This window comes from Pleurodeles waltl, chromosome 1_1 (genome assembly GCF_031143425.1).
Source record: "Pleurodeles waltl isolate 20211129_DDA chromosome 1_1, aPleWal1.hap1.20221129, whole genome shotgun sequence".
NCBI classification, from domain to species: Eukaryota; Metazoa; Chordata; class Amphibia; order Caudata; family Salamandridae; genus Pleurodeles; species Pleurodeles waltl.
Genome location: NC_090436.1, coordinates 913193903 through 913265991, shown reverse-complemented (window position 1 = coordinate 913265991; position 72089 = coordinate 913193903).

Below are 72089 nucleotides of genomic sequence, written 5' to 3'. Positions count from 1 at the left end.
TAACCTGACGGCGGGACTTTGGCGGGCGGCCTCCGCCGCCCGCCAAGGTCAGAATGAGGGCCTTTGTGCATACATATAGAGCCTTCTACTAAATTTGGTGTGATTCTGTTTAGCTGTTTTTTTCTGTATCATTGTCTACCTTTTCTATTAAAATTGCAAGGGGAATAAAGTATTAAAGTACCCCTTTTTCCTCTGCCCCCCTATGGATGGATCACCCCAAAACTTATACATAATTATACTTATTTTATTTTTTTCTTTATTTGCAGAGACAAATAAGACCCATTCAGGTATCAGAGCGTTTTACAAATAGCAAACAGGTCAAACATAAGTGGGAAGAAAGCAAAAACAAATACAGGAATCCAAAGTGGTTAGATAGGTCCATGAACCAAAAGGAGTACACATAAAAATGATCATGCATGGTAATTGAGTATAACTTGTGGAGAAGCCCATTCAACATAAGCTTTTTCACTTCTTTTTTGAAGAATGTAGAGGAGGGGGTTGTCCTAGTTTCTGTAGTAACTCATTCCATATTCTTGGGGAATGACCAGAGAAGGAGCAGTTGTAAGATTTTTTTTTTTTTTTTTTAACTTCTTTTGCTTCAGGAGTAGGGAGTTAGAGCTTCTTGAAGAGTGACTACGTTAAAATAGTTTACATTTTTTTGACAGGTAGACAGGTGTGCGGTAGTGAAGGGCTTTATGAGTCATGCAAGTTATCTTGAGCTGGATTCTACCTTCAAATGGGAATGATTTTAAATGGTTGAAATCTGGGATAATGTGGTTGAATCTGCTGGATCCAGAAATGAGCCTAGCAGATGAGTTTAAAGTAGCTCATAGAGAGGCCAGCCTTATTATGGGTAGACCTGCCAGTGTAGCACTCCTGCAATCCAGGCGGGGGATGGCCAGGGTTTCGACAGCTATCTGGAAGTCATCCGGGTTCAGGAAAGGTTTAATTTTCCTTTATATTTTTAGTTGGTAATTGGCTCCCCTGGTGGTGGAACCGATCTGCTCTTGCATATTCAGTTATTTGTCCAGTGCTATACCTAGAGATCTAGTAGAATCGATGATGTGTGGGGCGTAATTGATAGCAGTGAGTTGTTTGAGACATTTTTCTACGGGGCAAGTGATTGAGAGGAGCAATCAGGAGGAATTCAGTTTTGAGCGTGTTAAGCCTAGAGTGATTGCAGGTCAGCCATTGTTGTGTTTTTAGTAAGGTAGAGTTGAGCAGTCTGATGTCTTCAGGAGAGGACATTTTCAAATACAGCTGAGTATCATCAGCGTCCATGTGGTAGTGAATGTTAGAGAGCTTGAGAATTTCAATAAGCGGTTCCATAAGCAAGTTGAACAGAGTTGGGAGAGAGCGTGGATCCTTGTGAAACACCAAACGTGACTGGTGTGGTGTCAGATAGGTTTTGGTTTACGTTGATTCTCTGTGATCTATTATGAAGAAATGAGGCAAACCTATTTAATACACCACCAGAGAGTACCATCCTCTTCTCAAGCAGGTCAATCAAGTTATCATGTTTTACCAAAGGCACAGGAGAGATCAAGTAGAATAAGCAGACAGGGTTTGTTCTGTTCTAGCATTCCTAAGGAGTCATGGACAATATGTAATACACCTGTCACAGTGCTATGATCGGTTCTGAACGCAGATTGATGATGCTCAAGGAGTTGAAATTGCTCAATGTGGTTGCAAAGTTGGTTTTGTCCATATGTTTTTAATAGTTATGCTAGTGTCAGGATGTTGGTGATTGGATTGTAACTTGAAAGGTCGGATAAGTCTGCATTCATTTTGTTTGGAATTGGTGTGAGCTGTCCCATCTTTAAGCAGTCAGGAAACTTGCCCTGAGCGAGAGATGCATTGACAAAAAAAAGAGGGAGTAAGGAAGGGCCATGTTGTTTGAAGAGCTTGGCAGGCAGAGGATCAATGAAATGTTAGAGGTTTTATTGTGGTTAAAACTTTGAGTAAAGATGCTTCATCTGAGATTTTGAAGGCACTCAATGAGGCATTGGTTTTAGAGGTATAGCCATAGTGAGGGGAGCTATCCTGGTGCTGAGTAGAAGGGAGTCTAGCCTGGGCTTGCGTTAGTAGAAGCTGTGATTTGCAGTGGATATCAGTTTCAATTCTTCTTATCTTTTAAATGAAATAAGTGAAAAAAGGCTTGCCACTTGACAAGGATCCATTGTCAGCCAGATGTAGGCTAGAGTTGCATACTGCTTGTTGTTTGATGATTTTCAAGAGTTTCCTGGGTCTGTTTTTGGCATTGTCTAGTTGTGACCTAAACTAATCTGCTTTGGAACTATAGATTTGTTTTTATAGGAGTTTCTTGCCGACAAAGTCATGTGAGAGAATAAGATCTGCAATGTCTGCTCCATGTTTAACCACTGACCGGCAATTGAGAAGCATAGACCTGAGGTGAGATTAGGGTTTTGGAAACTTCACAGTGAGTTATGGGAACTTGACGTAAGTTGTACTCATTTAAGATTCTATAGTACTGACCTGGTTCTCTCAATGGGTTGGAGGAAATAGTCTGGATAGTAACTGACGACAATGGTGAATCCTTGTGAGTACAGAAATAAGACAACAGAAGGGAGTGGTTCTCAACATCCAATATGTGGTCAGTAACCCTCTGGGGTCTGGAGATGGAATTTAGATGGGGTTGAGTTTTCCAAATCAAGTTCGGAGAGTTTTTTCTGTAAGATGTTTCCTGTCTGTAGTGGCTTGGCAATGCTATGTGGGCTGAGCAGTGATGTTTGGTGAGTGGAGTTAGGTTAGCCAAGGAGGTAAGGTTGAGTTCCAGAAACTTCTCAAGCTTCGAGGTTGTGCGAATAAAGTTCTAGATATTGGCTTCAACTAATTGAAAGTGTTGACTAAGATCTGTAAGTTTGTTCTCCAGTGAAGTGGGGTAATTTATACCTAGAGCAATATAGTGTGACGTAGGGACATAGTACATGTGCACCTCCTCCACAGAGGTTTGAGTGGTGCATGGATAAGCAGGAACAAGGGAGGAGAGGGGAGTGATGGGAGAAGTGATAGAAGGATGGGGATTGATAGAGGGGCTATGGGTGGTGATGGGACGAGGGTAGTCAATAGGTGTGGTCAGCAGAAGTCTCTTAAGATCACCAGCAGCTGGCAGCATATAGGGGGTCATTCCGACCCCGGCGGTCATGGACCGCCGGGGCCGCGGTCGGCGGGAGCACCGCCAACAGGCTGGCGGTGCTCCGCAGGGCATTCTGACAGCGGCGGTATGGCCGCGGTCAGAACAGGAAAACCGGCGGTGTCCCGCCGGTTTTCCGCTGCCCTGAGGAATCCCCCATGGCGGCACAGCTTGCTGCGCCGCCATGGGGGATTCCGACCCCCTCACCGCCATCCTGTTCCTGGCGGTTCCGACTGCCAGGAACAGGATGGCGGTGAGGGGTGTCGTGGGGCCCCTGTGGGCCCCTGCAGTGCCCATGCCAATGGCATGGGCACCTCAGGGGCCCCGGTAAGAGGGCCCCACTTTGAATTTCAGTGTCTGCTTAGCAGACACTGAAATTCGCGACGGGTGCTACTGCACCCGTCGCACCCTTCCCACTCCGCCGGCTCCATTCGGAGCCGGCTTCCTCGTGGGAAGGGGTTTCCCGCTGGGCTGGCGGGCGGCCTTCTGGCGGTCGCCTGCCAGCCCAGCGGGAAAGCCAGAATTGCCTCCGCGCCATATGGCGGTTCCCGCCAGGCGGGCGGCATCCGCCGCCCACCGGCCGCAGAATGAGGCCCATAATGTTGATGGGTCACTGGTGACAAGTTGGCAACTGTACTGGTTGAGTGGTTCACCAGTTGGGTAGCAGATGGGAAAGGGGAAGGTTTGTCAATTGAAAAGGGGGAGGCAGCCATAGTGTCCAAGGATTACTGATGGCTGGGTTTGTTGCCGGTTCTTGCGCTGTGGGTAATAGTGTTTTTATGAGCTAAGTTTCGGGGCAGGTCAGATGGCTGGATTGAAAAGGAAAGGCAAGAGATCTTTTCACAAGTGGGTGATATGGGGTCATCAATGACAGTTCCAGTGTTGGAATGGAAAGAGTGGTCATAATGTGGAATAGGTGATGTGACAGAGGAGGATCTGAGGGATGCCTGGGTTTTCATCAAGGAGCAGCAGGGGAGAAGTAGACTTTATGTGGAGATGGGGATTTCACTCAGTGTCTTTTTGATCATCAAGAATATTTTGTCAAAAAGCTATAGGTCACAGTCAGATGCTTGAATGAGAACATTTCCATTGTTTTCCAGGGAGATGGTAGCTTCAGCCATGAAGAGCTGTGAGGGTGTTATGGATATTCTAAAGCCATGTGGTGTTTTCCTGGATGTGTTAATTCTGAGTGATGAGGTAATGGCTCTCCTCCATAGTGCTCCTCTATTGTCTTCCACCAGGGCGATGAAGTAATTTACTCTATCCTCCCAAAGGGGATAAATATAATTGAAAAAGAGGATGAGCAAAGTGTATCTAAGAAAAGAATACATATGGAACAAAATTAGTAGAGTTTCACATCATTGATGAGATTCTCTTTTCAGCAGCCTTATTTTGCTATGTTCCTTTTACTATTTGAACAGGGAATAACCACATTTCCATATGCACTGTTGTAAAAAAAAGAAGAATTTCACATTTAGGCGGTCATTCTGAACGCGGCGGTCGGCGGTCGCCGCCCGCCAAGCGGTTCCCGCCGAAAGACCGCGGCGGCCATTCCGGCTTTCCCGCTGGGCCGGCGGGCGACTGCCAGAAGACCGCCGGCCGGCCCAGCGGGACAGCCCCTTCAACAATGAAGCCGGCTCGGAATGGAGCCGGCGGAGTTGAAAGGGTGCGACGGGTGCAGTGGCACCCGTCACGATTTTCACTGTCTGCACAGCAGACAGTGAAAATCTTTGTGGGGCCCTGTTAGGGGGCCCCACGGCAGCCGTTCCCGCCATCCTGGTTCCGGCGGTGGACACCGCCAGAAACAGGCTGGCGGGAAGGCGCTCGGAATCCCCATGGCGGTGCTGCAAGCAGCGCCGCCATGGCGGATTCCCTGGGCCAGTGGGAAACCGGCGGGAAACCGCCGGCTCCCCTTTTCTGACCGCAGCTTTACCGCCACGGTCAGAATCGCCCAGGAAGCACCGCCAGCCTGTTGGCGGTGCTTCCGCCGCCCTCCGCCATGGCGGTCATGGACCGCCAAGGTCAGAATGACCCCCTTAATGTTTTGCAAACATGATCATGTTTTGTAGGCTTTTTAATAAAAATGTCAATACCTGAACCCTAATCAACCAGTTTCAGTAAATATTTGACAGTTTTCTTCCTTACATCATTGGAAAACAGAATATTACTTAGCCCGTTGAAATTAAACACTGCATTGAAAATATTTACCAGAAAGCAGGAGACTTGAGTCATGGAGTAAATTATATAATTAAACAAATGTTACCTTAATACCATCCTAGGTATTTTAAAAGTTTGTCATTGCCTTAAAAATCATCACATTTTACATGATCTAATAAAACAAAATGATTAAACATATTTTCACTTGCGTAATTCATTTTTCTAGGCTCCATGTACCATTCTGCAAGTTTATAAGATTTATGCTGCTGGCATCATTTGTCACCCATATAACTGCCTATTTCATTGATATTACTCTATTTTGATCACAGTGGCATTTAATTGTAATCTTCGCAAAGGAACAGCACTGGAAATTGCTCAGTTTATCATTAAATAATATATGAAGGATTATTTATTTTATTTACTTTGAGAGTTTTCTATAGCGCTGGCAAGACCGGGAGGGTATCAGAGCGCTTTACAACAGAATAGATAATAAACATAAGAAAGACACATGAAAAAGTCTAAGAATCACATTACAGACCGATAGTACAGAGGGGTTGTTATGAACAAAAGGGTAGCGATCCGGTAGTGGTGGGGTGGGGGTTGAGAGATCCTTTTTGATGTGGAGGTTGGTTTAGGAGGTATTCTTTAAGTAACTTCTTGAAGACATGATGGGGAGGGTTCGATCTGATGTGAGTGGGTAAGGAGTTCCATATTCTCGGAGCGTTGTTTGAAAAGGAGCATGACCGAGTTTTTTGCTTGTTGGATTTAGGCAGGAGGAGGAGGAGGGAGTTTGTGCTTCTAAGAGATCTGGTTTGACCAGCTTTCACAAGTTTTTTTTGCGAGGTATTCTGGTTTACCAGTGTGAAGGGTTTTGTGTGTTAGGCAAGCAATGCGGAACAAGCAATGGGCCTCAATCAGGAGCCATTTAGGACTCTTCAAGGCAGGGGAGATGTGGTCATATTTTTTATTTCCCGTCACTAGTCTGGCAGCTGCATGAAGAGTGGACCTCATGGGGCGAGTCGGGATTTGGCCGTGCCAGTAAGGATGGAGATCCCATAGTCTAGTCTTGAGAGTACCAGTGCTTGAGTGGCCTGTTTGAGGTCATCCTGAAGAATGAAGGATTTGATTTTGAGTAGAAGTTTAAGGCTGAGGAAGGCGTTGTTCACGTTCTTCTTGATGTGGTCCTGCATAGTCAAGTTGGAGTCCAGAGAGATTCCCAGAGATTTTACCATGCTAGACGGGGAGAGGGTACATTTGAGAGCCTCAATAGATTTTAGCCATTCTTGCAGTTGAGGGAGCTAGTTTGATTTCGAGAGGAGGAGTATTTCCGTCTTGTCATGATTTAGTTTGAGATGGTTATGAGAAAGCCAACAGAGGGCTTCTTTAAGGGTATTGTTCAGACGGTGAATGTCTTCTAAAGAGGATAGTTCAATATAGATTTGTGTGTCAGCAGCATAGAGATGGAAGGGGATATTAGCTTGAGCAAGGATAGTGGTAGGAGGGTCCATGTAGATGTTGAAGAGAGTGGGAGAGAGGACAGATCCTTGGGGGACTCCTCTGGTAATTAATGAGGTGGGTGAGGTCGAGTTGAGAAGTTTTACTTGTTGCGTTCGGTTTTGTAAGAAGGAGGAAAACCAGCGGAGGACAGTACCTTCAATGCTGAGTCTCTTTTGGAGGGAGTCAAGAAGGAGTTTGTGGTCAACAGTGTCAAAGGCAGCTGTGAGATCAAGGAGAATCAGTAGGCAGAGTGAGTCGGAGGCAAGGGAGTTGTGGAGGTCATCTACTATGTTGAGGATGGCTGATTCTGTACTACAGCCTTTCCAGAAGTCTGATTGAAGAGGGTTGAGGAGGTTGTAGTAATCGATTTGATGGGTTAATTGTTGGAGAACACATTTCTCAAGAGTTTTGGCAAGGAAGGGAAGGTTGGAGAGAGGTCTGTAGTTATGGAGGTTGTTCAGGTCGGCTCCTGGTTTCTTTAGAATCGGCGTGATTTGGCCTAGTTTTAGGCAGTCAGTAATCACACCGGTTTGAGTGGAGCTATTGATGATCTTAGTCCATGTTGGGGAGAGGGACTGGTGGAGTTTTTTTGCCAGGGAGGAAGGGAGGGGATCGGCTAGGTGGGAGGATGTTTTGGAGGTGGACATAAGTTTGGAGATGTCCGATACCAGGAGAGGTTGGAAGGATCTCCAGCTGGCGGGGGTCGACAGCTGTGTCCGGTAGGGGAGAGTGGTTTCAGTTTTGAGGGGTGGGTTGTCGGAGAGGTATGGAGCAGGGATAAAATTGTTAGTGGAAGGACGGGGGCTTTTTGCTAAGGGGGGTATCCAGTACTAGGGAAAGTTCAATCTCAGTGATTTATCGTTGAAGAAATTGGCAAAGTTGACGCAAGTGTCTGTGGTAGTAGGTAGAGGGTTGGGAGTAGATTTGGCAGCTTATTGTTTAATGATGTTAAAGAGCTCCTTCGGGTGGTTTATGGCTCTGTCTAGAGCATTACAGAAGAAGGAGTTTTTTTCTTTGTGTATGTGTTTTTTGTAACTTCTCCGTGCTCTTCTGAGCTGCTCCAAGTGGGTGGAGGAGGGGTCGGATCTCCAGAGTCTTTCAGCAGCTCTTAGTTGTCTTCTCTCTAAATTGAGATCATTGTTGAACCAGGCTCTGGATGGGGTGCTTCACAGTCTTTTCAGTTTTAGTGGGGCTAACTGATCAAGTATGGTGGTCATGGTCGAGTTGTATTGGGTGGTTAACTCCGTCGTGGAGAGGTTGGACGAAGGGGGAGGTAGAAGGGAGGTGATTTTTTCTTCCAGAGTAGATAAAGGGATTTGGCTGATATTTCTTTTCCAACTAAGTGACTTTTGGGAATGGGTAGTGAGTTGGTGGGTATAGTTGAGATGGAAAAGGATGATGTGATGATCTGACCAGTCGACAGGAAGTATATCATCGACCGTGAGTGAGTCTTTATGCGCTATTATCGCATCAAGTGTAGCGCCTTTGATGTGGGTTTGGCCCTTGCAATGTTGGGAAAGATTGTTGTTGTGATGAAGGTAATTTAGGGTTTGGGTGAGCGCATTGTTCTCGTCGTTCCAGCGGAGGTTGAGATCACCCAGATAATGAAGTTGGGGCAGGAGAGGGAGCAATGTGTTATTATGTCAGCTAGGTGGTCGGCAAAAGGTTGAGTGTTACCAGGGGGGTGGTAGAGAAGGTGGAAGGTCACCTAAGAATTGTCACTGGTCTTTATGGAGGCGTTCAGGTGTTCGCAGGAGTTGAAATCGAAAGAGTCTTTCAACTCTATTTCCATGGTATTTTTGTGGATGATGGCAATGCCTCCCCCGGGGCGGTCTTTTCTCTCTTTGTTGGAAATAGAGTAGCCAGGAGGGACGAGGATGTCCATGATCGGTTGCGAGAGTCCGGTCAGCCAGGTTTCTGTGATGAAGGCAATGTCAATGTTATGATTGAGGATAGCGTCAGCAAGATCCGTAACATGTTTGACTGCTGATCTGCAGTTTATGAGCATGCAGTTAGTGTGCGGATAGATCTTGAGTTCTGGCCTGGAAGGGATTGAGGGGATATTAACGAGGTGAGCAGGGGGTCTGGTAGAGGAAGGCTGATCTCCCGAGGCCAGGGATGACCTGTATGTTTGACAGGGGATTCAGGATTGGGAGGAGCGGGTTGTAAGAGTGAGCGAGTTTAATAGCTTCATTGTGAGATAAAGGAGAGATTGTTCTTCTTGGTCTCGAGGTGTTTCGATGGAAGGGTCTAGAGGGCCAGAAGAGACTCTGAGGGGAGTTCTTGCCCGACACAGGCGTGTGTGTCTGGGTCGGCACGGGGTGCATCAGTGGGTTGAGGCTTCTCGCTATCATGTTGATGCCCTGTGTGATGAGTTTGAGTTGTGATTCAAGATTGGAGAGTCGTTCATTGATTTTTGAGAAGGGTTATGAGATCCCTGGGTAGTAGGTTAAAGGAGGCAGTCGTGGAGTGAAAGGGATTAGAGTCAAAGCGAGGGTTAGAGGTGATGGGGGGCTGGATATGAGTATCTCTACTGTTCAGCGAGTCTAGTCTGTTGGAGGGCAGGGGGAAAAGGGGGGTAGGAGGGGAGACAGTGTAGGGGGAGTCGTGGAGAGGTTCGGGGAGTGGAGAGGTGTTATGAGAGAGAATAGAGGAGGTGTGGGATGGGGAGACAGAGCAGAAGTTGTGATTGAGGGTTTTGGGGATAGGGGAGTAAGGGGCTTGGCTAGGGGGAGAGAGGATGATGGGGATAGGTGGGTCAGTCAGGATGTAGCTGGCGACTCTGGGAGCGGAGGGGGAGCAGGGGATGGTGTTGGGGGGATAGTGGGGATAGAGTGGAGTGTCGATGGGCTAAGGGGGGATTAGGGGTGAGGGAGGGCTGACTTTAAGGAAGGGAATAAGGATTCGAAAGCACAGAGGTTAGTGTCATTAGATTGAATCATGATGGTTCCATTTCTGGAAATGGAGATGATGACATTTCCCTGGAAAGCAGGAGAGCTGGAGATAGAGAGTTTGCAACCGTATGGGATATTAGTAGTTTTGGTGGAGAGGAGGTGGCTAGTGAGCAGGGTGTTCCATCTAGAAGGGCGTTTAGTGAAGAAGATAAGATCTGTCTTTTTCGGTCCTTTCTGGGCATTGTAATAAGTGTCAGCAATAAGTAGCTCCGGATGTTGCCTGATAAGTTTGCGCTTAAAGTTTTTCAACGCAGAGGAGGAGAGGTGGTTGGGGGGGGATATGGAGAAGGAGTTGGGCCCGTGGGGTTTAAGGAAGGAGGAGATGGGTGAGATAGTTGATCCAGTGGGGATCGACATCGTGTGACAGTGAGGAGGCCAATGCTCGTAATGGGAATAAAAGGACACTAGATGGGGTGGAAGGTGGAGAAAGGGGTATGGTAAGGGGACCGGGGTTGGGGCATGTTGGACTGACAGCCTTAGGGTGGTCACCGCTAACTTTTTGCCTGCCTCACTCCACTTTGTGGACACTGTTTTTGCTGGCTTTTAGACTCTGCACACTTTACCACTGCTAACCAGTGCTAAAGTGCATATGCTCTCTTCCTTTAAACATGGTAAACTTGGATCACACCCAATTGGACTATTCGATTTACTTGTAAGTCCCTACTAGAGTGCTCTATATGTGCCCAGGGCCTGTAGATTAAATGCTACTAGTGGGCCTGAAGCACTGGTTGTGCCACCCACTTTAGTAGCCCATTTACCTTGTCACAGGCCTGCCATTGCAAGGCCTGTGTGTGCAGTTTCACTGTCACTTCGACTTAGCATTTAAAAGTACTTGCCAAGCCTAAAACTCCCCTTTTTCTAAATATAAGTCACCCCTAATGTGTGCCCTAGGTAACCCCTAGAGCAGGGTGCTGTGTGGGTAAAAGGCAGGACATGTACCTGTGTAGTTTACCTGTCCTGGTAGTGTAAAACTCCTAAATTAATTTTTACACTACTGTGAGGCCTGCTCCCTTCATAGGCTAACATTGGGGCTGCCCTCATACATTGTTGAAGTGGTAGCTGCTGATCTGAAAGGAGTAGGAAGGACATATTTAGTATGGCCAGAATGGTAATACAAAATCCTGCTTACTGGTGACGTTGGATTTAATATTACTATGTTAGAAATGCCACTTTTAGAAAGTGAGCATTTCTCTTCACTTAAATCTTTCTGTGCCTTACAATCCATGCAGGGTACTCAGCCTCACTTGCATACATCTGCATTTTGAATGGGTCTTCCTGGGCTGGGAGTGTGGAGGGCCTGCTCTCACACAAAGGACTGCCACACCCTCTACTGGGACCCTGGCTGACAGGACTGAACTGAAAGGGGACCTGGTGCACTTCTAAGCCACTTTTTGAAGTCTCCCCCACTTCAAAGGCACACTCCCTCACTTCAAAGGCACATTTGGGTATAAAACAGGGTATCTGCCCTACCACCTCAGACACTTCCTGGAGAAGAAACCTGAACCAGCACCTGCACCCTGACAAGAAGAACTGCCTGGTTGCCTAAAGGACTCACCTGGCTGCTTTCTACAAAGGACTGCTGCCTTGCTGTTGCCCTGCTGTCTTGCTGCTCCCTTGCTTTGCTGCAGAAGTGCCCTCCAAGGGCTTGGATAGAGATTGCCTCCTGTTCCCTGAAGCCTTAGGACCAAAAAGACTTCCTCTTGCAACTGGAGTCCTTGTGCGGTGAAAAATTTGACGCTCAGCTTGCTCTGCGGTGAAAAATTCACTGCACGCCAAACCGGAAAGACGGCACTCGACTTTGCGAGGAAAAGATCGACGTGGGGCTTGCGATGCGACCGGAACTTCGCCGCACGGCCCGCCTGGACAACGCAGCTCGACTTCCAGAGGGGAAATCAACGCAGTGCCTGCCGTGAGGAAGAAAATTCCACGCACAGCCCACCGGAACGACACGCAGCTGGACAACAAGCCCAGGATTCCACGCACAGACCCCGAGACATCTGAAAACCCTGCGACCCACAGAGGAGACCTGCCCGCGCGCCAGATATCGACGCAACGTCTTCCCCGTGTGAAAAATAACAACGCAAGTCCGTGTGTGAAGGGGCGAAACCGACGCACACACCATTTTCCACGCATCTCCTCCTCTGCGGCCCTTTGCGGAGATTTTCACTCCAAACCAGGTACTTTGTGCGTGAAAGAGACTTTGTTTGCTTTTTAAAGACTTAAGACACTTTATATCACTTTCCAGTGATATCTTTACAATCTCTTATTGCATCTTTTATCGTTTTGACCTGCAAATATCCAGATAAATATTATATATTTTTCTAAACACTGTGTGGTGTATTTTTATGGTGCTATATTGTGTTATTGTATGATTTATTGCACAAATACTTTACACATTGCCTTCTAAGTTAGGCCTGACTGCTCAGTGCCAAGCTACCAGAGGGTGGGCACAGGATAATTTGGATTGTGTGTGACTTACCCTGACTAGAGTGAGGCCAACCAAAGACCCCATTTCTAACATGGCACTAGACGGGGAGGGGGGGTCGTCAGTAGGATGTTCAACTTGCCTAGGAAAAGTAGCTCGAAAAGGGGTTAAGAGGTCCTACAGATGACAGTAGGGTAAGGAACTGGCGAGATCCAGATTAGAGTGCCCGTGCTGCGTGAGAGGCGGACACGGAACGATCTTGTGTGATATGGTGGGAGGGAGACCACTAGCTAAGGATGAATGAAGGGTGGGCGGATTGCTGCGGTGGACCCACCGACATTGGTTCAGGGGAGGGAAAATAGTCCCATGGCGAGGGGGACAACAGGGTTAAAATGCTTCGGCCATGGGTGTTGGGAAAAGAGAGTCCACAAGGTTTCAGACAAGGAAAGGGCATAGGATATTCCAGAAAAAGTGCACCTGGAAATGACTCCCTGTGAACAGTTTCACCCAGAAAGCAGAGATGGTCGAAGGAGGGTCAAAGAGGGTCCAAAACTGGGAAAACAAGGCAGAGTCAGCACAATAGTCCCAGTAGAAGATGAGGAAATAACTCACCGGGAGCTCCAGATCAGGAAGTTCAGTCCTTGGTATGGCACCAAGGAAGGTCAGGACTCCGGCGCTCGGCATGCGAAGGCTCCGATAGGGAGAATGGAACCTCCTGCTCCGCGGGAACAGGGTGTCATGGCTTGAGGAGTCGGCACTGTGCATCTGGAACAAATGGCCAAGAACAGGGTGAGATCAGGGCAAGATTCAGGTGGGAGCCAGCCAAAAGGAGGCGGGCTCCAAGATAAGCTTGAGATCAGGGCAGGCTCCAAGATTCAGTGGAGAGAAATGGGGCCCCGTGGAGGGCCGGTGCGGTGGACCAGAGACGTGCGGCGCAGGTCAGGCAGGGGACCCAACTCCTGGGGTCCGCCTGGGTCCAGTACTGAGAGTCAGAGGGGCAGCCCCGCGGCAGGCTGGCGCCACGGCTGTAGCCCGAGAGAGGGTATTGGGCGAAAACTCTGGTCGAGCAGCAATCTGCCCGGCTCCGGGAGTCGGAGGAACAGGCAGACCCACAGGGCGTCTCAATCCAAAGCAGCAGCCAGAGCAATGAACGTCCATTTAGACTTATAATAGCCCTAACCAAGATGTCTTATAGTGCAATTTGCAAATTCAATTTCATTAACCACTTAAACAGAATTCACAGCAATCATCTGAAGATTCTTTCTTAAGCAATCTCAACACTATTTCCCAGCCCCATTGAGTTTTACCTCGTCCCTGTCTTTTTGTTCACAGAGAATTATGTCCTCATAGCCTCTAGCCTAACACAACCCTTTTGAAAGTGTCCATTGATTAGAATAGAAAAATATCTGGTGATCGCTGCAGCAAAAGTAAAATTATTTCCCAAAGGATAAAATAAGCCAAGGAGATCAAGTCATTGAAGTCAATGAAATCTGCTCTCATTAAAATCTATTCACTAGGTTAAAATGTCGCCCCTAGAACAGGTAAAATAGTTTTTTCACGACTAAAAGTTAGTGGTGAGCTCAAGATTGAAGTCTACAGGCAGAAATCCGTGTAGAGTTGATAACTGACCATGACGCGTTACATTCACTTGTGATGTTGCTCAGGTTATGTACGAACTCTGAAGGACATATTTACAAAGATACTTTTACTGACGTAACACATGCATGTAAAATATCTAGGTTAAGCTATGCTTTTACTGACAATCTAGACTGAACACATGCATGTAAAATGTCTAGGTTAAGCAATATTAAAAAAATGCTGATGCAAGTACAACAGCCCCATCTCTGAAACCCTATCTCTTCGGATCATTAAAGAAAATAAACCCTGAAACAATTCAGCTGGTTTTGGGTTCTAAGTAAAAGATTAAACTCAGAAGGTACAAACTGGATGTTTCAACATAGTTTGAGACAAACTCAAAAGCTGTTCACAAAGGGTATCTAGCAGTCATATCACCGATGCTACCACTAATTTATATTTAAACTATTCACTGGGAAGTCCCCCTCTTGCCTCCTTCATATAAAGCTGATCCAAAGGTCAAAATAAGGAGTCGATACCCTCCTCCATCACATGGTATTTTAGCTAAACAGACCTGGGAGGAAACTGCTTAAAGTCTTACAGATTCCAACCATGCTTTGGGGAATTTTTATCACTACACAGATTTAGCCAATTGTGTCTGGTTATAGCTAAACATCATTGTTTATAACTACTGCACATGAATAAATAGCAAGACAGGAACAATTTAAGGAGTTCTGCTTTGGGACGGGAAAGTCCCCTACATGGTAAATGGACATGTCCTCCTGCCCTGTGATGCTTAACCACAAGTGAATCTAGTATACTGGCTGTCTTGGGCAAAGCACCCATAAAATCATGCACATCTAGCCCTGAAATTGACCCAAATACCCAGAGCCTCACTCTGATGTTAAGTGGGAGGTGCCAAAAGAGTACCCCCTTTAATGGCACCAGATGAATGGAGACAGATGGATGGCAACACGGCTGATCTTAGAAGTTCAATGTAACCTATTTATCAACAAGTTGCTGGTTCGTCCTTTCTTAGCACTGCCATTTTGGTGATTCTATAAGTGTGGGGATGAGTCATCATAAGGAGAAAATGGCCTTTTTACTTTCTTTGAGTGGCACACTCAAGAAGGCTTATGCTAGCCATTTGCAGAGATTGAATCTCACTGTGGACCCCGCAAATGTTGAGGGAGTCAAATGTATAAGTGTCAGTTATCACAGACAAAATGAGCAATAGTAAGTTGAGCATCATACATTGCTAACCACCAAGAATGAAACACCCTTGCCTAGCAAGTAAAGGAGGCAGAGACTTAAAATATAACCCTTGGGGCAATATTGTTAAGTTAAAATATATTATTTTGGATTCTAAAAACATATATCTACATCTATACTTATGTATTGGCAAAGAAGCTGTCAAGAGGAACACTGTCAGTGTGCCACCTAAATAGCAGTCCTCTGGAGTGGGGGAAGGGGACTGCTATGGACTCCCGAGACAACTCCCGAGACCTCCCTTGGCAGGGGGATGCAGTCACTGACCACACCCGCCTTCAAGGAGATCTCTAATCCCCATGAAAATTGCAGGCAGGTTGCTGTTTGCACAGTGAAATACAGAGCGGCTTTAAAGCAGCCACTCCCTTTTTCACTTGAATGCGCTGCCCCCAGGACAGTGCATTCAAAGTAATAGTGTGCACTTTCTCTGTTTGCTCATGATGCACAACCTTTGAGTTGGATGGTGACGCAAACAAAGAAAGTGTGCCCTTCCTGTAGTACAGCCCCTGATATACATAACTTTTGATCCTTAATTTCTCAAATGGCTACTGAAAAAGATTACACCAAATCACAAAAAGCACACTTTCTATATAAAGGTATAGCTTTCTGTCAAATTTGTTGTACTACTACCATTCAGCCGTTTGGGCTGTAGTGCTGTGCAAAAATCCCTATAGAAACTGCCTGGCAAATTGTGTTTTGGAACCCCGCTTGATGGGTCACTCTGAAACTTTCAAGGAAGGAACTGAGGTTGATGAAATTTTGTTTTGGAAAGTTTTGTGAAGATTTGACAAATGGTGCCAAAGTTTATATATATATGGAAAATGCACTTTTATGACCCCCTTTTTCCTTGCCCCTCGCTTAACAGGTTACCCCAAAACTTTCCATGTGCAACAAAAATTACCAGCACACTTTTTTTGGAAAATTTCAAGGAGATCCGTCAAATCGCACCAAAGGTATAGGAAAGACAAAAATGCTTTTTCTATGGAAACTATAACTCTCACCCACTCAATGCTCAGTTTTTTTGTTATACATTTTATTGCAAATATTACAGTGATATTATCAAAGATGTTATCAAAGATGTCATGAGTGATGTAATTTGTGGGGTAATTAGCAGTGCATGGCGAGGACGTGAGTTATAGTTACCTTAGGGCACTAGTTATATTTACTTGAGATAATTCTAACGATTACTCGTGAATTTCTATGGTTTTGTACGTTTAAAATGTGAGACTAATTATAACGTCCCTGTTGCCTTGTTTTTAGTAAGTTAATTTCTCTGTTTAAAAAAAAAATTCTGTTTCCTAACTATAAAGTCCCTGCAACCTTTGTTTTTTCAGTGAATTTCTATGTTTTTTTTAACTTAACTAGTAATTTTCATTACTACACATTAATCCAAAAATAGCCGTGCATGACCTGAGGCCAACCCCCTATAAGCACCCAAGCTTGCACCGTGCATGACCTTTGCCTGTGCATGGAAGGGTTTTGCTGCAAGGCCTGGCCTGTAGCCAGACTCTGCGGCCAACACCCCCAACAACTCAGCCCCACACTGCGCACTGTCCTTTGGCTATGGGCGGCAGGAGTTGACCACAGCTTCTGTCTCGGGGTATGAGAATAGGTGTAAGAAGGTGTATCTCCGGATGAGAGTAGCTGAGAGTGTCTGGGTGTGTGCATCAGTGTCTTAGTGGGTGAGTCAGTGTCCTCGTAGTACATTGGAGTGTCAGTAGGACTGTGAGTAGATGTGTGAGAGTCTGAATGCGTGTGTGAGTGAGTGCGTTGAGTGTCTCAGTGGGTCTGTGAGTGGGAGCATGAGGGTTTGAATGGGTCTGTAAGTGGGTGCACAAGAGTCTGTGTGGATCTGTGAGAGGGTGCATGAGTGTCTGAGTGGGTCTTTGAGTAGCTGTGTAATGGTCTGAGTGGGTGTGTGAGTGGGAGAAAGAAACTGAAAGCGGGAAAGAGAGAGAAAGGAAGAGAGGGAGAGAGATCTTTAGGCTCTGACAGATGATACTTTTAGAATGATGTATTTTTGCACACATTGAAAACAAATGTATTTATCAATTTAAAAAAGTAAGATCAAAAGTAAGATCACCTTTCAGTATAAGTCTTGATTTAAACATTTTAATTGAAAAAAAAAATAATTAAGAAGAGAAATGACCAGGGTTACACCTGGACTTGAACCCTTAACGCTCAGTGTGATGGTCTGTGACCTTCACACTAGCTATTGAGTTTTTGAAAACATTTTTTTAGCCCTTTATCGGCTATCTGGGACCACTGATGATGTTTTTATTTGTATGGAATACTGCAAAACCTGGGAGCTGAAACTCCTGCATCACCCAGGTTTCTTGTAACTGACCTATTCAATTACCCCAATTGGAGCAGGTCAGCTTATTCCCCAGGCCTACAACATTCTATGAAGCTATTTTGAGAGATATTATAGGCTTTTTCCTAATCACCAGGACTGAATCTGCCACATCAATGGATGGTCCTTGGTCCTGTGGCAGTTCCTCCGCCTCCAGATTTCTACAACTATTTTTTGCGGAAGCCTCCCCCCCCGGGGAGAGCTTTTCTCCATGTCCAACTTATTTTCTGCCAGCAGTTTGGAGTCTATAGTTATGTTGGAGGTTCATACGCATAAAGTAGCAATGGGGGAAGAAGAGGTAGACCGTCAGGGTATTTCTACCTGGGTGGCGACCCATCTGGGTTGTAAGGTTGTCCAAGTGGAAGTTTGTTCCAAAGATATTCTATGTCTTCTACTTACTTTTCCCCCACTTTTCGAATTGTATTTGATTAATGCCGACTCGAGACCGGTTAGGCTGAATTGTAAGTCTGATGTGGTGGAACAGTTAGAAGAACGTCTTACTGCTATCCCTGTGAATGCTTATAAGGTGGTCTCTGGTGACTTTAATTGCCAATTTGAACCTCTGGGTATGGAGAAAGACAACATATTGGGTATAGAAGACTTGACCTGGGTTATACCAAGGCTCCTGATCTCCCAAATCAAAAAGTAGACCTCATTGGTCCTACTAAAGAATGTGCTTACAATAAACTGTGCATTCCATGCTGGTACTGGGCATACAAAGTCTGACCTCCAGCAGTCACATTTGTTTAATCGTGTAGGACAGACCTCCTTGATGAACTACATATTGATGGACATAAGGCTGTAGCCTTGTATAGTGGGCATGGAGTTCAAAACTAGACAATAAAGTTATCACAATGCTCTCTCCCTAGAGGTTGGGGCTTCCCTTCAATAAGGCCACAGATGTGCTATCATCCCCACTGGGTGCTCGGCTCACACTGGTCCCTAACCAGCGGAGAGTCAAATGGAGCAAATTTGAGAAATCATCTGTTACTATCAAGGCATTGTATAATTCAGTAGGAGTTACGCTGGATGATTTGTGGGAGGCTATTGGAACTATAGGCTACAAGGGCCAACGGGCAAAAGTTGCCATTGTCCACCAGAAGCCGATAGGCACTCTGTGTAACTTTTTTGTGGCTGAGTATCGCCCCAAGGGTGGGAGAAAAAGCAACTCAACCTGTTTAAAAGCCAGTGTCGTAAAGCCAAGCGCTCTCTCCTAAAGGCTTTTAGATCCAAAGATAGTGGCTCCATCCGCATAGACAGGACAAACTATAAACATGCTGTCAAATGTGCCAAAAGGAATTGGGAGCAAGACAAGTTAGAGTCTCTGCTCACAGCTCATAAAAAAAGAACTTCAAAACATTCTGGCACATTGCAGCTACCGGCCACCCAGAGAACAACATCTCGGCAGACATGTGGAAAGAACACTTTTGCTCCTTCTATGGAAAGGGGAATGTGCCGGAAGACTATGGGAGAAGAGACCCCAAAATAGCATTAGTTGAGAGGGTCCCCTTTTGCCAGGGCCAAGAGAACTCCAACCCCATGTTCATGGAGGAAGTTCAGAGAGCCATTAATTCTATTGCTCCAGGGAAGGCACCAGGTTTGGAAAAAATACCAGGGGATCTCTTTCAGGCAGTACCTGATGTTTGGGGTCTGTATCCAGCCATTGTGTTTAATGCCATCACGGAGGGAATGCTGATTCCATACACTTGGTCAGGTGCAGAGATTATCACCATTTTATAAAAAACGTTCACCCCTGCTACCTTGCAACTACAGGCCTTTTAGCCTCATTGTTGTCCATCAACATTTGTTTTTCTAAAATGGTTCTAGAGAGACTGCACGACTGGATGGAGAACCTGGATGTTCTTAGCCCACTTCAAGCAGGCTTTCCCGAGCGTACCTCGACCATTGATCAAATTTGTAGGTTACAGCTATTGTATCTGATCTTTGTTGATCTGCGCTCTGCTTTTGATTTGGTCCCTAGGGACAAACTCTGACATGTGTTGGGTTCACCCTTATCTGTGCCTCATTTTACAAAGACTCCATAAAGAGAACTTTGCTCAGGTTCCCTTTGGCCAACTAGGAGAGCGCTCAGATCTATTCCTCATTTTAAAAAGAGTCAGAAAGGGCTGTGTGCTGGCACCTATGTTATTTTCCTTGTACGTGAACGGGTTAGTTAACTGTCTGTCAGCAATACAGAATGATGCCCCTAAGTTAGCAAACGCTAAGGTACCTGCTCTTATGTTCCCAGGTGATACACTTTTAATGTTAAAATCCCCATGGGAATTCAACGGGTACTTGATAGTTACAACTCCTTTTGGAGGGAGAGGGGACTAGAAATTAATGGGAGCAGGCCAAAATTTATGATTTTGAACCTGCAAAGACCACACACTCTTATTCTAATTTAAAAGGGTTTACATTAGGGAGGGTTTCAACCTTTGAATACCTAGGGAGCACCCTCAGTGAGTGCATGGACTGGCTTTTTCACATGGAAAGACAAAAATTGAGGTTGGGCCAGTTTGTGGGTGGGCTTACGAAGATGCACAGGGGGTCATTGTTCAAGCCAGTTAGCCCCATAATGGAGATTTATAAACAGCAAGCTGTAGGTGTGACCACATATGGAGCTGAGCTTTGGGGACACAAGCCTCTGGGCAGGTTTATGAGTATCGAGAACAAGTTTTTTTAGGTTGGTTAAGTCACATGATAGTGTAGAGTGAAGAGCGACCCTCGTGTCTTCAGAGTCTACCATGTGCCAATACAGTTTTTTAAGATCACTTTTGGAAGGCAACAATGTAGTGTTTGGGGAATCCCACAATTCTCTGAGCCCAAGCGAATAAAATAACCCCTTGATGTGTCTAAGCGAGGGGATACTATGGGAATGGTCAGATTCTAGGATGTCCTGAAGGGCTGTAGTGAAAGAGGCAAGCTCTGGGGTGGTCCAAAGGTGCCACCAATACAGGAGGGGGCGTAGACGGGCTTTGTGGTCAATGCGTTTCATGCGTAGTTCTTTAAAGAGAGGAAACAGTGGAGTACTCAACGGGAAGGACACTAAGGCGGTCAAAAGACCGCTGCGGTAATTCTGAGTTTCCCGCTGGGCTGGCGGGCGACCGCCAGAAGGCCGCCCGCCAGCCCAGCGGGAAACCCCCTTCCATGAGGATACCGGCTCCGAATGGAGCTGGCGGAGTGGAAGGGGTGCGACGGGTGCAGTTGCACCCGTCGCGATTTTCAGTGTCTGCTTGGCAGACACTGAAAATCTTGGTGGGGCCCTGTTAGGGGGCCCCTGCAGTGCCCATGCCATTGGCATGGGCACTGCATGGGCCCCCAGGGGCCCCACGACACCCGTTACCGCCAGCCAGGTTCTGGCTGTCAAAACCGCCAGAGCCAGGCTGGCGGTAAGGGGGTCGGAATCCCCATGGCGGCGCTGCCTGCAGCGCCGCCATGGAGGATTCCCTTGGGCAGCGGGAAACCGGCGGGACACCGCCGGTTTCCCGTTTCTGACCGCGGCTGTACTGCCGTGGTCAGAATGCCCATGGGAGCACCGCCAGCCTGTTGGCGGTGCTCCCGCGGTCATTGGCCCTGGCGGTCCATGACCGCCAGGGTCAGAATGACCCCCTAAATTCCGTAAGAAATTATTTTCAGACACCTTTATTTCTTGGGCTTTGGCATAGCTCCAGAGTTCAGCCCCATAAAGGGCTGAGCTTACTGCCTTGGTTTCATATATCCAGATCGCGGGGCGTATTGCTTTGGTATATGAAAGGTTAAAGTCCTTTATTAAGACACCCGTTGTTTGCTTTAGCTTGAGTGCTTGCTTTGCAATATGAGAATTTCAGAGCATTTTTTCTGTTAGCATTATGCCCAGCTAACTAAAAGTGTCAACCTTTACAAGTGGGGTTCCCTCAAGAGTGAACTTTCCTCCTAATGATCTGTGTGGATTGAGTGTCATCAGTTTCGTTTTAGAGGCATTGATTTCAAGTCCCCTTGTGGAGCACAATTCCTCAAAACACGCGAGGAGTTTATGTAATCCACTTGGGGTCTTCGATATCAGCAATGTATTGTCTGCGAAGAGCAGGACCAGAATTTTCTGTGTGCCTAATGATGGTGCATCTGCCTCCAGTCTAAGTAAAGAGGGGACAATATTGTTATGTACACGGAGAACAGGGTGGAGGCAAGGACACACACTTACCGCACACCCCTTGATACCTGAATTCTGTCGGTGAACTGCCCCTATCATCCCACCTGACACGGGCATAATTACCCTCATAGAGCTGAGTTAGTAAAACAAGAATGTGCTCAGGGATTCCCATTAGGAAAATAACTTCCCACAGCTTGTTATGGGGTACTAAATCGAATGCAGATTTCAAGTCCACAAAAGCAACGTAAAGGTTCCTTTTGCCAATAAAGACGGTTTTCGAGTATAAGAGCAGGATCCTAGGGGCTTGCTCAATGGTAGATATTTTTTTGTGAAAACCTGCCTGCAGGGGACTAAGAATATCGAGTTCTTCCATCCAGTCTTGAATTTTACCCAGAAGGCAATGACAGAACACTTTTTGCATACAGTCTATTAGGCCTATAATTGCTGGGGAGGCTTCTGTTGCCCTTTTTAAAAATGGGGATAATGATGGCTCCCTTCCAAGACTATCATGGATTGGTGCCCCGGATGCTATTGCATTCACTATGATGGTGATATATCTTGATCAGATAGCTATATCAGTTTAGAATAGGTCTGCTGGGACACCATCCGCACCAAGTGCCCCACCACGCTTTAGGGAGCCTAAAGAGTATCCTATGTCCGCATGGGAAAATAGTTGCAACACTGGAGGGGTAGGTGTGAGAGTGATAGATGAGCAAGTGTCCTGTCGAGCGGTAGAACTATCATGGCTGTAAGAATATAACCCACTAAAGTGGTCTACCCAGTCCTTTGGTGCAATATTAGTTGTGAAGTGCAGATCGCTGTGACCAAGATGTGCTGCAGTTCCTCTCTTGTGCAGTGTCACTAAGTGCAACCCACCACTTCTCGTCTTGTTCATGTTTAGATTCGTTAATGGCAGATTTGTAAGACTTTCTGGCTAGGCTTATTGCTTTTACATTCTTGGATTTGATAGCTTGGATTAAGTGCTTGCTTGAGGAGCTACACTCTTTTTAAAACCAGCGATGCCTACCCTAAGCTTCTTACTATCAGGTGCTGCATCAGCCGAGAAGATACCCTTGAAACATGTAATGTGAGTTATGCTTACTTCCTCATTAGTGTATATATAACCCCCCTCTAAGCCCGTCAGTGAGGTCCTTAAGGTGTCATTGGCAACGTCAATGAGTGTTGGTCGAGCCAGAACCTGGTTCCACTTCAGGTGGCATTTGTCATTGACCAATCTAATCCCCTTTGGTGCTTTAGCAGAGTTGTTAATTACGGGCAGGTGGCTGCTCAAAGCTAACAAGTGGGCTGAAAGAGGATTATGGTCACTTTCTGATCTCTCGACAACCATCATGTCAATCACCAAAGGCTGTAATCTTACATCAACTAGACAATAGTCGATTCTACTGATATGGTTAACTTTGTTTTACGTGTGACTGCCCTTTACATCTGATTTGGTCCTACCATTTAGTGCCCTAAGTCCAAATTCCATGGTCAATGATTCTACTCAAACAGCAACTTGGGACCACCTTTTGATGGGCGGGATATCCAGGGCAGGGATAGACCAGGCCTGGTCCTCCTTGTGAGTGTACCCAAGATCATCCCAGTCGAGCGGTTCAAATGTGACGTTAAAGTCACCTGCCACAATGATTTTATAATGTCGGGGACAGTTTTGCAGAAAAGTCTCCAGGGTGGAGAGGGTTTTGGAAACCCGTCCCGCCCTCCGACCCCTCTGGCATAGGTGTTAAATAAAATCACAACTGCATCAGCCCCGAATGATAGTTGAAGACCTAGCAAATCGGGGGAATCAACAGATAGCTGTACTATACAGCAGTTTAGTGACGTTCTGGTCCAGATGTCTAGACCCCCAGAGGGCCTCCCCCGGGTGCTGGCCAGAGCAGGAATATAAAAATTGGAGTAGGCAGTTCAAAAGAGTGGATCGGTTGACCATGTCTCTTGGAAAAGACATATGTCATGCTCATCAATAAAAGAGGTGAAGGACGGGAGGTGATGGATAGATCTCAGGCCTGCCACATTCCACGAGACAATTCGTACCTGGTTGTTGAATGGGTTTAGCAAGTGAGGTCGCTTAGAAAGAGAGGGGTCAACCTCACTGTTGTCCAGTTGATGCAGTTTTAAGTTATGATAAGCATCTACGGGACCTGGCCTGCTCCTAGGTGCAGTATTCTCATACTTTGCTGTCTGTAATGCGTGTGAATCACAGGGGAAAGAATGTGCAATGTTGTCATGGTCGTGCAATACATGACAGGTAGACTGGTGGGATCTGTACAGAGAAAAATCATGAGTACTTGCATGTGAAATGTGCAAATCTCAAAATAATTTTGCAAAAACATAACTTATTGCTTCAAAATGAAAATCCTACTACTTATCAGAGAATGCTAATGTCATAATGCATTTTCTCATATGTCTAGAACATGAATTCATTATGCAGTGTGCAAAGTGCTATGGTACTGAAAATTGCATTAATCAAGGCCAGCATCATAATCAATGAAACAACTTGTCAGTGAGAATGAAAAACATTTTTTTATTGCTGTCGTGTTACACGAGCCTTTTTATGATTAATTCACATTGCAATCCTTATGCCAATATTTGTTACAATCCAAGAAAGAAAATCCCACAAGAAATACAAAAAGCATAATGTTCAAAGTGAATCATATGAGTAGTAATTACAAAAAGTCCAAGATCCCAACTGGGATAAAATCATTAAGAGATGTGTCTTAACACTCAATATTAACTTCAACTAGGGATTCAGTTAAGTTTGCCTACTCATAAAAAAAGAATATTTGTAACACTACAACCTGCATTTGGTGTCTCAACCACATGGAGTATTATAGAAAGGTATACAGATCTTCTTCCATATTGACTCCATTATGGCTTTTAATTTCCAGCTCAAGAATATATCTGGATTCTAACTGCTGCAGCATTGTCTCCCTGTTGCCACCAATCTGCTGTTTAGGAACACTGTTGAATACAAAGTACTGCAGGACTTTCTCTTCTTGCTTATATACTGTATCAAAATGGTGAGCAACCGGGTAAGCTCTATCCATATTCTTTATGGCACGTATATGTTGTACAATGCACCATACTTCCCACATATACTTGATTGCATAGGCAGGTAAGCATATAGACTGCAAAGACAGGCCCTAATTTCAACTTTGGCAGTCTTTTGTGAAGACCGCCTTTGAAGCACCAAAAGACCATCAGTGTTGGCAGTCTGAAGATTGCCATATTATGTGTCATCTACGGATTTCTGCCCATAAACAGGCAGAAATACGACAACGACTGCCTGACCAGCAGCAGGCGAGAGGCGGTTCCAAAACCAGCAACACCATACTGGAAGGACTCCGTCTGCCATATTACGAGCAGTAATATGGCATGGCGGTCCTTGCACGGTGGTGCGGAATTGAAACTGCCGACATCCAACCCCTCCCAGTTGACCACCTCAACGTTGGATGCTGTGCAGCCCAGACAGGTAGGTGTACTGACCGGAAGGGGAGTGAGTGTGTGGTAGGTGCATGTGTGTGTATGTGCATGTGTGTGTGCGAGCATGGATGTTGTGTGTGTCAGAATGGGTGTGCATGCATGAGTGTGTGACTGTATGCGTGCATGGTGGTGAGGGTGTGAATGTACGCGGAGAGTGGTAGTGGGGGTGTGTATGAATGTGAAGTGGCTGTGGGGATGTGTGTAAGAATGCAGAGGGTAGAGGTGTGTGTGCATTAATTTGGAGGGTGTGTGTGTGTGTGTGCCTGAATGCAGAGGTTGGGAATGTGTGTGCATGAATGTGGAGGGTGTGTGTGTGTGTATGATTGCGGAGGGGGTAGGAGTGTGTAGGAATGCACAGGGTGGGTGTGTGTGTGTGTATGTGTGCATGAATGCAGAGGGTGGGGGTCTGCATACATGAATGCGAAGGGTGTGTGTGTGTATGAATGCGTAAGGAATGGGGGGGGGTGTATGAATGAGGAGGGTGTGTGTGTGTGTATGAATGTGGAGGGGGTGCATGTCTGTGTGCAAGCGAGTGGGGGTGCTGGTATGTTTATGTGCAGTTGTGTGGGGTGTCTGTAGGTATGCATGCAGTAGGGTGGGGGTGTCTGTATTTATGCATGTGGTCGGGTGGGGGTGCTTTAGATGTATGCGTGCGGTCTGGTGGGGTGTGTGTCAGGAAGTGTGTGGGTGACTGGGGGGGTGTGTCAAGAAGTGTGTGGGTGAGTGGGGATGTGTGTGCCAGCGGCAGGAATGGGATTCCTGTTGCCAGGTGCGTTACTGCCAGGGTTTTTGTGGCGGGGTGACTGCAGCGAAAAGCCTGGTGGTTTGCTGCCTTCTAAAACTGCCTGCAATCTTAGGCATGCCGCTGGCCTGGAGGAGCTCATCGCCGGTCGTGCTGGTCCAACCACACCTGTGGGACTTGAAGTGTTGTGTCGGTTTGGCGCAAAACTCGTAATGCGGCGGTCTTTACGGCCGTGACCACGGCAGTAAGACCGCCACTGCGAGTCTGGTAGTCTTAAGATCACCACACATGTAATGAGGGCCTCAGTCATACATGTAAAAGCTCCTTTCATTTTAATTGCCCTTTTCTAAAATGGTGTAATGTAAGTGCTGTCTTATTTATGCCATACTGACAGGCTTTGCATTTAGTGCATCTGCTGAAGCCCGAAACTTTCCAGCTAGCAGGTGAAGTGAGCGTCATATTTTCTTCTAAAATTTAGTGATGATTCACCAAAGGATTCCAAAGTTATTAGCAGAACAGAGAATGCCTTTTCTATAAAAACAAGGTTTTAACTATAACTACCTACAGCTGACCACCACTAGGATATATAAACACACACACAAACACACACACATACATATATATATATATATACACACATATATACATATATAAATAAATATATATATGTATATATCATCAAACAACTTTGACACTCAGTCAATGACGCAGCACTCACAGGATTGTTGAATACTTCTTTTAATGTGCAAGATGATACCTCCAACACCAACACCAACGCGTTTCAACCTACAAGGTCTTGATCATAGATATAGATGTATATACAAACTTTTGGGGTCATCCGTCAAGCGCAAAAACTGCGGAATGGAATTACACTAAATTTGAGACGAAGCTAGACCTTGGTGCATAGATTGTGCTTTTCCTGATTTGGTGTAAATCTGTTTAATTTGTTTTTAGAAATTAAGGTTTCAAAATATTTGTATATCTGGAGTGTTGGGTTCGAGGGACTCCCACAAGAGTTTTGAGGGAGTGCCAATTCCAAAAGTACAACCGACAGATTGGTGCACATAGCTTTTTTTCCCTTGGGCCATCTCACTCCAGTGGGATACAGACTTCTGGGGGAGCAAGCTCTCTGCATGTTTGACAGCAACATGAGAAAAATGTTGCTGGCAGCCATTACAGACCTTGGGAACCCCTGTACTGAAATATTAAACAAAAGTCTTGTGGGGGACTAAGAGGCAACTCCCCTTTTCTATTTTGTTTGGTCCCTGGAGATTGGGTCCCCAGGGCCTATTGGGGCTCAGGAAGGAGGGCTTCATGCCCCTCTCTCCTTAGATTTCGGCTCTAGTTGATGGGCATCCCGGGGCCCAAGAAGGCTTGTAGCAGGGGCCTGTGCATCCCTCCGCAATTTATGATTGTATTAGCCACAGGGGATAGGCTCCCCAGAGCCTATTAAGACTCAGGGAGAGGGGTTGCACGTCACTTCTCCTTAGATTTTGTCCCCATGGGATGGAGTCCTTGAGGGTCTCTTAAGGCTTGGGGACAGGCCCACAGAGCACTACTCTTTTTTATTTGGAGCTAGCCCTAGGTATGGGGTCCACATGCCCAGTTAAGGCTTGTGGAGGGGGATGCACACCCCACTCCCCTCAATATATATATTTGGGCCCCGGGGGATGTGGTTCCTGGGACCGAAGGCCAAACCTATACTTCACACACCAAAGGTTGTACATAGCGTGGGGTTGGCTGCCTCCTGGGGTTTTGCCATGCAAGGGTGGGGATTGGCTTTACATATGGTACTAAAATATTACTGTACGTTAAAAAAGTTTTAAAAAGTCACTTAAAAAACAAAGGTTAAAGTAAGTTGCAGTTAGGTGTGATAAGATAAAAAAGATCTGTTTTTATTTTTGAAAAAACCTGAAAAATTAACTGAAAAAAACAAAGGTTTAAGTGTTGTTATAGTTAGGTGAATAAGCCATTGACAGAATTAAACTGTGAATTAAAAAAACACCGGATTTCACCAGTTATAGTTAGCATAGCTAGCTATAACTTGTATCTCCGCCATGCACTGTTTATGACCTCATATCTTACATCACTAATGACATGTTCTATTACATCATTTGTGACATCACTGATGACATCCCAAATTACATAAATTATGACATCACTGATGACATCATCCAATGAGTGGGTTAGTTTTTTTTATAACTGCCATAATACTCTCCAACCTAATTTTGTACAGTCTGTATCCAGCAAATGGGTGTGTTTACATAACATATGTGTTCCTAATGCACCATTGGTATGCAGAGGTATTGAACACACACTTAGGGGGTGATTCTCACCCTGGCGGGCGGCGGAGGCCGCCCGCCAGAGTTCCCCCCTCCAAAATACCGCTCCGCGGTCGAAAGACCGCTGAGGGTATTTTGGGATTTGCACTGGGCTGGCGGGCGACCGCCAAAAGGCCGCCCGCCAGCCCAGTGCAAATCATCCTTCCCACGTGGACGCCGGCTCAGAATTGAGCCGGCGGAGTGGGAAGGTGCGACGGGTGCAGTGGCACCCGTCGCGTATTTCAGTGTCTGCAAGGCAGACACTGAAATACTAAGTGGGGCCCTCTTACAGGGGCCCCTGCAGTGCCCATGCCATTGGCATGGGCACTGCAGGGGCCCCCAGGGGCCCCACGACACCCCATACCGCCATCCTGTTCCTGGCGGGCGAACCGTCAGGAACAGGATGGCGGTATGGGGTGTCAGAATCCCCCATGGCGGCGCAGCAAGCTGCGCCGCCATGGGGGATTCCCAGGGCAGCGGAAAACCGGCGGGAGACTGCCGGTTTTCCCTTTCTGGCCGCGGCTGAACCGCCGCGGTCAGAATACCCTGTGGAGCACCGCCAGCCTGTTGGCGGTGCTCCCTCCAACCCTGAATGACCCCCTAAATCTTTGTACTGAAAAGTAACTCTTTGTTTAGGTGACAGTTGATGACTTGTGTTTAGCAGGTTCCACACAAGATTTTTGGTACTGCAGACAAAGTTTCTCAAAGGGCAAAGATTTGCTGTATAATGATCGCATTCTATCCTATGGGGACTGTAATATTGCAGACGGGATATCCGTCACGTTTGTGATAGAGTATTTCCCCGCCCAAATCTAAATAAGGCCCAGAATTGTCTCAGCCCTCAGAGGAAGAGGTCCCTATACAAGAGGGATTTCCCACCTGGTTCATCTCATATCTCAGCCCTTTCGAGGGAAGGAACGTGGCAGGGGACCCCCGTCTCAAGCAAATACAGGTCCAAATCAACCCATTCTACTAATCCTCTAGCACCTCTAAAAGACTGACTATGACAGGAAAATTCAGAATCCAGTTGGGGGTCAGTTAAAGTTGTTTCAGAGATACTGAGAACATTACATTCTAGGCAGATGGGGTCAGGATATTCTCTCTTCAGGGTATCAAGTGAACTGTGCTCAGAACCCTCTGGAATCCTTACTTCTAACCCTCTTACCTCTAGACTCAAAGGTCACTGATAATAGAAGGATTTCAAGCCCTCTTGAACAAGATACCAAGAGGATCAGAGAGGGACTCATTGTAATTCAATAAGCTTTCTAGTTCAGTCATTGGCTGAAAGATTCAGACCAGTTCTAAACTGAAAGAATATCAATACTTTTATTCGATATCAGACATTTAAAATGACAACCTTGTCAAGCATCACTCCCTTTTTAAAACAAGGGGACCTAACAGCAGTGATTGAATTTTTCTATACCTACCTGCACATGCTAATGCATGTATCATTGCAGATATTCCCAAAGGTTTGTATTGAGGATGGTCACTCTAGACCTTAGAGGTAGGTAGATTACTTGCTTTAGGAATTTTACCCTTCCCTTACCTTTATGACTGATTGATAGTATCTCCTTCTTTTTCCAAGGGATCTGAGAATGTGTCAATGGTGATAAAGGTCCTAGGAAAACATGAGTTTCAGTTAAATTACATTAACCCGCAGAATAATATCAGTTCATTGGAGCAATGTCGGATTTGTAGATGGAAAGAGTATTTTTGCCAGAGTACAGAGGATTGAAACTTGTTTCCCATTGTCAGACTCTACTTTCCAAAGCAATGGCAACAGCAAGGGAATCATTACTATGCAAGAGGATATGGCTTGCATGTTTAGTCCTCAGTAAGACATCTTCAAGGGCATTGGAACTCAGTGCCCCAGTAATAGGAACCTATTATCCTGATAATTTCTCAGATTGTAGACACCCTGCAATTGTGGCTCATGGTACAGAATCTTACCAGAGGTTGTCCCTTCCTGCTACTACTTCCCAAGATAGTCACTACAGCTGTGAGTACAACAGGAAGGAAGCAACGCTAGATTCATAGGAAGTTCAGGAAAATTGGGGTTCCAATGAAACTTCCATGTCTTCCAATTAGAAGGAGTTAAAGGTTGTGCTGTTAACACTAACTAATTTCACCTCAGCTCTAAGAAGTCATGCAGTATGGGTCAGGATAGACAGTATAGTGTCCACGTCCCTGTTCAATCTCCAAGGTTCTCCAGGTTCTCCTGACTTATTCAGAGTAGCCCAAGAGATAGGCGTTTTGATTAAATGCAATCTAACCCATCTCAGTGCAGTCTACCTTCCAAGGAAACATAATTTCCCAGCAGACCATCAGTGGCAGTCATTCCCAACTTTGACTTTCTGGTGTTTTCATCTGAAGATTTTTTAGAAGGTAAACTAGAAATTCAAAGTCCTGCGGTTTGGTCTTTTGGTATCGGAGGATAATTCTCTTTTCTCCCAATGTTGTTCACTGGATCAGTCTGATGAAGTCTGAGCACTGTATCCCCTATCTATAGTATAGCCTAGGGGACTGCTATATGCCTTCCTTCCAATTCCTCTCATTCCAAAGTTCATTCAGGGGATTCAGGAAGTTCAGGCTTGATTATTATGGGTAACACTTTATTGGCCTTGCAGGAATTAATTTCCCCATCTCCACAGGTTATTGATTTTCCTTGCTTGAGTGTTTCCAATTCACATGTCACCTTTAATCCTGGATCATGCAGCATTGAAGAACCTACATCTTGGGGGTTGTACGTCAGAACAACATAGACATTTACTACACATGCCTAACAACAGGTCTTGAACCACAAATGTGTTTCTACAACACATTCCTTTAACACACAAGTCATTACAACGACCTGCTTTGGGGAAAGCGCTGGACTTTGAAATAGTATAATTTACTATTCCAACTCCAGATGATGCCACAGTAGGTAAAGTGTTAGACTTAAAGTCAAATATCAGTCCAGGAACCCTTTTCCTAAGGCAAGGTGTTGTAATGACTTGTGTGGTTAAGGAAGGTATTGTAAAGATACATTTGTATTTCGAGCCAGGTTGTAAATACACATCATGGTTCGAACTGCGTTGTTAAGGTTGTTTCTCCATCTGGGGGTTTGTAACTTGTGAAAATATATTTCAGATCTCTAGGTTGGTCTGCAGATGTTGCAAAAGAGATACAACAGCCCAGATGATGGTTTATAACTGGCATTGGAGGTGTGTGACAAGATGGTGTAATTTAAGGACTCTTTGCTGGGTCGCTTGTGATTCTGCAAAGGGTGCTGGACCTTTTGAGAGAGCATTTTCTCTTGGGGCTGGTGACATCCACCCTAAAAAGCCAGTGAGCTGCAACTGCGCCTTTAGAGTGACACAGCTTTACATGCTTTGGTTGGGAGATTACTAAAGTGTTTTTCAGTGAAAATGCAGATTTTTCAAATCCTTCTAGGGCTCTCTCTTTAGTTTTAAGGGTCCTTTCTTTTAAACCCTTAGAAACAGTGTATTTTAAAATATGATCATATAAGACACATTTTTCTGGTAGCAGTTGTTTTAGGGTGGAGGATTGGGAAATTGTGTGTTTGTTTGTGCTCTCTGACCCATTTGTACAGGTTTTTGTATCAGACAAGGTGATTTTATTTAATAACTGATCCATCTTTCATGCCTAAAGTTTTATCTGCAATTCATTTATCACAACATTTTATGCTTCCTTCTTTCTATTTATTTCCTAAATTCCCAGAAGCATTGAAATTACGTACTCTGGGGCATCATCAAGTGCTCTTCATGTATATCAAGAGAACAGATCCGTTCAAGAAGGAAGAGTGATTATTTATTCATTTCAGTCTATTAATAACTTGCATCCTCGTTATGCATTGTTTATGACCTCACATATTACATCACTCATGACATCTCAAATGACATCACTGAAGACATCATCCACAAAAAAGCTGACACCCACTCGTAGCACCATACAAAAAAGTGTGCATCCACACACACAACTACTCACATACTCATCATAGACCCATAAGACTACTGACACACACACACAGGCACTCCCTCACACATCTACCAACACTGTGACTCACTCACTCATTACTAAGACAGCTATTCATACACTTACAGAGCTACTCACACATACACTCACACACCCATATTGCCACTCAGACACCAACTCATACACCAGTACAACCACTCACAAAAACAAATAACATACCCACACAGCCACTAATATACCTACTCACTCGCCTATACAAGCAGTGACATACCCACACACTCAGCTGTCTAGTCACAGACAGTGCCACTCATTACCTGTTATAGAAACGTACATACAATGTAACTCACCTGTATAACAACTACTATACCCAGTCACTCACTTGTAGAATCACTGACAAACCCAGTCACTCACCCATGCAGCCACTAACATACCACCTCACTTACTGATACAGATATTCATTTACTCTCCCATACAGTCACTGATACAGCCTGTCACTTACATTTACAGTCACTCATACACCCACTCAGTCACCAATATAGTCACCTACTCACTCAGTCACTCTGCGATACAGTCATTAACACACCCACTCACTCATCCATAGAAGCACTCCCACGCCCACTCAGTCACCTATGGAGCAACACATACACCCACTCACTCACCAATGCAGACACTCACTCACCCAGTGCCTATACACCCACTCACTCATCAATGCAGACATGCACTCACCCAGTGCATAGCCAATACAACACATCCAACCAGTATCTGATAAAGTAACTGACAGATCCATAATCCCAATGATATTTCCACTCACTCACCCATACACTCACTGTCTCACCAACTCACTCACTGATACAGTCACACACACACTCCATCACTCACCCATACAAGCACATGCACACCCACCTGAACAGCCACTCCCACTCACACATCCATACAACCACTTACACTCACTGAATGATGTCGTCAGTGATGTCATTTGAGATGTCATCAGTGATGTCCATGACCATGTCATATGTGATGAAATATGTGAGGTCATAAGCAGTGCATTATGGGGGGGTGGAATTTGTTTTTAGCTCAGGTAACTGTAACTGCTGAATTTCTATGGTTTTGTACGTGTGAAATGTGAGCCTACCTATAACCTACCTGTAACCTTTAGTTCTTTTCAGTGAATTTCTATGTTTTTAAAAACTATTTCCGAACTAAAATGTCCCTGTAACCTTTGGTTTTTTTCAGTTAATTTCTATGCTTTTTTAATTCTATTTCCTAACTATAATGTCCCTGTAACCTTTGTTTTTTTCTGTGAATTTCAATTTTTTTAATGTAAAGTAATTTCATTACTATACATTTATTAAACCACCACCACGCATGGCTTATGGCTGTATACTCTGGTAGTTGGACAGGGGACTTTTTAATTCTATTTCCGAACTATAACATCCCTGTAACCTTTGTTTCTTTGTGTGAATTTAAAAGGTTTTTTTATTCAATTTCCTAACTAAAACAACTCTCTAACCTTTGCTCTTGTAAGTTAATTTCTAAGTATTTTTAATTGTATGCCCTAGCCAAAACATATGTCTAACCTTTTGTTTGTAACTGATATCTATAATCTTTTTATATTTTACTAAATGATATTTCATTTTTTTGTTTATGAAAGGTCTCAATTGTGCATTTCAACAACATGAGCAAATGTACCTCTAATCTTTTTTTAAAATATGCTGTGGAGATGAGTCCCCGTCACGACTAGTCGCATTGGAGAGGCGACTCTACCAGATATTTAATATGCTTTAAATGTATATAGGCATCTCCTGACTTTAGGTTACATTAGAAGAATCTTTTAGAAACTATCAGAAAACTGATTTTTGATTTGAAAATGTATTCTAGTGGTGGTTTCAATACAATTTGAATTCAGGGGATTTCTATTAAAACAGTGAAACTAGTGTAAGTGCACACATGTAATTTTTAGAATAAGTTTTTATTTATTTTTGCAAAATCGCGACAGTGTCACAGTGTGTACGCAATGGCGTTGTGCACTACATGCAACTCACACAAAACAGGATTTGACTGGTTGAACACCTTTCCATTATTTCCAGAAGAAGGCCTCGCCAGTTTTTAGGCATCCTTTGGTTATGTTTCCATAGGAACAGACCTGTGTTTTCTACAGCACTTTTGCCCCTTTTTTGTGTTTTACTTTTCTGAGGACTGGAGAAGATAGCAACTGCTGCACCTGCTAATGAAGACTGTCCCAGTGACCATTCTGAAGAGGAAGAACCTCCAAGGAAAAGAAAAGAGAGCATAGTTGTTTGAGATTCCAGAGGGGTAAAGAAGGTTAATGCAAGAAAGGTTACATGTACCTTGTGTAAGAAAGTGCTGTCTTGGGGATCCAAACAGAAGTACTTGTGTGGAACTTCATCTATGATGAAGCATCCACAAAGTATGCACAGTGCAAATCTTGCACGTACACAAAGACAAAGAGACCTGTCTGTTGGAACATCCATAGACCTGGATTAGCAACCTGGAATATCATTTGGACCCCTCCTTTCTACTCAACCACCACTAACTGTTCCAGAATTTGCATCTGTGGGACAACACTGCCTGAAATGTCAGGCCATAATAAGTATTGGGGAGCAGTCAATCTCTACCATCATTAATAGTATCAGCACTTTTTTTGTTCATGAAATATTGGAGCTGTTTGCTCTGTAGCACTAGGTTTTAATTTTTCTTTGAAAGCACAAAAAAGTGAGAGAGTTTAGAAAAAAACAAAAAACACAGTTCTTTTTAGAACCACATATTCTGGTTATAAAATAAAAACTATTTGCAATATGTTTGCTTGAAATAGTGTTTGAGTATGTGTATAGCTGTATTGGTGAGTGATAAAGTTGCAAGAGATCTGTGTGTGTGAGTGATTGGGTCCACAAATGGCTATTTGGCTGAGTCACTGGCAGTGTGAGTGGCTGTATGGGTGAGTCATTGGGTGCACAGTGGCTCTATAGGTGAATAAGTGGGTGCATGAGTGGTTGTATGAGTGAATGATAGAGTACATCAGTTATTCTGTGGGTGAGTGAGCAGGTGTGTCATTGGTTGTATGGGTGAATGGATACATCAGTGGTAAGTATGGGTTAGCTATAGGGTGTTTGAGTGACTGTATGGGTGAGGGAGTGACTGTATGAGTGACTGTATGGGTGAGTGACTTGGTGCATGGTTGGCTGTATGGGTGAGTGAGATGGTGCATGAGTGAGTGTATACAGGAGTGAGTGGGTGCATGAGTAACTGTATACTTGAATAAGTTGGTGCATGACTGCCTGTGATGGTGAGTGAGATTGTGCATGAGTGGGTGTATGGGTGAGTGAGTGGGTGTATGACTGGCTGTATGGGTGAGTTACTGGGTGTATAAGTGACTGTATGGGTGAGTGATAATGAGCATACGTGGGTGTATTGGTGAGTGACTGGGTTCATAAGTGGCTGTACGAATGACTGAGTAGGTGCCTTAGTGGTTGTAAGGGTGAGTGATAGAGTGTATTGGTGAGTGATTGGGTGCATGAGTGATTGTAGGGGTGAGTGACAGGTCATGTGAGGGGTTGTATGGCTGAATGAGTGAGTGCATGAGTAGGTGTATGGGTGAGTGAGAGAGTGTGTGAGTAGGTGTATAGGTAAGTAAATGGGTGTATGGATGAGTGAATGCATGAGAGGCTATATGGTCGAGTGACTGGCTGTGTGAGTGCCTGTATGGGTGAGTGACTAGGTGCATGATTAGTTGCATGTGTGAGTGATAGAGTGCATGAATTGCAGTATGAGTGAGTGGGTGCCTGAGTGGTTTTATGGATGAGTGACTAGATGCATGAGTGGCAGTATGTGTTAGTGAGAGGCTGCATGAGTGGCTGTATGGGTGAGTGAGTGTCTGCATGAATGGGTGTATGGGTGAGTGACTGGGTGTATGAGTGATTGAAGGGGTGAGTGACAGGTCATCTGAGTGGCTGTATGGCTGACTGAGTGAGTGGATCAGTAGGTGTATGGGTGGGTAGGTGTGTGAGTCTGTGTATAGCTGAGTAACTGGGTGTATGGTTGAGGGAGATGGTGCATGAGTGGCTGTATGGGTGAGTGAGTGGGTGCATGAGTGATTGTATGGCTGAGTAATAGGGTGCATGAGTGGTTGTGTGGGTGAGAAATAGGCTTCATGAGTGGGTGTATGGGTAAGTGAGTGGGTTCACGAGTGGTTGTATGAATAAATGAATGGGTGCATGAGTGAGTATATGGGTGAGTGAGAGGGTGTGTGAGTGGTTGTATGGATGACTAACTGCATCAGTGGATGTATGGGTGAGGGAGTGGGTGCTTGAGTGCCTGTATAGGTGAGTAATTGGATGTGTGAGTAGCAGTATGGGTGAGTGAGTAGGTGTGTGAGTAGCAGTATGGATGAGTGACTATGTATGGGTGAGTGAGTACATGAGAGTCAATACAGGTGAGTGACTGGGTGCATGAGTGGCTGTATGGGTGAGTGACTGTGCATGAGCAGCTGTATGGGTGAGTGACTAGGTGCATGAGTGGCTGTATGGGTGAGTGAGTGGGTGCATGAGTGAGTGATAGGGTGCTTGAGTGGTTGTATGGGTGAGTGACTGACTGCATGAATGGCTGTATGAGTGACTGATCTGTGAGTGGATGTATAAGTGAGTGAATGAGTGCATGAGTGACTGTATGGGTGAGTGATTGGTTGTATGAGGGGCTGTTTTGGTGAGTGACTAACAGCATAATGGCTGTACAGATGAGTGAGTGAGTGTGTGAGTGCTTGTAGGTATGAGTGATCGGGTGTGAAAGTGGCTGTATGGGGGAGTGATCAGGTGTGTGAGTGTATGGGTGAGTGACTGAGAATGCAGTAGTTTGGGTGAGTGACTGGATGCAAGAGTGTCTGTATGGGTGAGTGAATGGGAGCATATGTGACTGTATCGGAGAGCGAATGGGTGCATGAATGCCTGTTGCATGAGTGACTGAGTGTGTGAGTGACTGTATGGGTGAGGGAATGGGCCATAGTAAGTGTACGGGTGGGTCACTGAGTACATGGGTGCCTGTATGGGTGAGTGACAGGGTTCATGAGTGGCTGTCTCGTTGAGTGACTGGATGCATGAGTGGCTGTATGGGTGAGAGAATGGGCTCATGAGTGGCTCTATGGGTGAGTAATTGAGTGAGTGTTTTCATGGGTGAGTGAATGGGTGTGTGACTGACTGTATGGGTGAGTGAGAAGGTGCATGAGAACTTGTATGTGTGAGTGACTGAGTGCATGAGTGGCTGTATGGGTGAGTGAATGGGAGTATGAGTGGCTATATGGGTGTGTGAATGGATGCATGAGTGACTGGGTGCATGAGTGCCTGTATGCATGAGTGACTGGGTGCATGAGTGGCTGTGTGGGTTAGTGAACAGCTGCATCAGTGGCTGTATGTGTGATTGACAGGTTGCATGAGTATCTGTATGGGGACTGAGTGGGTGTATGAGTGGCTGTGTGGATGAGTGAATGGGTGCATGTGTGGCTGTATGGGTGAGTGAATAGTTGCATGAGTGACATTATGGGTGAGTGACTGGATGCCTGAGTAGCTGTATGGGTGAGTGAATGGGTGTGTGAGTGCTTCGATAGGAGTGAATGGGTCTGCAAGTGCCTGTATGGGTGATTGACTGGGTGTATCAGTCACTGTATGGGAGAGTGAGTGGCTGAATGAGTGGCTGCATAGGTGAGGGAGGCTGGCTCTGCATGTAGTCTGTAAAGCTAGGCACACTGTGCAGAGTGTCCAGGGACAACCACACTTTGGTTTATGGAGGTAAAAACTAGACCACCCAATGCTCTAATTTTTATGGAAGCTTGGTCGAGCAGTTAGGCTAATTTTGAGAAGTGCACACCATTTTTTGAACTCACAGTATCCATAAATGAGACCACCCACTCAAAAGAATAACTCAAGAGCAATTTACAAAACTACTCAGATTTTTATATAAATGTTAAGACCAAGATCATCAAAATTGGGTAAATACTTTTTTAGTTATGAATTGTTGAAGTTTTAATACAAATAATCTTTTTGTCCGTAATTCTGCACCATAGGAATCAATGGAGAAAATAATTTGAAAATGCATATAAAATCAGGCAATGCGTTTACCAATGTCTGCTTTTGAAGGTATGTCGAGGTCATCAGTGGGCACTACGGATCAGCTGGAGAAGTTCAGGTGGCTCCTGGTTTTGGTGGGAGCAGCTACAGAAAGTGGTTGGCGCTTGTGCCAGGCCACTGTGGGGGACCACTTGGAAAAGCACTGCACAGGTGGACTTAAAGATAAATAAGATGGATCCCCTTGGAGTGCCGAGGTTGCAAGAGGTGGGGACCCTTAATGGCACAGCTGGTTTTTGGGTGGAGGGCACAGGGCAGCCGTGTGCAGAGAAAATCAGTGAGGCAGGAGCTGGGTGCAAAGATACCCTTGGAAGCAGGGGGTAGGACATGTTGAGGGTCACTTACAGGTCAGCATGGGCACTCTAGTAGGAGGTTGTGGTGGTTTCTCAAGTCCCTTGACTGGGGTTTCCTCCAGGTCCTTTTACAGTCCAGAATGGATTTTTCTTTTTCGTGTCCATTGTGAGACCAGTAGCTAGAGCAATTGCATGCTTTACCCACTGAAGGGCGCAGTGCCACCAAACCTTCAAGGTTTTTCCTCATGGCCATTTGGTCATAGCTTGGTCTGGCTGCAGTGTCTGCTTAGTTGGTCAGTAGCCTGTCAATTAAGTGGCCTTCACTGGGTCTTTGGTCTTGGGTTGCAGGAGAGTGATACCTTCACTCTGTAGTGAGATCTTTGGCAATTCTTGAAGAGTGCAGGTCCTCTGGAGTGTTGTAGAGCCTGTCCAATGTCCAAGCAACCCCTCAGATTGTCAAGACCTAGGTGCAGCTGGCAGGGTTTGGCACCTTTTCTTGGTGCAGCAGGACTTCAATTCTTGAACCTTGGGTCTTCTTCATTGATGATCTTCTTTTGTCCTTGAAATCTGATTTCTTGGTCTAGGGATGCCCACTAAACACGGTGGCCCATATTTATACTTTTTTAGCGCTGCCTTTGTGCCTCTTTTTGACGCAAAAATGGCGCAAACTTACAAAATACAATTGTACTTTGTAAGTTTGTGCCACTTTTGCTTCAAAAAATGACGCAACTGCAGCGTTAAAAAAAGTATAAATTTGGGCCTGTATTTAGTGGGCATTTAGAAAGGTACCTAGTAGTGACCAATGGATCATCTGCCTTTGGGTGGCTACACCCACTAAGTGACCCCTTGCTGTGGACAGAGGTCACTTCCATACACCTGACTGGTTATTTTCCTTCCATGCAAGATGGAGGAAAATGAAATGGAGGGGTCACCTCAAATGCAACATCTTATGGTGTGGTGCAAGCTCGGGATGAGCTTTTCTCCTGTCCTTTGTGTGGTTTCCTTCCACTGCTCCCACCAAAAGTCAGGGTTTGCAATGAGGATGGCCATCTGCTGCTAGCATCAGGCTTAGGGGTTGAGTTTCTAGAGCTGTAAGCCCTTTAAAGCTCACTAGCAGGGCAGCACACTTTCCTGAGGAAGGGGGTGTTTGCACCTCCACGCAGGAAAGGTTTTGTTATGGGTCCCAGAGAGCAGGATCTCTCAAATCCAATACGGGTTCCAGTTTGGATTTATCATTGTGAGTACCCAGGGATCAGAGTAGCCACCATGTAGCTGTGAAACTTGTACAGACCAGTGTCCAGCAAATGCATTAAAATGGCTGCCCTGTTCACCTACTATGTCCAAGGTTTGGCAAGGACACAGTAGGGGCATATTGCTCATGCATCTATGGCCACACCTCCAATACAATGTACCCAGCCTTAGGGCTGGAAGGCCTGCCAGGGGGGTGACATACCTGTAGTGCATTCAGTGTGTAGTGGATAGGGCACACAGGTTGTATATCATGTTGAGTTTGTCTTTTAGCATTGCATCAGAACAGTCAGCCTGCAATAGCAGTGCTGGGTTCTTCTGAGTACTTGGCCCTACAGGGTAGCACAATCTGTGCTGCTGTCCTCAGGGGCCTACCCTTAGTACCCTATGCCCTGGGTGCCTAAGTACCATTTACTAGGGCCTAATAGTGGCAGCTAAAGATGTTGCCAGTTGTGCCGATGCATCACAACAGCTTTAGGGAACAAGATCTGGCTCAGGAAAACTGGATAGCAGGGGACCTGGGCACTAAGAGCTTTGAGACTACATCAAATACCAGGCAAAAGTGGGGGCTAACCATGACAAAAGAGGCCTTTTCTCACAATGGGTGAGCAACTACGTGTGTGAGAGGTTGCATTAGTGAGTGATAGGAAGCATGGGTGCCTGTAACCATGAGCAGCTGGGTGTATGAGTGCTTGTATGGTTGAGCGACTGGGTGTGTGAGTAGCAGCATGGGTAAGGGAATGGATGCCTGAGTGGATATATGGGTGAGGAACTGGGTGCGTGATTGGTTCTATAGGTAAGTGAGTGGGTATATGAATGACTTTATGGATGAGAGATAGGGTGTATGAGTAGCTGTATGGGTGACTGAATGGATACACGAGTGGGTCTAAGGAAGAGGGATAGAATGCTGAGTGGCGGTATGGGTGAGTGAATGGGTGCATGAATGGCTGAGTGAGTGGGTGCATGAGTGACTGTATGGGTGAGTGACTGAGGGCCTCATTAGTTGTATGAGTGAGTGAATGGGTGTGTGACTGCTTGTATAGGTGTGCATGGGTGTGTGAGTGTCGGTATGTGTGCTGAGTGGGTGCATGAGTAACTGTATAGGTGAGTAAGTGGGTGGTTGAGTGCCTGTATGTGTAAATGATGTGGTGCATGAGTGGCTGTATAGATGAGTGAGCTGGTATATGAGTTATTGTGTAAGTGAGTGAGAGGGTGTAGTAGTCACTATCTGGATAAATAAGTAGCTGTATGAGTAGGTCTAAGTGTGACTATATGAGTGCATCAGTGGTATATGGGTAAGTGATTGTACCAGTGATGTGTGGATGACCTAATGGCTGTATGCATAGCATATGTGTGAGTTAGTATTAGTATATTTGTATGAATGAGTGACTGAATGACTGAGTGACAGTATAAGTGATATATATACAGTTTTGTGAGTACTTACATGGCACACTGACTGTTAGATACTATACAGGTCAGTAACAAGAAAACACACTGCTGGCAACATATAAAGAATACTGTCAAAGGAGAAACAATGTTCAATACTTTCAAACTTTTTTCTGCCACTCTAATTTCTTCAAGGTTTTATGACAAATGCCTCCAAATACTGTTGAAAAATATAAATAAATATGTTAGTATCATGCTTATGAGAGATTTAAAACAAAGCAGTATAGATGAATTATGCTATAGCAGTATATCACAATTTACTAAAACATTTTAGTTTCCCTCTTTCCTGTACTCAGTCTTTGTACTAGTACCTATAAACAGAGTACTAAATAATCATCATTGAACAGTGGGGGAAAAAATCATACAGTTTAAAAAAAAACATATCTCCACAGTATTTTACTATAGGTATGTGATACTGTGAATTGCACTCACTACAATTTTTACTTTATTTAATTGTGCACAGATTGCTTCATCCTGCCAAGGACTGGGGTAGTGGATGCTGTTCTCCACTGGGTCTGGAGGGGGCTTTGTGCCCAGAGTGCTTCATCCTGTCAAGGACTGGGGTAGTGGAGATATCTCTCCACTGGTTCTAGAGGGGGCTTTGTGCCCAGAGTGCTTCATCCTGCCAAGGACTGGGGTAGTGGATGTATCTCTCCACTGGTTCTGGAGGGGGCATTGTGCCCAGAGTGCTTCATCCTGCCAAGGACTGGGGTAGTGGATTCTGTTCTCCACTGATTAACCAAAAGATCATATGTTAAAAACAATTTGGTTAATCTTAAAGATGTTACAAAACTGCAAACAAATAAACCAATCTTGAATTTTCCACATCCTTTTGTAGACATCACCTCTGATAGGCCAATTGATTTCTTAAACAATTTTATGCCACAAAGTGGGAAGGAAATTTATTAATTTTCTTCCTGAAATCCTATGAAGATATTTCATCCACACTTCATTTTCAGATATCCCTTAGTTGACATCACCCCTGATCGGCCGAATGATGTCTTAAACAGTACTGATCCAGGTAAACACAAGACCATATAGGTATTTTCTTTCAGAAATCCTATACAAATATTTTATCCACACTTAAGTTTTGGATGTCCTTTCCTTGACATCACCCTTGATAGGTTGAATGAAGTCTTAATCAGTGATGATCCACATAGAGAGACCATATAGTCATTTTCTTCCAGAAATCCTATGAAGATAATCCATCCACACTTCATTTTTGGATACCCTTTTGTTGACATCACCCATGATAGGCCTAATGATGTCTTCAACATTGATGATCCATGTAGAGAGAAAACTGTATATTTTGTTTAGCAGAAATCCTTTGACCACATTTCATCCACACTTCATTTTTTGGCATCCTTCTCAAGACATGATCCCTGATAGGCTGAATAATATATTAGGCAGTAAACATCAACATAGAAGACTGTATCTCATTTTGTTTTTCCAGAAATCTTTCTTACAACTTTGGCTGAAGAAATAGTAGACAAGAATTAAGAAGTTTTTGTTTGAATTGCAGACTGCTGTCATTGCACTCCGCACATCCAGTTTAAGCCTTTAAAAATACAGTATAAGGTTCAGATGTAATAGTAAGGCCATTATGGAGTGTAATAGCCAAATTACAGTATGTTCTATCAGAAACTGATATCTGTCCAGCTTTAAGGTTTCTAATCTCAGTGTTCAATTTTGTTCCATTTGCTCTGCATCGTTGAAATATTCCAATGATGTATTTACCACTTCTCTGTATAAGCAATGCAGACAATATATTTAATTTACTACTTCGACAGGTCATATTTTGATCACTCTTTTCATTTGTATAACAAAAGAAACACTTTTAGAATCTGGCAGCGTTGAGTCAAGAAATCGCTCAGATTGGATTTCAGTGATAGATGATAAAAAGCAATCTTCACACTCATGTTCCCATGTAGAACTCAGTCCAAATATGTCATCAATATTTACATCTTCTTCTTCTAAAACTCCAAGGATCACCATAAGTAATTTCTGTACATCTTTCTGGGCATTTAGAATAAATACTACAGAGCTACTATAATTGTCTACTAGTTCTCAAATGCCTAAAGTAGAATGTCTTACACTTCTGTCATCAGATAACCATTGAAGGAAATTAAACAATGCTGTGCACAATGTGTTTTGTGGTTTTTCTTAAATTGCATTTACAACATGTGGTAGATGGAAGAGAATTCTGAGAACAACATTTGCATAACAGTTTAGACCATTAGTGTTATCTAACTGGTAACCTGCAGTATTTCCATCATTCTCCAATTTTATTTTCTTCATGCTGGGTTGTTTAGCTTTGCTTTCTGTCTTTTCTGTAATTGTCATTGTTTAGTTTGCCAGTTTCTTCTTGGGGCATAATACCTGTTTTTTCATAAACAGGACAGTATCCTAAATGAGGATCATATTTACTTCCTAATCTGTGATCCTCTCTCACACAATGTGCATCTGCACTAAGCTTCTTCTCATCAAAATCAACCTGAAACAAACTGGATACTGTTGAAACTTGTGACAATTCTACATATAACATTTCTTCTTTTAAAAACTGTATTTCTGATATTAATAAATGCAGCATCAACATGTAAACCTTGAGACTTGTGGACAGCTGTAGCATATGTAAGAAAGACTTTAAACTGTTTTCTTCTAACATAAAAATCGTTGAAGAGTAAAAAGAGTACAACACTTCATCTAATTTGCTTAATGCCATCAACCTGATCAAACTTTATAGCTAAGAATTCAACCTCTTCACAGTTAGAAAATTTAACGAAATCAACAATTTTACCCATGACACCATTTACTAATCTTTCTTCAACACTTAAATTATGTCCTAAAATTATTCTGCAGTTTATGCAGACATGGAAACATCTCACGAATCCAGCAGACTTGGATACAGATTTCTTTAAAGAGTTCAATTTATCTTGTACTTTTTCACTAAGTAGCAATGTTACTCCTTGGTATTCCATTTTGTCAATAGCAGTAATCTCCAAACTGTCTTCATTTTCCAGTTTTAGTACTTCTTCAATAAATTCAGCACACACCTGAAGTATAGGCATTAAAGAAGCTACGCATTTCACTTCCTTACAAATCTTGTACATTAGGTCTGTAGGCATCTTCTTTCAGGAAAACAGTTAACATGTTGACTATCCAACATCAGTTTTCCCTCCTTTGTCAGAACACCTACTCTAATGTCCTTTAGATTGTTTCTGTACTTCATATCAGAGGCTTGAAACATTATTTTAACAAGTTACTTATATTTAAAATATTCCCAAATGGCTACATTGGCAATGCATCCCAATGAATTTTTAGTCTCTTCAGGTGAAAGAGTTTTGAAAACAGGCTGTCCTTTTAACTTGCAGTAGATCTCCAAAAACAATCAAATGCTTTCCTACAAATCTGATGTCGTGTTCAGTTTTAATATATAATGCATTCTTAGGTGACCAAAGGCAATAATTAGATTTGAGACCATGATTACCTCATCAACAATTAAAAGTTTCATTTTCTTTAAAACTCTTCCCCCTTCATGACAAGCTTCACCACATAATTTCTGGTGTTCCAGTTTATTGTCATGTTCAACCGGTATCATAAGTATTCTATGTAAAGTTATTCCTTCGAAATTGTGTACAGCTAATCGAGTAGGTGCTGTTCCTACACACAATTTATTAGTATCTGTATTTTTCTGTAGGGAAATAGAGATAACTTTGGTTAAAACGATTTTCCCGGTACCAGCTTGATCACTGATATATAATAATATTGGCTTGAATGATGAGCAATTGCATTTTTTCTTCTCATTAAGAAATCCATTTTCTATTTTGCACTTTACTTCAATATAAATGTATTTCTGTTCATTGTTGAATTGTCCAACTAACTGTTACAGATCTACAGATTCCTGTCTAGCTTGTTCCATTGCAGTTTTACTTCGTTCATTGCTATTGCAGCTTCATTTTCAATAATAGGTTGCCCAAGAAGATCCTGACTTAAAGGTGATGAACTTTGGCTGCTTCGAGAACTATCCTTAGCTCCGTCAGCAGCAATCATTTCTTCCTGTTGCATCCTGCATTTAACATTTGTAAAAAAAAATTGAAGATGGAACACCGAATACTATCTTTACCAGCATTAAAAGAATCTTCGTAGCAGTCATTATCTCCAAGTAATTCTAATTTAGTATGCCAAGGTTTGAATAGTTAAAGAAGAGCTAAATAGAAATGTTTTCTTTTATCAGGGGTTTGACAGCTAAGTTTTTGCTGGTTAATTTTTTTTTTTTTCCATGTTTCACTAAACAACTGTCACATTCACGCACTGCATATTTCCCTTCTTCCATGTTTTTGCTTACATTACTTCTATATCAATAGTTTTGAAGCATTTCATAAATCCACTTGTCTTCTAGATGTAGATGCATTCTTGGATAGAATGCATCCAACAAATTTGATTTTGCAATGCCTGTACTTTCTGGTTCAAACTCTGCTAGGAGCTGAATTTCAGGGAAAGACTTTAACACTCTGGCCCTCACTACAACCCTGATGGTCGGTGTTAAAGCGGTGGTAATACTGCCAATAGGCCGGCGGTAAAAAAAAGGGAATCACAACCATGGCGGAAACCACCAACACAGACAGCCACTTTAACACTCTGACCGTCACGGCGGTAGAAACAAACACCACAGTGGTAACCGCCAACAGACAGGTGGAAGACAATGTACCGCCCAGTGTATTACAAGGCACCAATCCGCCAGCTTTTCCGAGCGGTACCAATGTCATCAAAAACACGGCGGAAACAGTACACAGAAGGGAAACCACTCAACCCTCGACACCCAACGAGGAACCAGGACACCATGGAGCCCGAGTTACAGGTGCTACCAATGTTGATTTACCTCCTCTTCTACCAGGATCATCAAAGACGGCGGCGACGATCACAGTGAGTACTGCACCTAGTACACGGGGGGAGGAAAAAGAGAGTGACACACACATGCAACAACCAACACCCCCACCCCCACCACCAACACCATACACACAAATACATGCAGCAACATTACATATACACCCCGTAACCCTCTGGAAGAACACAAGTACAAAATTAAATGAGTTTAATGAGTGTAATCATTGAAAATACGGATAGGGAAACAGGTCTGTAACAGATCATTATATACAAATCTTTGCAGCAACTACACAAGTCCGGATAGTGTTTAATTCATTGTCCATGGACCAGTGGTCCCAAAATGCATGAGCGAAGCCCACATGATACCCGCCTCAAAACGGAGAGAACACTGTGGGGTCATCAGGTAAAAAAAATAACACAGGCACCTCAGGGGGAAGGGGGGGCACCTCAGCCGGATGATGGGACAATGCCACTGCTCTATTAGGGGGCTCCATGCCCACTCTCAAGTGGGTGGTTTGCCCACTGATTGGTCCTGGGGAGTGCAAAGCCACAGTCTCACAAGTCTCTCAAGTGGGTGGTTTGCCCACTGATTGGTCCTGGGGAGTGCAAGGCCACAGTCTCTCCAGTGGATGTATCTCTCTACTGGTTCTGGAGGGGGCTTTGTGCCCAGAGTGCTTCAACCTGCCAAGGACTGGGGTAGTGGATGCTGTTCTCCACTGGTTCTGGAGGGGACATTGTGCCCAGAGTGCTTCATCCTGCCAAGAACTGGGGTAGTGGATGCTGTTCTCCACTGGTTCTGGAGGGGGTTTTGTGCCCAGAGTGCTTCATCCTCCCAAGGACTGGGGTAGTAGATGCTGTTCTCCACTGGTTCTGGAGGGAGCTTTGTGCCCAGAGTGCTTCATCCTGCCAAGAACTGGGGTAGTGGATGCTGTTCTCCACTGGTTCTGGAGGGGGTTTTGTGCCCAGAGTGCTTCATCCTCCCAAGGACTGGGGTAGTAGATGCTTTTCTCCACTGGTTCTGGAGGGAGCTTTGTGCCCAGAGTACTTCATCCTGCCAAAGACTGGGGTAGTGGATGCTGTTCTCCACTGGTTCTGGAGGGGGCATTGTGCCCAGAGTGCTTCATCCTGCCAAGAACTGGGGTAGTGGATGCTGTTCTCCACTGGTTCTGGAGGGGGTTTTGTGCCCAGAGTGCTTCATCCTCCCAAGGACTGAGGTAGTAGATGCTGTTCTCCACTGGTTCTGGAGGGAGCTTTGTGCCCAGAGTACTTCATCCTGCCAAAGACTGGGGTAGTGGATGCTGTTCTTCACTGGTTCTGGAGGGGGCTTTGTGCCCAGAGTGCTTCATCCTGCCAAGGACTGGGGTAGTGGATGTATCTCTCCACTGGTTCTGAGGGAGCATTGTGCCCAGAGTGCTTCATCTAGCCAAGGACTGGGTTAGTGGATGCTGTTCTCCACTGGTTCTGGAGGGGGCTTTGTGCCCAGAGTGCTGCACATGGTGTGTGGCAGTTCCCATTCCAGCACCTTGGTGTCAGAGCCACAAGATATCCTGGGAACAGGTAGCATGATACTCCATGGAGGCAGAGACACACTCCAACCTGCAGCGACATAGCCTGCCAACTGCTGGTACTGCCAGTGCTGGTTGTGGTGCCTCATGTACTCTGTGCAGGGTCCAGGACGTCTCCTGAAACCTCGGACGACTGCCCACTGGGGAAGATGGTCATGTCGGCTGTGATGGCACTGTCTGAGCACGTCGCGGGGCAGGTGGCGGTGGTTGCAGTGGTGTCAGCGGCGGAGATGCTGGTGGTGGTGCATGTCTCAGCACCTGTGGAGGGAGACAGAAGGATGTCTCCTGCAGCCTCGGACGGCTGCCCACTGGGGATGATGCTGGGGACTGTAGCAGAGGCAGCAGATGTGCAGGTGGGCATGCAGGTGGCAGTGCAGGTGGTGGTGCAGGTGGGCGTGCAGGTGGCAGTGCAGGTGGGCGTGCAGGTGGCAGTGGTTGCGGCGGTGGCCATTGCCGTACAGGTTGCTGTTCTGTCTTGCAGAAGGGGTGTCACCAGTCCCTCACCCGGAGGCTCCGTGCCCTGAGCTGTCTTCCCTTTAGCCTTGTGTCCCTTCCCCACCTTGGAAGTCGCTGCTGGGACCTTGGCACTGTCGTCTTTTGTCTTGGAGGAGGCCTTGCTGGGTGGTTGGTGCAGCTTTTCCCTACGGCATGTTGTCCCCTTCTCCACCTTGGCAGGTGGCGGAACAGGGTGATCCTTGGCCTCACTAGGTGGCACACTGGCAGCCCTGATGGGTGCTTGATGTTCCCGGATTTGCATTTTGTGGCTGAGGTGCTGGGCTTGGATCTGGACATCCTGGCCCTAGGGGAAGGACGGGGGGAAGGTGTAGGGAAGAGGTCAATGTTAGCCAGGAAAAGCTTTTTAGACTCAATGGGACGGGAAGATGGAGGGGGTTTGGGAGTGGAGGAAGAGGGAGTGGTTGTAGGAGGTGTATGTCTGCTGAGTTTGGGTGAGGGTGCATGGGCTGGAGGATGTTGTGAGGTGGATGGCTGTTGAGTGGGTGTGTGCCGGCATTTGTGTACTTTGGGAGGAGGGCTCACAGATACACTGGGAGAGGACACAGGAGACATGTGCATGGTAGTGGGGTGGTGATTTCACGTGGGTGGTGTGTGGTGATGGGCGTGCTGGTGATGGAGGTAGTGGCTGAGGATGTAGTGCATGCAGGTGTGAGTGGAGACAAGACAGGGAGGGAGGAGGAGGACGTGGAGGAGGGGCACACAGTGGAGGCAGTGGATGTTGGTGTGTCTGCATGGGGATGGTGCTTGTGTGAGTGCCTGTGGGATGTGTGGTGCTTATGTTTGCCGCGTCCACTGTTGTGTGTTGATGAGTGTGCATGCTGGTCTGATGGTGTGCTTGGGATAGGCTGAGATTCAAGGGATTGGGTCTGGGTAGTGGTAGTTGGAGGGGGAGGCTGGACACAGGGACAATGGCTGCCATCAGTGCTGAGGCCAGAACCTGAAATGCTCTCTGTTGGGCTGCCACACCAGAATGAATGCCCTCCAGGTATGCATTTGTTTGCTGCAAATGCCTCTTGACGCCCTGGATGGCATTCAAAATGGTTGATTGCCCAACAGTGAGGGATCTCAGGAGGAGGAGCCTCCTCACTAAGGGCAGCAGGGCTGACTGGGGCAGGGCCGATGTGCCTACGGCGAAGGAGATGCCCACCCTCCTGGATGCGCGGGCACAGGAAACATGATGAGGGGCTCCTGGGATGGCGGTGCTGGTAGGGGGGGTGGCGGCTGTACCTGTTGTTGCGGTGGGCACAGAGGTGCCTGCCACCACAAGGGTGCTCCCATCAGAGGAGGAGTCGCTGTCACTTGTGTCTCCTCCTGTCCCCGTCGTGGAGCTCCCCTCGCCCTCCATCCCACTGGTCCTTTCAGACTCCGTACATTCACCCTCCAGGGCCATGTGGGTCTCAGCTCCCTCCTGCTCTGGTGCCACTGCTCCTCTGCCAGATGATGCTAATGCACACAAGGACAGGGTGACAAAACTAAATGGGGGGGAAAGACAGAGGAGACACATGGCCAATGCCTGCAACAACACCACTGTTGGCAGACACAACACACAGGGAGCAGCCCTATGCACTAGGCCATGAACTAACAGTTCAGGTGGAAAATCACATGCCCATGGGGGACTGTGCCTAGACCCATTTGATGCACATCTGGAACCCACAGGAGCCTGACTAGGTGTAGAGGGCCACTACCACTTTAGGGGTTGGACTGGCATTGAGCCTGCCTAACAGTGGATCTACCCTGGCACGTTTGCCCTGGACTAGGAATACCCACAGCGCACTTCCCCCACCCAGAACCCTCATAAAGTGCACAGAGTCAGCTGCATGACACTGTACTCACCCCCTTGTAGCTGCTGTGATTCCCCAAGCGCCCATCTAACTCAAGATATGCCACCGCCAGGATCTGGTACATCGGGGGGGTCATGGTGCAACGGGCACCCCTTCCACGTTAGGAGGCCATCCCCAGCTGGGCCTCCGCCGTCCTCTTGCTCCAGCGGCGCAGGTCCTCCCATCTTTTGCGGCAGTGGGTGCTCCGTCTATTGCAGACCCCCAGGGTCCGCACTTCCTGGGCGATGGCACGCCAAATACCCTTCTTCTGGTGGGCGCTGACCTAGACGAAAAGTGAAGTAAGAATATATTTAACTCCCCCGTCCGGTTCTTCTTACTCATTGGCCACAACCTTCCACCCTGGCCCATAAACACATACACTGACCATCCTCACATGCTGGCCTCTGCCCACCCCCCACCTCTATCTTCCATCGACGCCACTGCATACATTTATGTCCCATCCATCATGCTCACAGTGTACTCACCTGTTTGTCTGGTGGACCGTAGAGTTGTGTGTACTGGGGAGGACCCCATTCACCAGTTTCTCCAACTCCTCTGCAGTGAAGGCAGGGGCCCTTTCCCTAGACACTGTAGCCATTGTCGCTTCCAGACTCAGGTCACAGCAGCACTTGTAGTGCAGGTCCTCTCCTGTTGAAGGTCAGGTATCAAGTGAGTGAACAGACAGAAAATGGCAGTCACGTCCGTGGCGGTGCGTACCGTCACCGCCGGCGTACATCGTCATTGGCTCCTGGAACCCATAGGGCCTAATGATAACCAATGCTGAATTAAGCCGCGGTCTTCGTCCGCCTATTGCGATGCTGCACAACGCCAGCACAGTTACCTAATTTCCCCTTGTCCCTCCTTACAGGTCAGGCAGCCACCAATTCAGGGGGCCACATGGCAGGGCAACTAACTGTGTCACAGCAATTTTGAGCAGGAACACGGACATACAGCTCAAAACACCGATTACATCACATTTGTTCAAAACACCCTTGTGCAAGATATGTGGTGTATGACCCTCTGCTCACCCTTCACCTCCATAGGGCACGTCCGCTGAGGCAGATGATGAGATGGCTTCATCTTCCGGTATACAGACCCCTGGTGGACCTGTCAACAGTGGAAGACAGACACATCATTATCAACTACAGACTTGATCATGCCACAATCCATGAACTGTGTGCCCAATTGGAGCCAGACCTAATGTCAGCTATCCGCCATCCTACAGGAATCCCCCCTCTAGTGCAGGTCCTGTCAGTACTCCATTTCCTGGCCATTGGTTCCTTTAAAACACCAGTGGCCATGGCAGCAGGGATGTCAAAGCCAATGTTCTCTAACGTGTTGTCCAGAGTGTTGTCTGCCCTGCTGAAATACATGTGCAGCTACATCGTTTTCCTTGGTCCTCCCCCCCGGAGGAATGAACAGGTGTACAGAAACCGCAAAAGCTACCATTCTATGAATGTGCAGATGGTGTGTTTGGCAGACCAGTACATCTCCCATGTGAATGCCAAGTATCCTGGCTCTGTGCATGATGCTTACATTTTGAGGAATAGCAGCATCCCTTATGTGATGGGGCTAATCCAGAGGCACTGTGTGTGTCTAATAGGTGAGCCCAAGGTCCCACCACAGTTTACATAGGTGTCTGGGAATGGTAGAGTCCCTAAGGGTTGGTGTATGTCTCACAGTTGTCCTTCGATATTTGCAGGTGACAATGGTTACCCCACCCTTTCATGGCTACTGACCCCAGTGAGGAATCCCAGGACAAGGGCAAAGGAACGCTACAATGAGGCACATGGGCCAGGTTCCGGTGTCTCCATCTGACAGGTGGCTCCCTGTACTACTCACCGAAGAAGGTGTGCCAGTTAATCGTGGCATGCTGTATGTTGCACAACCTGTCTTTGCAACGCCAGGTGCCTTTTCTGCAGGAGGATGGGCCTGATGTTGGTCTTGTGGCAGCTGTGGAGCCTGTGGACAGTGAAGAAGAGGAGGCAGAAGAAGAAGATATAGACAACCGAAACAACATTATCATGCAATACTTCCAGGGAGACACAGGTAAGAGACTGGCACTATTCCTCTCATATCATACTACTTTAGGACATTGCATGATTCTGGCTTTTTACCTCTGTGTATGGACCCTGACAGTTCACTTTGGCTTTCCATTTTACAGGTCTGTGTACCACTTTCTGCCTTCTGCTATGTCTACTGCCGCCCAACAACTGTCTAAAATTGGTATGTGAAAATGAACATTGACATTGCTATTTTTCATATAGGTTGCAAATACACATTTGTGAAAGTGCAGACTGACTCCAGATTGATTTGTGATTCAAGGATGTTTATTTCTGTGCTAATAAGTGGAGGGGGCTATGCAATGGGCTGGGGTGATGGTGGAGGAATGTCCATGGTGGAATCCAGTCTACTGGTATCAGAGGTGCATTGTCCAAGGGGGCATAGGAAGTGGAGTAATTGCAGTTCAAGGTGGACAGGGTAACAGAGTGGGACAGAAGGGTGACAATCAGGAGAGTCTTATTTCCTGGTGGGGGTCTCTTTCTTGTTCTCTGTCTCTGTCTTGTTCCTGGATCTCAGGGACCGTTTGCGTGGTGGTTCTCCTTCTGCAGGGGTTGGGGTGCTGGTGGCCTGTTGGTCCTCTGGCAGGACCTCATGTCCACTAGCGCTGGCGGAGGGCTGTTCATCATTCAGGCTAGTGTCCGGGGCCCGTTGGTGTGCCACTGTGTTCCTCTTCGTGTTGACCATGTCTGCCAGCACCCCTGCAATGGTGACCAGGGTGTTGTTAATGAACTTCAAGTCCTCCCTGATCCCCGGGTAGTGTTTCTCCTGCAGCCGCTGGGTCTCCTGAAACTTGGCCAGTACCGTGCCCATGGTCTCCTGGGAATGATGGCATGCTCCCATGATTTTGGAGAGTGCCTCATGGAGAGTGGGTTCACTGGGCCTGTCCTCCCCTGTCGCACAGCAGTCCTCCCAGCTTCCCTGTTATCCTGTGCCTCTGTCCTCTGAACCGTGTGCCCACTGCCACTGACCCCAGGTCCCTGATTGTCTTGGGTTGGTTGGTTTGCCTGGGGCCCCTGTAGTGGTGGACACACTGCTGATTGACGTGTCCTGGGGACAGAGGGATGGGCCCGCTGGGTTGGTGCTGTGGTGGTGATTCCATTGGGGAGGGGAGGTTCAGCAGTGGTTTGTGACAGTGGAAGGGGAACTGACTGTCCCGAGGTCCCTGATGGGCAGGGCTGGTCATCTTGAGCCAGGCGTGCAGAGCCTCTGTCATCACTGTGGGCTTCTTCTGTGGGGGAACTGGATATGTCTGGTAGCTCCTGTCCGGTGACGTTGGGTAGGGGTCCTGTGGGGGGTAAATGCATAGTTATTGTATCTGTGGGTACCATCTTGTCCAATGTGTGAGTTACCCTCTACTCCTGTGCTTGGCTTATTGTCTTTGGCCTTTTGTGATTGTTAATTTTGAGGTGTGGGTGAGTATCTCTATTGGACATGCTTTGGTGATGGGGGTCCATGCTTTGGTGTAACATACAGGGCTTGGTATTGGGATGCGTGGATTGTGTTAGTGGGGTATCTGTGGGGTGTTGGGGTGATGGCTGTGAGGGTAGCGGTAGGAGTTAGTGATGGCATGCAGTTAGGGTGGGGTAAATAGAAGTAACTATTTGCCTTACCAGAGTCCAGTCCTTCTGCTACTCCTGGAGGCCCTCAGGATGCATAATTGCCAAGACTTGCTCCTCCAATGTTGTTAGTTGTGGGGGAGGAGATGGGGTCCACCGCCAGTCCTCTGTACAGATACCTGGTGAATTGATACCACGGAACGCACCTTCCCCCGTAGGTCATTCCACCTCTTCCTGATGTCATCCTGTGTTCTTGGATGCTGTCCCACTGCATTGACCCTGTCGCCAATTCTCCGCCATAGCTCCATCTTCCTTGCAATGGATGTCTGCTGCACCTGTGATCCGAATAGCTGTGGTTCTACACGGATGATTTCCTCCACCATGACCCTGAGCTCCTCCTCAGAAAACCTGGGGTGTCTATGAGGTGCCATGATGTGGTGTGGGTGATGTGTGAGGTGCTGTTTGTTGTGCTGTGTGATGTGTTGTGTTGGTGTGTGTTGTATGAGTGATGGTGTTGTGTGCCTGTGGATGATGGGGTTGTGTTTGCTATTCTCTCTCTCTCTCTGCTTCTTCCAAGAAAATCATTGGAAGGGGTTGTGGGCAATGTGGGTGTGTGTTTTATAGTGTTGTGGGTATCTGGGTGTGGTGTGTGTATGTGTATCAGGTGTGTGTATTTTGAATTGTCCAACATGGTTGTGTATTGTAAATTTGTGTGTATTTTGAGCGCGGCGGTGTGTACCGCCAATGGTTTACCGCGGTTGAATGACCGCCGTGTTGATTCGTGGGTCGTGATAGTGTGGGCAAAGTTCTGTTGGCGTGACGGTGTTGGTTTTGCTATTACCAGTTTATCACTGACCTATGTTGTGGTGGACTTGTGTGGGTGTCTGCATTGTGGCGGATTACGAGATGTGGGACGTAATACCTGTAGCAGATTTCCGCCGCGGCCATGGTATCTTGACGGCCATCAGCACGGCGGTAAGCAGGATTTACCACCAGGGTTGTAATGAGGGCCTCTGTTTCTTGTACTAGCTAGACCAAGGTTTACCCAGACAATTCCTTTTGATTTTGACAACAAACTTGGTGAACTCAACCTGTCGTAGGCTTCTTAGAACCCCATTTCCCTATGAGAAAGTATTTTCAAGCTGAAAGAATGCAATGATTTGTTAAGTTTTTTTTCTGCAGAAATCTCCTCCCACATCTCCTTCATCTCTGTTTTTTTCCGATTTGTGCCATAACAAGCCACAGCAATGTAGTTGTCTGCAACAAATTGTATGTCGATATTACCATCCCACATTTTTAAAATCACAGGATTATAGTGATTGCTATCTTTGGCAGCTTCTGTTCTTTTTATGGTGATCTCTGTGTCAGTGTATGTCTGACTGAAGGCAAGAAGCTTTTTACTCTTTCTTTTGAAATGACAGGTCATGGAAATTCAAACAACATTTTTGGTAAAAATTGCCTTTCAATCTGTATCTACGACTTTCCACATTTATGTGTTTGAAAACTCCAAACTTGTTTCTGGGATCTTTTTCAGCAGTGTGTTTTTGTATTGTATATGTCACATATTGTTCTATAAAAGACAACACAGACTCATCACTATCTGCTCGAAAGGTGGGTGCATCTTTTATCCATAGTAGCATGGGAATATGAGGAGCACATTTTGCCTAGTACTTTTTCCACCAAAAGGAATCACTTACTTCTCCAAAAGGAGGATTGCTTTTGTTGCTGATAAAAGCAAACATAGCTTGGAACCTGTGGCTCAAGTATCTACAAACATTAGCTGGATCTAATGAGCAAAGTTCTCCAACTGTCTTTACATTAATGTCTTTTAAGTTAGGGTTTTCTTCTTTCAAGAACTGAATAAGGTCATCCCATGCATACTCAGTGCAACTGAGTGTGAAAAACCATGTTGGTGTGCCCAAGTTTCTCAGCATACCCTTCAGTTCTCCATGGCGATGGAAGCAATATTTGTTGGTGCCACACCATTAAATGAATCGAGTTGTATTCTAAGGTCTCATTCTTTTCATATAGTTTATTCACAAAATCTCTTGCGGAAATATTTTGAAGATTCATTCTTGTGTTTAGAATGTGATTTATTGCATTCAAAAGTCTGCCCAAGTCACTGTCAAATAGAAGGTGAAATATGTATGGGATACACTGTCTGAATCTCGGATCCTCAGAATATAATCAGGTTGATTGATACTCAAAGCTGCTGACATTTGTACGGGCCAGTCATCATACAGCCCTATTACTCCAGTGGGAAACATTTGACGAAAACAACCAGCCTCTAGCCTTTTTTCCCACAAACCCATGGGAGCTCATTTAGCTTGCTTGATTTTTAAAAGGTCAATAGCATCACCAATGACTTCTTTGAAATTTAATGGACTGATGCCGCAGTGTTCATAAATGTATTCTTTTTGGCATAAATTCACTTTTTCTATTTGTCTACTTGCTGGCAAAATGTAGTCTTCAACATTTGATACATCAGGTTCAACACCAACATTTTTGTAATAAATAATATTTTGTACCAGGTATAACCTTACTTGTTTAACTTTATTACCATCAACAAACTCTTGCCAATTAGTTTATTCTTAGTCAGCACACCATTTACCAGAATAATAAATGGCTGTTCCTTGGCTTTGATACTCCCACAGTTTCAAAAATTTTCTTAAAGTCTAATGGCAAATAGACTACTCTTCATTTAAGGCTTTTCAATAACTCTGTTGGATGTAACTTACTTGTTTTGGGTTCCATTCGTACAATCTCTTGAAATGGATGTACAGATAGTATTAGGATTGATTCATATACATTTAAGACTTGCAGTTCTTCAGGAATAGTGACAAGTTCTAACCTGTTATATTCTTCTCTAGCTGGTGTTCTCTGATCCTGTAACTTATCATAGTAGTACTTACATATAACTTGCTGCATGGTCAAGTCAAAGCAGTCCTCTACAAATAAATAGGCAGCAAATTCTTGCAACTTTTCTCTGTTTTCACAATCGGTTTTCGAAAATACATCTACGTTACTTATTTGACTTTTGTAGTGAATGTGTCAGCAGCAAATGCATACATAGTTTGTTTTTTCAGAACAAGCTGTGTTAAACTTTAGAATCTCTTGTTCAAACATTTTAGTAGCAATACCTGTGCTCTGTTCCTCAATACCTGTAGCTACAAGTTTCTCATTCTCCCTAGAATCCTCTTGGGAACCAAAGAACCAAAACAGCACATCCCCACAAACCTTTTTTTGACTTCTCGTATGTTACTATGCAAAAGTACTCTGTTCATTTCTCCTAAAGATAGCTGGAGTTTTCACATAGTAAAGTGCTGAAAAGTGTTTTGGCACACTTTGTTGGATAAACATGCTAATGAATGGCCTTGTAAATTAATATACTTTCTTAAATTGCATGGATCTAATGCTTGCAAAATAGATTTTTTTCAGACTTCTGCATCAAAACTCACCTACAAAAATCCTTAACAAATCATTTGATTGCTGCCTAATAGTACAAAGATTGCTACAGTTTCATTTGTAAACAGGAACCTGTCTATGCCTTCTCTGAACCTCTTCAGCCACTACCTCTTCCACATTTCTAGGAATAATCTCTTTTTTTTCAATGTGACTCCCAAACGTCATCTCATAACATCGACCAGTTGAATCAACTTCATGCACTAATGTGTTCTCTTATAAACACCCTTCTTTATTAAAGAAAGGCTCTTCACTGGAGGTATGTTTCCATTCACCTACAAGGATTTTACAAAAATTACTTTTATTAACCAGTCTTTTCCTTTGGCTGCATCTCTTCATATTTAACGCTGTGGTATCCAGTGTTCTCATTCTAGTGAGAATCAAAATAAAAAGCATCCTCTTTGCCTCATCAACTCTAACCTCAACATATTCTTTGTCTTTCAGTATGTTCCTTCTTCTTTTGAACTTCTTCATGATTTTAATGAGATTTTGAATTATCTTGGCACAAAACATTCTAACTCCAATTTCTTTTACTGTCTTCAGTGTTACCTATGTGGTTTATTCATTGATTTCTTACTAGTCTTCAGACATGTTTTTTGTCCTTTCTTTGCTAATTTCAAACTTTCCTTTTTATTTACAGGATTTTGCACACTTTGCAGTTTCCAACATATAGCCTTCAGAAATGTTCTGCTTCACTTACCAGCAGCCCTTTTCACTGTAATCACATTGTCCTCATGTTGTTCCTTTTGTTTCTCTGTTGCAAGTAAATAGTATGCTTTCCTCAATTTTTTCCCTTATGTTTTTGTGGCATCCTGAATGTCTCTCCTTAGTAAAAATAAATATCTGAAACACCCAAAAAAAATCAACATATTTGCATTTACATTATACAATGTTCAATTCTATATCGTTATAAAATGCTTTTAATACAACCAGTCACAACAATATTGTAGGCACTATACATCTATTTTTATTATTTACCTGGCTGTCTCACTGTATCTATCAGTACCTACCTGGGAGTCTCTTTTTATGTGTCAGTGTGCATTTGTGTGTATTAGTATACATGAGTGTGACAGTCAACCTGCCACTGTATGCATTTGTGTGTACCGGATAGTGTTGGTTTATATATCTGTGTGTGCCTGGGTGTCTGAAAGTATGCATTAGTGTGCACATGGCTGATACAGTCTATATATCACTGTATCATAGTGAATGCAATTCTATGTATGTGTTCCTAAGTACATAAGTACATAAGTGTATGTGTCTGTGTTTTACACTACTTATCAGCCTGTTCTTGTCTGTTTCATTGTACACATCAGTATGTATACTGGTGTATATAGAGAGTTATCAGTATATGTCTTGGTTTCTTAGCATAAATATCATAGTGTGCCTGGGAATGTTCTGTATACACAACTATATGCCTGGGTTTATTGGTCTTTGCATAATTGTGTATCTGGTTGTTATAGCAACTGCATAAATGTATGCCTAAGTGTATTCTGTGATTAGGTTTTCAAATACATAATTTCCTAAATATCTGTTTCACTTGATATGTCACTATCAGTATCAATATAACACAATGATTCGGACCCCAACTGTAGGTGACACATTGCACCTACAATGCAAAATGTGGAACTTCAAGTGCAGAACTGATAAGCTACAATTTCAAAATATGAGGCTTATTTGCAAGCCCCATGGTGCAGGATTGGCGGCAAGTGTCCTGCTGCGCTGCCTAGTGCCCCAGGAAAGGACAGAAATGCACCATATCTACAAGATGTGGTGCATTGGACAGAAATGCACTATATCTACAAGATATGGTGTGTTTCTGTCCTCTCTCACTGTGCTGGCATACAAATTGCTGCCTAGCACCAACACAGACATCCATGCATCCTGCTGCAAGGATGCCTACACTGTGGGGATGATTCTTTTTCTTCAGGCGGGAACATCTTCCAGCACAAAACAATCAACAGCGGTGTTTTTCTCTTTCTATGTGTGCTGCAAAATGCAGCACACATAGAAAGATAAAAAAATGGGAAGAAGTAAAGATATTTCTACCCATTGCATCACTTCCACTGCACTTTTGAAGTGGCAGAGAAATATGACAATCCCAGACCTTTAAATCTGGGAATGCATCAGATTCCTTAATGTTCCATGGGTGTTACATGGGAACACTCATAGTACCACTCATGGAACACCCCTTTCACTCAGTTTTATGTGTAAAAGGGGTTCATATTTACAAGATAATGAAAAGCCATGCTAGGGCCTTAGAAATGAGACCCTAAATGTCTTATATTATTATAACAGATACCACCATCCCTATAACTAATATACATTCTACTTTAGACATAGCCTTTATCTAGGAAAAAAAGGAAGTGTATGCTTTTTCTAAGTGGTGATAAGTACTACCTCATGTTGAAAGTTAAAGTGTGCATATAAAATCTACTGTACTAAACAAAAGACATGGTTTTATAATTTGCACTGTTAATCATTTTCTAAAATGATAAATACATTACTACATATATGAATACAAGTATCAACACCTCGCTGGCTATAGCTGAGGTAATATAGTTTTATCTATATCATATACACTTTTATCACTCTTATTTACAAACAAAGCTTGCTTTGAAACCAATACTCTAATTCACTTACCTGTTCATAGCTTTCGTTGATAGATAAAATACAATCACAATATCACTTTGACTCTTTTTCTTTATCTAACAATGAAATCTCAGAATAAGAATGGTACACCACTCTTAGACCAAGCAACCTGTAATGGCAACCTGCTCACCTGTGCTCTCAGTGATACTATCCTAGTTATCAAATCACAAATTGTGTTTCATGTTTTACGTATCTCATCTGATATCTGAATGGTTAGTTGTTGTTAATCCTTTCTTGTATTTTTACAAGGAAGGACAATTTCCTAATGCTTCAGGCGTAGGAAGCTGTCTCTCTATATAGTGTACGAAAATGACATGCACTGTACAGAAAGTCCAAGCAACCCCACCTTGGTATCCAGGAGAAAAAAGCAGACCACCTAGTGTTCTGTTTTTATAGTAGTGTGGGTGAGCGGTTTGGCTAATCCAGGAGATGTGCTAAGCATTTGTTGTACTCACAGTATCTATAAATGAAGATAAACACTTGGAAGAATAACTCGAGACCAACTTACACACATACTGTAGATTTTTATGAATTTTTAAACACAAAGGTCGTCGTTCTACAGTAAGACATTTTTTTGTTATGATTCTTCAAAGTTTAGAAAATGTTCTGTTTTGTGCATAATTATGCACCATCAGAATCAATGAGAAAAGCTTTAAAAATGCATATAAAATAAGGCAATGTTCTCACAAGTTTCACCTTCTGTTTTTAGGTTGAGGTTGTGAAGAGGTCCAATGGTCCAACCAGAGAAGTTTGGGCCATTCCTTGTTTGAGCGGAAGCAGCGGCTAAAGGTCTAGGAGCTGAAGTACAAAGAAGAAGGGGGCCACTGAAAAACACATTGTACGGAGGGACTTAGAGGTAAGTCCACCAGGTCCCCTTGGAAAGGGGAGGTTGCAAGGTCTTGGGGACCGTGAAAGCATGGCTGGTTTGTCTGTGTGAGGGCCAGGGAGGCTGGGAGCAGGACAGAAAGGTCAGCCAGGTGTTATACGTCTTGAAGTACTCATGGCCAGGGGCAGGCAGCTTTTAGGGTGGATTGCAGGTCAGCAGGACCACTCAGAGGGTGGATCTCAGGTGTCCTCAAGTCATTTGAAGGGTGCTAGCTGCTGTGCCTTTGGGAGTCCGGAGTGGACTCTTCTTCTGAGTGTCCAACATAGGGGATCTGGTACCATGGGTACTGGTATACCACAGCCCTAGAAGGTCCTAGTCTGACCAAAATTGGTACAGTTGGAGGTCTGGTCCTCTGGAGCTGTTGTGAAGTTCTTTGCTTGGTTGCTGGGTCTGGGTCATTGGTCAGCAGCAGGTCAGTAAACCAGACTTCAGGGGTTCCTTCCTTGCAGGGTGCAGCAGAGTGATGCCTTTACTCTGGAGGAGGTGTTTGGCAACTTTTAGAAGGCTGGAGGTGGTCTGGGGTTTTGTAGAGTCTTTCAGGTTTACAGATGACACCTCAGTGGTGATGGTCGAATCCTTGGTGGAGCAGGCAGTGTTTGGCACCTTTTTCTTTGTTCAGCAGGACTGCAGTTTTCGTGCCTTGGATCTTCTTTGTTCCTGGTCTTCTTGTGTCCATCAAAATTAAACACTTGCTCAGGAGATGCCCTCTAAATATTGCATTTAGGTGGTGTTGGGGGGAGTGCCTGGTAGAGGCCAATCAGCCATCAACCTTAGGGTGGCTACACCCACCAAGTGACCACTTCCTGTGGGAATTTGACACATACCTGACCCTGACTGGCTTTTTCCTACCATCCAAGATGGAGGGAAATGAAATGGAGTTGTCATCTCGCTTGGCACACCTGGGAGGGGGTGCAGGCCGAGGGTGGCCACTCCTATTCTTGCTAAGTTTCCCGATGGCTTTCCCACCTAAAGTGAGGTAGAACCATTGGGCTGCCTGCTGCTCCTAGCAGCAGAGGCATGGGTCAGATTTTAAAAGTGCGAAAGGCTCTGAAGCTGAACGCTGGTACAGAGTACCTGCCTGGAGAAGGAGGTGTGACACCTCTGCCCAGGACAGAGTTTGGCCCTCATTACAACCCTGGCGGTCGGTGTTAAAGCAGCGGTAACACCGCCAACAGGCTGGTGGCAAGAAAAAATGGAATCATGACCACGGCGGAAACCGCCAACACATAGAGCCACTTTAACACTCTGACCGCCACGGCGTTAGCAACAAACACCGTGGTGGTAACTGCCAACAGCCAGGCGGAAGACAATGTACCGCCCACTCTATTACAATCCGCCCATCCGCTAGCTTTTGCAGGGCGGTACCAACGCCATCAAAAGCATGGCAGAAACAGTACTCTGAAGGGAAACCACTTACTTCTCGACACTCAAGGAAGAACCAGGACGCCATGGAGCCTGAGCTGCAGGTCTTCCTTGCTGGTGTATCTGCTCATATACCAGGAGCACCAACGCCGGCAAAAATGACCACAGTGAGTACTGCACCTAGAACACAAGGGAGGGGGTGAGGAAAAAGAGAGTGACACACACACACACAACACGCAACACCGCCATCCTCACCTCCAACACCATATACACAAACACATGAAACAACATTACATATACACCCCGTAACCCTCTGGAATAACACAAGGACAAAAGGAATGGAGTAAAATGAGTTTAATTTGAGAAAGTTTGAGAAATACATCCATAAATAAAGAAACAGTGTGTACAGTATATACAATATATACAAAAGGAGAGACAATGTCCACACAAAAATTGCCCGTGGCCCACTGGGCAAAAACATATAGGCCAAGCCAACACTTGACTCCTGCCTCAATATGGAGAAAACACTGCAGGGACATCAGGTCGAAAACAAACAGGCACCTAATGGGGACAGGGAAGGAGGGCACCTCAGCCGGAAGATAGTACAACGCCACTGCTCCTGGAGGAGGCTCCATGCCCACTGCTTGGTCCTGGGAAGTGCAAAGCCACGGTCTCTCAAGTGGGTAGTTTGCCCACTGCTTGGTCCTTGGGAGTGCAAGGCCACAGTCTCTCAAGTGGGTGGCCTGCCCACTGCTTGGTCCTGGGGAGTGCAAAGCCAAGTCTCTCAAGTGGGTGGTCTGCCCACTGCTTGGTCCTGGGTAGTGCAAGGCCACAGTCTCTCAATTGGATTCCTTCTTCCACTGGTTCTAGAGGGGGGCTTTGTGCCTAGGGTGCTTCATCCTGCCAAAGATAGGGTGAGTGGATGCCTTCTTCCACTGGTTCTGGAGGGGGCATTGTGCCCAGTGTGCTTCATCCTGCCAAGGATAGGGTGAGTGGATGCCTTCTTCCACTGGTTCTGGAGGGGGCTGTGTGCCCAGTGTGCTTCATCCTGCCAAGGATAGGGTGAGTGGATGCCTTCTTCCACTGGTTCTCGAGGGGGCTTTGTGCCCAGTGTGCTTCATCCTGCCAAGGATAGGGAGAGTGGATGCCTTCTTCCACTGGTTCTGGAGGGGGCCGTGTGCCCAGTGATGCAGCACTTGGGGAGTGCCAGGTCACAGTCCTTCACCTGGGTGTCAGATCCACAAGATTTGCAGTGGCCAGGGTGCAGGATACTCCATGGAGGCCGGTGGCTACGGTTGCACTGTGGTGGTAGTGCCGGTGCAGGTGGCGGTGCTTACGGCGGTGCAGGTGCCGGTGCTGGCAGTGGTGGGGGGAGGTGCCAGCCCTTCCACTGCAGCCTCAGACAGCTGCCCACTGGGGCTGCTGCTGCTGGCAGTGGTGCTACTTGCGGCGGTGCTTGCAGTGGTGCAGGTGGCGGTGCTGGCTGTGGTGCAGGTGGCGGTGCTGGCGGTTGGGCTGGTAGCCACCAGGCTGAAGTGCCCTGGCTGGTCTTCTGTGCCCCTTCCTGCCCATGGCAGATGGTGGTGTCTCCTTGGGTCTGGCAGCTGGAGTCTTTGACGTGGCCTTGCTGGGTGGTTGTGGCTCCTTCTCCTTGCTGGATGCTGTCCCCTTCGTGCCCTTGCCAGGTGGCGGAACCTTCTTGGCCTTGGCAGGAGTTGGTGGCACTCTGGCTGGGCTGACGGGTGCCTCCTAAGAGCCTTTGACAGCTGCAGAAACCACAGCGGATGTGGACTTGGTGGCTGAGGGGCTGGGCTGGGTTATGGCCACCCTGGCCTGAGGTGAAGGACGGAGGGGGAGAGGTAGGAAAGAGGTCAATGTTGGCTAGGAAAAGCCTCTTAGGGACATTGGGGTGGGAAGAGGGAGAAGGTTTGGGAGTGGAGGAAGAGGGAGTGGTTGTAAGAGGTGTCAATCTGCTGTGTTTGGGTGCAGGTGCATGAGCTTGATGCTGTTGTGAGGTGGATGGCTGTTGGTTGGGTGTGTGCTTGCGTTTGTGTTCTTTGGGAGGAGGGGTCACAGACACAGTGGGAGAGGACACAGGGGACGTGTGCACCGATGTGGGGGTGGTGACTGCCAGTGAGGGGCATGTGGTGATAGGCGTACTGGTGATGGAGGTAGTGGATGAGGATGTAGTGCATGCAAGTGTGAGTGGAGAAGCAACTGGGAGGGAGGTGGAGGAGGAGGACACAGTGGTGGCAGTGGATGCTGGTGTGACTGATTGGGGATGGTGCTTCTGTGAATGCCTGTGAGATGAAGTGTGGTGCTTGTGTTTGCATGAGCCACTTCTGTGTGTTGATTTGGGTGAATGCTGGTCTGAAGGTGTGCTTGGGATAGGTTGGGGTTGAGGGGATTGGGTTCTGGGTAAAGGAAGTTGGAGGGGGGAGGCTGGTGACAGGGTCAAAGGCTGCCATCAGTGCAGAGGCCAGAGCCTGAAATGCTCTCTGCTGGGCCGCCACGCCAGAGTGAATGCCCTCCAAGTATGCATTTGTTTGTTGCAAATGCATTTCGATACCCTGGATGGTTTTTAGTATAGTTGACCGCCCAACAGCGAGGGATCTCAGGAGTTCAATAGCCTCCTCACTGAGAGCAGCAGGGCAAACTGGGGCAGGGCCTGAGGTGCCTGGGGCGAAGGAGATGACCATCCTCCTGGGTGAGCAGGCATGGGAAACACGCTGAGGGGCTGTGCTAGTATGGGAGTGGCGGCTCTACATGTTGTTGGGGTGGGCACAGAGGTGTCAGCCACCGCCAGGGAGCTTCCATCAGAGGAGGAGTCGCTGTCTGTAGTTTCCCCTCCTTTCTCCGTCGTGGTGCTCCCCTCGCCCTCCGTCCCACTGGTGCCCTCAACGTCAGTGGATTCGGCCTCCAGGCCCATGTGGGATGCAGCTACCTCTGTCGCTGGTGCCTCTTCTCCTCCGCCAGATGATGCTAATGCACACAAGGACAGGGTGACAAAACAAGAAGGTGGGGAGAGACAGAGGATACATTTGTTCAATGCCAGCAACACCACTACCGTTGACATACACAACAGACAGGGATCAGCCCTATGCACTAGGCAATGCACTCCCAGTTACAAAGCTAGTCACCAGCCCATGGGGTACATTGCCTACCGCCATCAGCTGCACACCTGAAACCAACAGGAGTAGATGCCCAGTAGTAGATGGCTACTAACACTATTGGGGTTGGAGTGCTTCAGAGGCTGCCCAACAGGGGACCGATTCAAAAGGCCAGGGCACTCGTATGAAATAAGATAAGAGTCTGTGCAGTTAGGTTCTTGGTCTTCGGAGAATCAATATATAATCCAAACAGAGTTAAAGTTCAGTGTCTTTATTCTTGTGTGAGGTTTTCATACATGTTCATCACATCAGAAAGATTCTATATGTGGTCATCACAACAACATCCAACAGCCAACACGTGTTTAGTCTCCGAGAAATTAATCTCATTGACTTCCTCAGGGCAAAGTATAAGTAAGGTGTTAACATGAATAAATGGCTTATCCTAATCAAGAAAAACTCTTCAAGATAATGTACGATCAATAGAGAAAGAGTAGTCAGAATCAGTTTGGTTTTTCCTATTGGAGAAACACTGGATGTGCTGGGAGGACCCTCCGTTCGGGAGCACCGTATTTACTATCTATTGTTAAAGAAATGTTTTGGTGATATTCTGTTAGCGCCTATCCCTATAATTTTCCCCCCTTTTCTTCACAACAACAGGGGACCTACCCTGCCATGTTCGCCCTGGCCTAGGGGCACCCACAGCCCACATCCCCAACCAGGTAAAACCTTAACACGCGCAAAGTCAAGAATATGAATGTGTACTCACCCCCTTGTGGCTGCTGTTATGCCTTCGAGCACCCATCCAACTCTGGATTGGCCACCGCCAGGATGCGGAACATCAGGGGGGTCAGGGTACGATGGGCACCCCTTCCTCATTGGAAGGCCAGCCCCAGCTTGGCCTCCGCCATCTTCCTTGCCCAGCGGCGCAGGTCCTCCCGCTGTTTGCAACAGTGGGTGCTCCGCCTGTTAAAGACCCCCAGGTTCCACACTTCCTTGGCGATGGCACGTCAAATACCGTTTTTCTGATGGGCGCTGACCTGCAGGAAAGAAACTGCAGAAAAGGGATTAGTCCTACCGTCCAGACTGTCATATTCATGGCCCACCATATTTCTCCCATCCCCTTACGCACATGCATTTACCACCATACATGCAACACTCTGACCAGGACCCGTCAGCCCTCCCCCTACATGAGGCTTACACTCACAGCAATCCATACATTCATGGCCCACGCATCATGCTCACAGTGTACTCACCTGTTTGTCTGGAGGACCATAGAGTAAAGTGTACTGGGGTAGGACTCCATCCACCAGTCTCGCCAACTCCTTCAAAGTGAAGGCAGGGGCCCTTTCCCCAGACACTTGAGCCATTGTCGCTTCCAGACACAGGTCACAGCAGCATTTGCAGTGTAGGTCCTCTCCTATTGAAGGTCAGGTAGCAAGTGAGTGAACAGATAGAAAATGGTGGTCCCCTCCGCGGCGGTGCGTACCGTCACCGCCAGCGTACATCGCCATTGGCTCATGGAACCCATAGGGCCCAATGTTAACAAATGAAAAGTTGCGCGCCGGTCATCAACCGCCGAGTGCTACGGCGCACAACGCTAACGGAATTACCTAATTTCCACTTGCCTCTCCTCAGAGGTCAGGCAGCCGCCATTTCGGGGGGGGGCACAGGCCATGGCACCTAACTGCATCACATCAGAAATTTGCACATAAACTGACTCTCGAATTCACAGTTTCTGTAAAGGAAGAAATGCATGTTTCTTACAACATATGTGTGAATATGACCCTCTGCTCACAGTTTTTCTCCCTAGACTTCAACCGCTGAGGATGAATGTGAGATGGAGACATCCCCCCATGTACAGACCCCTGGTGGACCGTCCAACAATGGAGGACAGACACATTATCCTGGCCTACAGACTTGATAGGGCCACAATCCAAGAGCTGTGTGCCCAATTGGAGCCAGACCTGATTTCAGCTATCTACCAGCCCATAGGTATCACCCTCTTGTGCAGGTCCTGTCAGTGCTCCATTTCCTGGCAAGTGGTTCCTTCCAAGCGACAGTGGCCATGGCATCAGGCATGTCACAGCCTATGTTCTCCAACGTGTTGACCAGATTGTTGTCTGCCCTGCTGAAACACATGCACAGCTACATAGTATTCCCCCAGGTGGAGGATTTGGCCACAGTGAAGGCTGACTTTTATGCCCTGGGACATATCCTCAACATCATTGGTGCCATTGATGGTACACATAATGCATTTGTCCCCTCCCCCCCGGAAAAATTACCAAGTGTTCAGGAATAGGAAAAGCTATCACTCTCTGAATGTGCAGATGGTGTGTTTGGCAGACCAGTACATCTCCCATGTGAATGCCAAGCATCCTGGCTCTGTGCATGATGCCTTTATCTTGAGGACTAGCAGCGTTCCATATGTGATGTCTCAACTCCAGAGGCACCGGGTGTGGCTAATAGGTGAGCCTATGGTCCCCACCCAGTTGATGTAGGTATATGGGTGTAGGGTTGTCCCTAAGGGTGAGTGTCTGTCTAACAGGTATCCCTCGAATATTTGCAGGTGACTCTGGTTACCCCAACCTCTCATGGCTCCTGACCCCATTGAGGAATGCCAGGAAAAGGGCAGAGGAACGTTACAATAAGGCACATGGGCGAACAAGGACTATAATTGAAAGAACCTTTGGTTTTCTAAAGGCCAGATTCAGGTGCCTCCATCTGACAGGTGGATCCCTGTACCACTCACCCAAGAAGGTGTGCCAGATCATTGTTGCATGTTGCACAACCTGGCCTTGAGATGCCAGGTGCCTTTTCTACAGGACGATGAGATTGGGGGAGGTCTTGTGGCAGCAGTGGAGCCTGTGGAAAGTGAGGAAGAGGAGGTGGAGGAAGAAGATGTGGACAAAATAAGTTTACTCATTCAACAGCACTTCCAGTGACACACAGGTAAGACCCTGTAACTTCACTTTCCATTGCAGTTTTGTGGTGGACATTGTACATGGCAGCCTGATTTTCCATATTTTATGGCCACTTACTGTAGCCTTTGGCATCTCTGTTTTCAGATCTCAGTGCCCCACTGTGGCTCCTGGTGTGTTTCCTGCTGCCCACTACAGGTCATACCTATGTATACATGACTGTACATTTGAATTGCAATGTTTACAGCTTGTTAAACGAATACACATTTGAATCATTTGACAGACTCCATACTTGTATTTGTTCCAAGGGTGCTTATTTATGCGCTAATAAGTGGAGGGGGGTATTGCAATTGGCTGGGTTGATGATGGAGGAAACTCCAGGGTAGAGTCTAGTCTATTGGTATCACAGGTACATTGTCCAAGGGGGCATAGGAAGGGGAGCAATAGCAGTTCAAGGTGGACAGGGTAACAGAGTGGGACAGAAGGGTGACAATCAGGAGAGTGCTATTTCCTTGTGGGTTTCTTGGCAATGTTCTCTGGCTTCGGCCTGGATCGCAGGGATTGTTTGCGTGCTAGTTCTCCTTCTGCAGGGTGTGGGGTGCTGGTGGCCTGTAGTTCCTGTTGCAGGTCCTCCTGTCCACTAGCGCTGGCAGAGGTGGAGGGCCTTTCTTCAGTTGGGCTAGTGTCAGGAGTCCGTTGTTGTGCCATAGCCTCCCTCATGGTGTTGGCCATGTCTGCCGGCACCCCTCAATGGTGGCCAGGGTGGTGTGGATGTGTTTGAGGTCCTCCCTGATCCCCAGGTACTGTCCCTCCTGCAGCCGCTGGGTCTCCTGCAACTTGTACATTAGCTGGCCCATGGTCTCCTGGGGATGGTGGTATGCTCCCAGGATCCCTGCAACTGCCTTGTGGAGAGTGGGTTCCCTGGGCCTCTCCTCCCCCTGTTGCACAGCAGTCCTCCCAGCTTCCCTGTTGCCCTGTGCCTCTGTCCCCTGAATCGTGTGCCCACTGTCACTGACCCCAGGTCTCTGATTGTCTTGGGTTTGTGAGGTTGCCTGGGGTCCCTGTAGTAGTGAACACACTGCTGATTGATGTGTCCTGGGGACAGAAGTATGGACCCGCTGGGTGGAGGCTGTGCTTGTGTTTCCTGAGGGAGGAGGCTCTGTGGAGGGTTGGAACAGTGGCAGGGTAACCAACTGTCCAGAGGTCCCTGATGGGCCAGGTCATCGTGATCCAGGCATGCAGAGCTGCTGTCATCACTGTGGGCCTCTTTTGTGGGGGGGACTGGATGTTGGTGGCACCTCCTCTCCGATGACGTTGAGTGGGGGTCCTGTGGGGATGAAATGCAGTGTTAATGTATCTGCGTGTGCCATCTTGTGCATGGGTATGTTTCCCTCTATGGTTGTTATTAGAAAGGCAGCTTTGGCTTGTGTGAGTTGTGATTCAGTTGTCTAAGTGGTGGTCACTAGTGTGCATGCTGTGGTGATGGGTGTCCATGCAGGTCTGTGATGGATGTCCATGCATTGTTGTTGCATGCAGGGCTTGGTATTGGGATGTGTGGGTTGTGATAGTGGGGTATGTGTGAGGTGGTGGAGTAATGGGGCTGAGGGTAGGGGTAGGAGTTTGTGATGTCATGCAGGTAGGGTGGGGAATATAGTAATAGAGATTTGACTTACCAGAGTCCAGTCCTCCTGCTACCCCTGCAAGGCCCTCAGGATGCATGATCACCAAGACTTGCTCCTCCCATGTTGTTAGTTGTGGGGGAGTAGGTGGGGGTCCACCACCCGTCCTCTGTACGGCTACCTGGTGTCTTGCAACCACGGAACGCACCTTCCCCCATAGGTCGTGCCACCTCTTCCTGATGTCACCTCTTGTTCTTGGGTGCTGTCCCACAGAGTCGACCCTGTCAACGACTCAGCCATAGCTCCATCTTCCTTGCAATGGACGTCTGCTGCACCAGTGATCCGAATAGCTGTGGCATTAACCAGATTATTTCCTCCACCATGACCCTTAGCTCCTCCTGGGAAAACCTGTGGTGTCTTTGTGGTGCCACGGGTGTAGTGCGAGTGGTATGTGTGAGGGTGTGTGCTGGGAGGTGCGTGGATGGTGTATGGGTGATGGTGTTATGTGGCTCAGATTAAGTGGGTGCTCCTGGATTGTCTCTCTCTCTCAGTTGGCAATATATTTTTTTCGTCATGAAGGGTTGTGGGTAATGTGGGTGTGTGGGTGTGGTGGGTGTATGTGTGTTAGGTATGTGTAGTTTGAATTGTCCAATGTGGTGCAGTTTTGTTAGTGTGTGTGTATTATGAGCGTGGCGGTGTGTACCGCCAATGGTTTACCATGGTTGAATGACCACTGCGGTGATTCGTGGGTCCTGATGCGGTGGGTGTATTTCTGTTGGCGTAACAGTGTGGGTTTTGGTCCCGCCAGTTTATCCCTGACCTTTGGTCTGGTGGACTTGTGTGGGTGTCTGTATAGTGGCGGATTTCTCTCTGTGGGTCATAATACCGCAACGGTACATCGCCGTGGTCACAGTATGTTAGCGGCCATCAGCTCGGCAGTCGGCAGTCGGCGGCATTTACCGCCAGGGTTGTAATGAGGGCCTTTGACTTCTGTCTCCTGAGAGCAAAGGCTCTCACACAGTAGACCTAAATTGTGTCTAGAGGTGCAGGCTGGGTGATACCAGCCAGCAACCATGCCAGGGCTGTTTAGGTTTTGCAGGGGGTACCTCTAAGGTGTCCTCTGGGTACATTTTATAATAAATCAGGCACTGACATTATTTTGGATTTATTATTCTGAGTTGTTTGATACCAAATAATTGAGGGCTCAGAGAGGCCATCAAGTAGTGACCAGCGTCTAGTACATGCATTTGCTATGGCTTTCCTGTACACTTACTATGTCTAACAATTACAAATCACAGTAGGGGCATGGCTGCCATGCCAACATTCCTTCACATGAATTATAGTGCACCCGGCCTTAGGGTTCTAAGACATGCCAGAGGGGTGACTTACTTATATTGTATGTAGTGTTAGTGGACATGGTACCCATGGTGAGTGTCATGTTGAGTTTGCAACTTTGGGTACACCTTGTCAGGCACTTGCAATGGCAGTTTGCATGAGGCCAGTGTGGGGCCTTTCAGAGTGGCACAATTGGTGCTGCAGCTCTGGGAGGCCCTCTTCAGGACCCGTGCCCTGGGTCCCAGGGGTCCCATTTACTAGGGACTGACAAGGTGACAAGGGGTACCATTTACTAGGGACTGACAAGGGTGGCTGAAATGCCTATCAAAGTACAGTTTTGGTGAAAGACAGCTGGCCCAGAGAACCTGTTTATCAGGGGCCCAAAGCATTTATATTTCAAAACCACATCTTGTTCCATGCAAAAAATGGGGGGGTTAACCATGTCAAAAGAAGCACAACCAAAAGGGAATGAAACTACCTTTCCCCTGGGGAGTCTTCATCTTCTAAAAGAAAGAACCTCAAAAGGCCATCTTCATTGGTATGGGTAGTCCTAGGTCTGTGTTCCACTTGAAAGTCCATTCCTTGTAGAGATATGGACCACTTAAGCAGTTTGGGGTATTCACCTTTCGTTTGTTGCAGCCACCAGAGAGGCCTCTGAACTATGAAGAGAGAGACAAGCAAGTATGGCCTCAGCTTCTTTAAGGTCAAGACCACAGCAAAGGCTTCCCTCACTATGGCACTCCATTTTTGTTTGCTGGGGAATAGCCTTCCGTTTATAGAAGCAATAGGCTGGTAATGTCTTCATCATTTGTCTGGGCTAGGACTGCTCCTATCCCATGCTTAGAGGCATCTGTTTAGACAATAACCTGCCTGGGATAATCTGGAGCTTTCAGGGTACAACATACTGTATTCTTCAGAGTGTCAAAAGCCTTTTGACAACTCATTGTCCAGTTATCCATTTTGGGCATCTTTTTGGATGTACGTTCTGTGCGGGGAGCCGCTGTGGTGCCATAGTCCCTCATAAACCTCCTACAGTACCCATTCAAGCCACGGAATGCCCTGACTTGAGTCTGGGTGGTTAGATTCTCCCAAGCCACAATTGTCTGGATCTTGGGCTCTTGTGGTCGAACTTGGCTTCCACCTACCAGGTGACCCAAGTATACAAACTTTCCC